Here is a 72,089-nt window from a genome sequence, read left to right on the forward strand (position 1 = left end):
AGAGACAGGCTCCAACACTTTAGTACTCCTGGGTTGGAGCTAACAGGTCCTAGCTCCTGACACCCTCTGTCAGTCACATGATGGGTCAGTGGAAGAACCAAACTTCGACACTGTGGGCTATGCCACCTTCCAGTGGAGTTATTGTTCAGAGAGGTGACTAGGTTGGAAAAATGGCTCCTTACTCAGCTTGTGTGCCGCTTGTGAGCCGCCCCCCAGCCCAGCCCTACCCCATTAGATCCACTGACCCTACTAACACATAATTCTCAGCCCCCTTAGCCCTGCAGCAGTTGATCCCATGAGGGGACAGCAAGCTGGAATCCCCTCTGCCTTGCACATCTGTACCCCAGTTAGCAGCTCATCCCACAAAGGGGAGACATCAGAAGCAGAAAGAACCGAGCTGGAGTTTTCAGTCCCAGAGAAATTCATGGCTTCGGCAGACAGAAAAATCTTCTCGTGATTTGTAAGCTGGGTTCCTGCACGGCATCAGCAGAGATGTTGTGTTTCAGGCTCCATTGCAATCCTACCTGACGCAAACTGCTTCACCTCTCGGACAGCACCAGTCACCACAGCCACCTCCCCTCGGACAGCATCAACTCCTCAGTGGCAGGAGGGATGGTGCCCCGAATGGTCTGGGCCTGGGGCTTAGGAGACCTGGGTGGGAATTCCATGTGACCCTGGGCAAGTCACATAATCTCTGAGTTGAAGTCCTCCCTGCTCAGCACAGGATGTGGAGAAGGGGAGTAAAGGTGGTTTTTATCCCACTTTTGTGCCTTCCCTAGTCGGGGGCTGCTGAAGGCCCCTTTGCCCCCAGGGTAAGTGAGCGCAGCCTGAGGGCTTGTCCTAACCTGCACCCAGCTGCCCACAGAGCCCCTATGGGCTGTTCCAGCAGCTGGGAAAAGCAGGGTCATAGGAATGGCCTGCCACTCCTCCCTACTCTGAACAATGTCCTCAGCCCACCCACTCTGCTGAGGGCTCATGCAAGGGGGGGCACAGAGCGGACTATGCTGGCTCTGCACCTCTTGGAGGCTCTCTCTATGCCAGGGCATCCCAGCAGGGCCCGTATAGCAGATTGATAGGTCTTTTATGCCTACAGAGCTAGTATAAAAAAACAGCAGGGCACCAACAATATGGGCCATCTGTGCCTTGCTTTCTCCATCTGTAAAACAAAGATAACAGCACTTCCCTGCTGCACAGGGTGCTGTGAGGAGAGAGGCATTACTGTCTGTGAGGTGCACAGCTACTACAGTGCTGGGGCCATGTAAGTACTGGGCTAAATAGACACTTACAGTGTGCCCCAGAGCACCCTGCCCCCTGTGCATCCCCTGCAGCATCACAACCAGGCAACACAAAGGAAAAGAAAATCATATTGACTGGCCGACATGTACAAGGCCCCCATCAAGCCAACTTCCCAAAGCACGCTACAACCTTCCCAGAGGGCCAGTGCCTGAGCCCCGCTTCACCACAAACGTCAGTAGTGCTTCTCTGGTTTTACACTGAAGGAAATTAGATCAGACTCTGGCCTTAGCTCTATCGCTTTACCCACCATTGAAATGCAGCCACCTCTGGGGTGAAGTACTGCAGCTGTTTAACCTCACAACATTTTCAGTAGTTCTGGACAAGAGATGAAGTAGTAGCCCACCCATAACCAAGTGAAACTGCAGGTGGCATTTATGCTGTCATAATGCAATGTGGGACTGTAAAAATCCCAACAGCTGGGACAGCCAGCAGGGGAGCTCCCCTCTGAGTCTAGGTGGAACCAACGTCAGCTAACAACTGACTCCTCATTGTGCTTGCCTAGGGTCTCTCAGCCAAACGCTGACCATACTTGACCTTGACTAGTCCGTAGGAGTCAGTGCGGTTACAGCCTAATGTGTTTAGGTAAGACAGACGCATGCTGGTAAATAAAACCCATTCACCACCCTGGGGCAGGACCCCTGAGCTGGCCAGTCACCTGGCTAGGCCATGCTGGGAATAGAATATGATCATAAGACACCTACAGATCTCAGCTGTTGCTCCCTGCATGTCATTGCCTGCGCTGGAATCCTGCTGAGACCTAACAAAGACGCAGCTTAGGGCAGAAGGGTTACATAACGCTCATTACCATACAATCCAAGGAAGGTGGCTTCACCCAGCTGCCTATTCTTAGCCCAGATCCCAGGACGCAAGATGTTTACTTGTCCTCTGTTCTAATCTATAAGCTCCCCGCAGCAGCCTCACTGTGTCCATATGCCCAGAAGGATGCTAGAGCTGGAAGGGTCACCATGCCCAGCTCCTGTGTGCCTCTGAGCACTGCGGGGATGCTAGCCTCAGGGGAACAAGCCGACCCAGCTCTGAGCATGGGCATTTGCCTGGGACTGGCAAACACCCCAACAGCACCTCCCTAAACAAAACACCTCTAGGGCAGGGCCAGGAAATACCCACTTTTCATGTGGAGGAGTCACGGGCTGCAGGGTCCCCAGATGCAGGGTCTGAGAGGATCAGGTTCCGGGTGGGGGAGTGAAGTGGGAGCCTGTGGGTTCTCTGGGGAGCACTGAGGCATAGGCGGGGGCCCTAGGGTACCCTGAAGCAGGGGCATGTGGGGGTCCAATGCGGGGCAGCAGGTGTCTCCAGGCTAGTCATGCTCTAGAGGTTTAACCTTTTGGGTCTCTCTGCAGTGTGAAGTTTATGGTTGGCTTCTCTCAGGGCATCCAGCTGGAGCCAGCTTAGCAGATAAGCAGGGCAGCCCCGGCTGCCACAGTCCTTTCCTGGGTGCAGCTTGTCGCCAAGCGGCCACTCTCAGGCCTGTCCATACTAAACCTGCAGAGCACAGCCAAACAGGGACTGTGTGCCCGGGAGCTGCCTGAGCCAGACAAGGCACTGCGTGGGCCGGGGGGAGCCCGATGGAACGGGTCTGTCAGGGACAGGGGGCTGCCTTCAGTGGGTGGAGGGGGGTTGGTGACGGTATTTGTGTCCTCAGTGCGCTGAGGTGGGGGTTATTCACATGCGTAGGCAGAGGGCTGCTGCATGGGGCGGGGGAGGTTGATACTGCACTGAATGGTGGGAGAGGGAAGGGAAGCATACGAAAGGCCAAAATGTTCTCTGTAGCATCTCTCTGGGCCCCTCCCCAGTGGCTCAGTCCTAGCCTGTTCTGCTCAGCGAGTCCTTTGGCTCTGTCCCTCCCCATTGTGTGCCATACAAACCCCTGCATTGTGGCTCTGCTCGGCCTGCGTCACCGCTGTGGGCACAGGGTGGGGGTGTGGAGGCCGGTACCATCTGGGCCAGGAGATCTTTGCCCTCTCCTGAAAGGACCCTTTGAGCTGCCAGCTCTCAGGCCTGCAGGGGAGGGACCTATTGGGCTGCTCTGCTGAGCCAGTGAGGGGCATTGCTCCCTCCACTGAGACAGAGAGGTTGGCATCCAGCCAGGGGAGGCGAGGAGACATAGCACAGACATGGGCTCTCGGCTGACCCTACATCAGAGGAGCCCAAATTGAGCAGAGAATGGAGCCAACCAACCCAGGAAATCCTGCCTCAGGACTAATGTGGGGGAGTCAGACACCCCAGGACTAATGGGGGAGCAGGAGGAGACGTACCACAGCAACTACCTGTGCAGAAAGCACTCTGGCAAGGTCCATAAACCCTTGGGGTGCCATAGATGGATAAATGCCTCCACAGATGGATGCAGTTGCCAACCCCTCCTGGTACCTCCCTAGCCCCAGGGACAAGCCCCATTCTCTTCCCAGTGCACCAGCCCTGCATTCCCAAGCAAGTGGCCAGACTCTCCCTAGTAGCTGCTGGTTTCCCTGTATCTCAAGTCTGGGAAAGAGCCCTTGCCAGTCCACTGCAGGAAACCCCCTGGCAGACTCTGCTCCAGTGTCCAGGAAATTGGGTAGCATTTGAAGGGTTAAATCAATTTAACACCTCCCCCTGACTCTCTGTCTGCCTCCCTCATACCCAGCTTAACACCTTCTTCAGTGCTGCCCCCGTTCTGCAAAGAACCGCCCACGCACCAGGTCCTTTCCCCCTTCAAACTCCTACTAAAAATGCACCTGCTCCCAGCACCATTCCAGCTCCAGGGATGCCACCTTCCCCATCAGCTGCTCCCTGTACGGCACATCGCTGCAGTGGGCCACACATTTGCCTTCAAACCATGGGGGCTTGTACCCAGGTGCCCAAGGAGCATCAGGGGGCCCGGCTCATGGGGACCCCGCCACTGGAACGCTAATGTTTTGAGAAGACAGAAGTTAGGCTCCACTGCACATTAGTGCAACCAAAAAATCCACTCTAACATACCATGGCTGCATATGGCCACGTGGTCACTGCACGTGCAAATTCCACTGTATGGTCTAAAAGTCGAGGCCCTAATGGCTGTAAAGTATCCCATAAATCATAGGTAATAATAATTAATAGGCGAGTCCTCCTAAACTGACTGTACTGTGGAGCCTGCTCTCCCGGCGGAGCAGAGGCAGGTGCCAGAGGAAGCCGCGTGATCTGGTGGCTCCAGCTTGCCGATTACCAAAGCACACAGCACCGCCATCTCCTCATGCAAACTCTCCCAGCCCTGCCTGAAATCCACGTCCTGTAGCGAGTGGCAGGAGGAGTTTGTGTCAGGATGACAGCGAGTGAAACCTGCCCCTCAGAGACTAACACGCAAGCAGCCGCCGTGCCTGCTATTCAATAGCTCTGGCAGGCACGTTGCTGTGCATCGCAAACACACCACACCCCGGCCTGTGGGACAGAGACCATGGCAGCAGGCCAAGGCTCTCGACTCAGGCCCTGGTGGGAAGTGAGGGGGGCAGGGGAAGGAGCTGGCTCTCTGGAGTGGGAGAGTCAGGAGCTGTGGATGGCAGCCCCCAGCCATCCCCACCCCAGCTGGCCCACTCTGGGGCTTCACCTAGGCTGACTCAGCAGGTTCCTGTACCTTTTCCCACAGAGCGCAGAGACACACAGAGCTCCTGGTCGACTGAGGATCTCATGGCTGCTCCCGCTCAGCGCAGGAGGAAATACATTGTTCTCATTGTATGAGACCTAATTGTCTGTTTTTCCTGTCTGGTTGTGACGTCAGCTGTTCAAAATAACCCCAGTGGATGTTTGAATAACATCACAGAGCCAGGACTCATCTAAGGCCAGCTCCTTTCCTTCCCCTGGGAGCACAATGCAGCAGGGTCCGGCGGGAGCCACCCCAAGCAGCTCCGGTAGTGCAAAGGATTGCAGCTGCCTCTTCTTCACGCCCATCCTTTGCAGCACATCAGCCCATTCCTGCCTGCTGCAGCCACCCCACCTTGTGTTGCTAACCCACCCGCTAAGCAGGACAAGGCCTGGTCAGCCCTCGGAATGAAGTCCCCCAGGGAGCAGCCAATCGCGTCAGGGAATGATGTTAGTGATTCAGTAGTGGGTGCTCTTCCCATTGAGTCATTCCTGACCCCAGTGTGGAGGCAGGACGTGCTGTACTTCTGCACCCTGACCCTCTGTGGGCATTAAAGATCCCCTTGCACTGTTTGTGACAATCAGGTGCTAGCTCCAGGGACCTGGGCAAATCAAACCACCTCAGGAATTAACAATCAGCCAACCTAAAATGCCCCTGCAGGTTCCTTTACTTCCTGTCCCACATGGCTGTACTGTGGTCCTGTTCGCTATGGACCAGGTATCTTATTCCACCCCAGACACCGCTGCATTTCAGTGATGGGCAAAGGGACCTCTGTTCGATTCTGCCAGAGACACCAGCTGCTGTCATTAGGCCCAGGGATGAGGATGATCAGTCATTTCCCATGGATCAAATACACATCACAGGGCTATAAGCAATTTCCTCTGTCCACGTTGGGGAGCTGGGTATAGGTCAACAGCAAAGTTAAGCTCCTATAGAGCACTGTACAGCCATTAATGAATGTGTTCTCCACACAGGGGGGCAGGTAAGTATCCTTGCCCCCACTTTAGAGCTGGGGACACTGAGACGCTGAGTGACTTGCCCCAGGTCAACTGATTTATGTATAGGGTTTTCTATGGCATTCAACACTGTATTGTTCAGCACAGACTGGGCTAGAACCGACAAGTTTCTGGCTCCCACTCCCCTGCCCTAACCACTAGACCACGCTGCAGCTCAGTTAGCCTCCCTCACTCTTCTGGCTGATGACATCATCATTAATGAGGAGGTTGCCACGCTGTGGCTGCCAAATCTGGGCAGAGAATAAATCTAGGGAAGCCAGGTTGGGCTGTGAGAACACGTCAGACACAGACATCCCCACTAATGGGTCGATCTCCCTGGGGCCACAGCCCCCCGGAAGAGGAAGGAGAGACAGAGGCTGAGTCTGCTGCCTTACGCTTCACCCAGCAGCTGAAACTGCAGGCAGGAATGAACAGCCCCCTGCAGCCACCAGACCTTTCCATGGCAGCCGACAGGCTGGAGGCATCAGGCATGATGCCCAGGTGGGAGGCAGGAAGATGACAAAGACTTGAACTGCCTGAGTCCTTGTTTCATGCCTTTCTCTGTTTAGTCTCCTCTTAGCTCTTGGCTCCATCCCAGAGAGCAGGAGGGGCTTCAAGTCACCTTTCCCACCACTCTTTGCCCCCTGGTTCCTGCACTCAGTAAGCAAGAATCAGGGCGGTTATCTTTACAGCTCATGCAAACGCTACATGATGGATGAAACAACAGGGTCCAATCACAGATGCCCCACGCCCCTACAAACAGAACAGCAGCTCCAGAACACGTCCCAGGCAAGCACCTTCACACTGTGCATGCACCGCCTTGCAATCGGCCTGTGACTCATGATCAAAATGGAACTAAATTTCTGGGAAAAGTGACTGTGTTTCCTGTCTGTCCAGATAGTCTGTGGCAATTCACAGAAGCCTCCTCCTGGCCCAGTTTTGGCTTCAGGCTGACCCGCTTACATACTAAATCCTCTAAACGAGAGAGGGACAGAGAGTGTTGCATGTGCAGCCAGGAAGCAGTGGGGGACAATTGAAAGAGGCAGCCAGCGTGCAGGCCAGGAGCCTAGTCCCTCTCCATGAGAGCCACCAGGAAGCGAAAGGGCAGGGTGAGGAGGAGAAAGCAACCAGCAGGCAAAGAGATCCAGGCCTGAGCTGTTCTGAATCTCTTTAACCTTGGCTAGGCTGCTGAGTTACACAGGCTCTCCTGGTACTGCTGCGCTGAATGTGCCCTGTGGCATCACCCATTGCATGCCGGACCCATCCAGGTTAGAGCAGCACAAATGATTGCTCATAGCAAAGCAGAGGTGGATGGTTTATTCAACCAGCTCAGATCATGATACTGAGAAATGACAGAGGGGTTCACACACCTGAGTCCCCTCCGGCCCAGTGCACACCTTGTTGAAGAGCTGAGGGAAGCCAGTAAACAGGAAGTGTTAATATTTCCTGATGTGACACTTCTGAGCAAGCCAACACCCAAAATAGCAACTCTGAGTGGGTTCCAGTTCCTATGGGCCATAGTGTCACCAGCACAGACCACTGTAGAGAGCACAGCAAAGAGGAACTCAGTAAAACTCCCTGAGTAGCCAGACATGGAGCCAGGGAAGCTGCTAGGAAAGTACTTACTGTACCACAATCCAGGATGCTGGTGGGAGAGTTAGCAATGTTCCCACCTGACACAGCTACTCATGGGGGGGAGGGATAGCTCAGTAGTTTGAGCATTGGCCCGTTAAACCCAGGGTTGTGAGCTCAATCCTTGAGGGGGCCATTTAGGGATCTGGGGCAAAAAAATTGGTCCTGCTAGTGAAGGCAGGGGACTGGACTTGATGACCTTTCAAGGTCCCTTCCAGCTCTATGAGATAGGTATATCTCCATATATTATTTATTATTATTACTCCAGCCAGCAAACAGACCCTCAGGGGACATGCAACAAAACTACAGCAGAGACAAGGAGGAAAATGGTACTGGAGCAATCAGCTAACACATAATCTGTGAAATTCCAAGGACTGGACATGCTTCATTGGGTTAGTCATGGCAGGAGAAGGGTAATGGGGACAATGGTACACGTAACATATCCCTACTATGGACCTTCCTGGATATCACACACTGTCATTTCTGTGCCTGATACAGGGCCGGCGCAACCCATTAGGCAACCTAGGCGGTCACCTAGGGCGCTACAATTTGGGGGGCGGCGACCGCGGCGGTATTTCAGTGGCGGGACCTTCCGCCGCCTCTGTGGGGGGCAGCATTTCGGGGCGGGACCTTCCGCCGCCTAGGGCGGCAGAAAAGCTGGCGGCGCTCCTCGCCTGATATGGTCTGGGGGGGGGGATGAGGGGGGAGAGGAACGACCATGTCCTGAACTTGCAGAGGGTTGGTCTGGGGGACAAACTGACCAGGTATCTTTTCTATATACCTTCTATGATGCTGTGCAATGTGAAAGGAGGAGGATGGGGAAAGGTCAGAACATTGAGGGAGGATGTGGTGTAGGAACAGGGATGAGGTGCAGAATAGGAGGCAAATGAGAAGGGAGGTTGATATGTGGGGAGCAATGGGAAAGAGGATAGAGAGGAGGAGAGGGGGCTTGATGGAGAGGAGGGTGAAGGATACTTGATTGTGATGCCAAGAACAGGAATGAAGCAGAAGGCTGGCTCACACGGTGCTAGGAAGGTGGATCTGGATGATGACAATGAATTAGGCTACATACGTTGAAGGCAGTTGGAGTGCTTGCGTGGATGGACATTCTATCTATGGAGCTGCATTCAGTGAGGTACCAATTTCAGGACCATAGGTGACTCCTACCCTGCCAGCATAGTCTCCTCCTCCTCTGCCTCTTTCTCGGCCAGGCCTCGAGCTATCCCAGAGACATTCTTATTCCCGTCACTGCTATTGCTTACTGGTGAAATTGGAAAGAGGATCCAAGATATCTCTCTGCCGCCAAGCGCTGCGACACCCAGTCCCAGTGTTCCAGCATCTCTTGTCTCTGATCACAGGGAAAGGCAACCAGCTGCCAGTGTTTGTTTTGACGGCACTCACCTGTCAGCACAGGCATTGCTTTAGTTTATATAACTGGGGTGGCTTTGACAGCTAAGTCGTCCCTTAGCCCCTTTACACACCCAATCTGTTACAGCAGCCAAATGCAGCCCCTGACATGGTACCTAGTGGTTCACAATCCAACCAATAAAGCAGGGCTTCTGGACTCTCACCTCCTAGCTTGAGGGAGGGCCCAGAAACCTGTCCAGCACCGTTCGACTGGAACAACAAGCTAGGATCTTAGCTGCTGGCTGAAAAGCCCAACATGGTAGCCCAGGCCAGCACTGCACTGCCCCTGACCTAGTGGATGCAGAGCTTTGGGATTCTGCATTGGCCAAGGCATGGAACAGACTAGATGAACTGAAAGGAATTTTCCAAGACCCGCAGCAGGCTGGTGCTTTCATGTAGCCATCATTTCACCAGAGGAGATTAATTAAGTCCCTTTGGCTGGAAAGTCTTGATCCTTTTTTTATTAATTAAAATGTCCTTATGCACTTGAACAGACTAGAGCTGGATGGCTTGTAGCCCAGCAGTATCTAAAGCTGATTGTGGGCTGCACGGAGCATAAGAATAGGCAACTCCAGGGCAGCATTGTCTCCCCCAATCCACAGCCATGTCCACTAATCTCCAGGGATCAGGAGGAGCTTGGATCTTGCCACATTCACAGCAAAGTATAAGTCCCTACCTGAGCACCAGCACAGCAGTAAAGATCCTGCAGGCCCAGTTACTGGGTTCAGAGCTGCTCCCACCTTCAGCTGTCCCTGTGCGGGACATTTCAGCCAGTGGGTTTGCACCACTGTAAGGGACTGGCTTTGGGATTCTGCTGACAAGGCACAAGGAGGAATTGATTCCAGCTCCCTTCCCTGGAGCTCAGCTGGCTCTGGAGAGCTAGAGGGACTGAAAACTCACGTTAATCTGTACAGTCACAAACGGGACTCCATAGTGCCATGGGGCAGTGGCTCTGAGCCCAGCAGCACCCCAGGCACCAGCTCTGAGTCCAACAGTGCCTGGAAGTGGGGGGCAGTGGCTCTGAGCGCGGTAGCTGCCAGGGCGGAGGGAATGGCTCTGACCCTGATAGCACTGGGAAGGAGTGGGGAGGCAAGGCCGGCTCTGGCTTTTTTGCCACCCCAGGCAAAAAAGCTTCCTGCCGCCCCCCCCGGCAGGGGAGGGTGACGAGCCCTGCCGGGGAGAGCGGAGCCCCAGCAGCCAGAGCGCCAGGGGAGGGCGGCGAGCCCAGTCGCGGCCCCACTCTCGGGCCGGAGCGCCGCGCCGCCCCCCTCCAGGTGCCGCCCCAAGCACCAGCTTGGTGGGCTGGTGCCTGGAGCCAGCCCTGGGGGGAGGAGAAAGGCTCTGAGCCCAACAGCACCAGCAGCACGGTGCCTGAGTAAGGGGGACCCAGTCAGAGGAGAACTGCACTTTAACATCTTTCCTCAGCCACTGGATACTCAGTGTTCAGACACCCTCCCCAGGCTGTCCCGTGCGACCCGCACCCCTCCAGTACAGCTTAACCTGGACAAGGGGCATGACCACGCCCAGCCCCTTGCACTCCCCCATCTCTGCTGCCTGCGCTGCCTCCATTCCCCTCCCGCACCCCACGGAAAGCCAAGCCCTCACTATGGCCTGACACGCTGGGGCCTCCAGCTCGAGCAGGCTTCCAAGCTCCAGCAGTGGGAGATGTGGCTGCGAGCGCTTCTCCCGCTGTCCCCCTTGCCCAGCCCAGGAGAGTGGCTGTGCTCACAGCCAGCCCTGGCTTCACTGACCTTAGTGAGCCATTTTCTCCCTGTTTTTTCTGCTCCTGAGCTAGAGCTGCCTGCATTCTCCCCCCTGGGGAAGCCGGGTCCTCACTGCCTGGGCCTGCATTGCTCAGATTAATTGATGTCTGGCAGACATTTCCCCTGACCGACAAGTGCAGTGCAGCCTTTGGTTCCCATGCACGGCCTGCCCCGTCGCCCCAGAGAGGCAGAGCACAGCGCTCCCCTTGGGGCTGGAGGGCCTCAGAGCCCCCATTTGCCTGCCCTTGCCTCAGTCTTCTAACATAGGGCACAGATGCTGCGGCAGGGGACGTGACTTGCCCAGCAGCAGTGAGGGTTCCACGTGTCTGAGGCGCAGCAGGCCTCAGCCGGGTTTCACATCCAAGCCCCAGCTAATTAGCTGACGACACATTGCCCTGTGCTGTCAGGAGCCTGCTCTCCCTCTGGGAATTCAATCCAGCCCCAGAAACTGCAGCAGCCGGCTGGGGGTTCTGGCTTCAGCTCCTGCCTCCAGCAAGCTGTGTGCTGGGGGGTGAGGAGGAAGTTATGCGAGGAGGGGGATTTCCCACTCTTCCTGCCTCTGCAAAAGGTTAAATACCAGTCAGTCAGGGAGCTCAGGGCTCCAAGCCAGGATCAGCTATGTGCCCAAGGGCTTAGCACCACCAGCAGTTGCCAAGCGGGATCTAAGTTTAGCTCACAGCAGTGTGCACAAATATTACAGCCCTTCCACGCCTGCCCAGACACACACTCCGCAGGCAAGAAAAAGTCTAATTCAGTGGCGATCAAGGGCATCAGAGGGGAGAATCTACCAGGCTCCCTAAGGGAAGTTCCATTGCTGGGGTCAGATAAAACAGAGCCCTGAAGAACACAGTGTACTGGCCCTTGGGAGGTGTCACCAGGGGAAAGAATAGGACCAAGGGGGCTTTCCCAGCTCTGATTTCATGGCTGATATTATAGCCACAAAACTTAGAAGCATGAGAAAAAACAACTTGGAAAGGTGGAGAGCACATGACCCAGCTGCAGTCCCTGGGGTGTCAGAACCCCACCAACCAGCCAGGTGCTCAGAACTGTCCTGAAGTCAGTGACAGGATCTGGGGGGTCTCCTCTAGCTCATCGCCAGCCAAGCCACCTCCACTATGCTGAGACAGAAACATCCCAAACGACCACGCTCCGAGAGCCAAATCCAACTGAGCCTGTGGGAGGCTCCAAACCAAGAGCTGAGCCCCCTCGGGGCGCTGGTCCGAGGGCTGAGCCCGGCAGAAGGATGGGGAGAGGCTCTGATCCGAGGGCTGAGCCTGGCAGGAGGATGGGGGGAGGCGCAGGGCTGAGCTGGTGGAAATCTCTGACTCGAGAGCTGAGCCCCCGAAGTTAGGGCAAGATTTTCAAACTTGTTGTGTCAGTGAGAGCGGCAGGTACTCAAGCAGCGCTGTTTGGAAAGCCTGGCTGTGATTGTGGGTGCTGGTTCGTTTGAAAAGCTGGCCCCTGAGGACTCCAGCCAGTGTCATCAGAAAGCTCCACACTTTGCTCTAGGCCAGGGTAGGGGTAGAAACATTTGGCTTAGTCATTCAGGCAGTTTCCTTACTGTTCTCTCCACACTCACACGTGGTTTGTAGAATACTCATAAATGAAGCCTCTGACTCAGAGAGGTAAGCGCAGGTCCTTGTAGGGGGGTCTATTACTGAGGGGCGTTCCCTCTCCAGGGGGTGAATTTGCAGGGTTCCCCTTAGGACGAGTTGCAGTTTTGATTTTAGCGGTTTCTGCCTCAGCCTTGGTTTGCTCTGGGCAGGCACTGGCCCTCCCTGTTTTTATTTAATAACCCAGTCTGGGTGGGGACTTCAAAGGGGTCTAAGGGAAAGTCTGCACTGCAACATAAGGCCAGCGTTAGTAGAATTCAAGTTGGCAGACCCTGGGTTTGTGGACCTGGGGCTTGAGGTCTACACTCATTTGTATCCCCACGTTAGGAATTGCTGAACACTGTGTTAAGCAGGCCCAAGTCCAACCGCCTGTAACCCAGACTTCCTAGCGACCTCCCAAAATGAGGCTGCTCTAGCCCTTTGTGGTGCAGTTTGGGAAAACTCAACTGTCCATCAAACCTGATTGTCCAGAGGACAAAGAAGGTTGGCCTGTGGGATTATGGGATATTTTTGACAGACTCCCAGAGCACAAATCCAGTGGGACTGAGTCTACACTGCAAAGCAATAGGGCTTGGACACTGGGTCCTGGCTTGACTCGGGCTTGGACCCTCCCCCTCCTGTGGGACCCTGGATGTGAGCCCTGGGTTAGTGTGACTCATGTGTAGACAGAATGGGAGCGGGGGATAGGCTTGAACCTGAGTTGGAACCCTGGGCTTACATTGCAGTGCGGACATACCCTAAGTGACTTAGGAGCACACATCCCCAGGACCTCCACTGGGACTTGCGCTTCTAAGTCACCCACGTGCTTTGAAAATCCTACCCTGCGTCACCAAATGTAAAACAAACCCAAGAAATTATCAGCTTAAATGGGAGTCAGAAGAGTGGCCGCCTGGTCTGAACTCAGGGCTGGAAGCCAAAAGCTGCTGAGCTCCATCCACCAATTCCCACTGTAGTCTTGGTCAAGTCATCGAAGCTCTCTGCCACGATCTCGCTATCTTTACCCACCTCCAGGTGTGTGAGAGGACTGACTCGTATCCGTGACTATCCGTAAGTCTCTCATCAGCGCTATCACCAGTGTCCCTGCTGCTCAGGCAGATTTCTGGAGACATGAATTGGCTTTTCTGTGGCCACGTCACCTCCCTTGGCTGGATCCTGAACATGTAGGGCCAGGTATTTGCTGACTCTTCCCTTTTACGCAACCTGGGCAAGAAATGGCCAAGGGAAATACAGAATTGAACTGTACAAAGTACAATAAAGCAGCTGTTTGGCTGCTAATTATCTGGAGAGAGGGAGAGTGCTCTAACTGGGTAAATGTGTTTACTCATTGGTAGGATTTCTCAGTGCAGCACAGGAATGGAAAATGCCTGGTACAAATGCATCCAACGCCAGCACATGATCTGCCAGGCAGTGCATGCCATCCAAGGAGGCCATGCAGCAAACCGGCCTAACTGCCAGGGTTGCAACTGGTGGCACGAAGCAGTTGCTGTCCCCAGAGCAGACATCCCTCATGCTAGCTCAGGTGTTTGAGATCTATTCCAACAGAGAGAGAGAGATTTACACTATAAAATTACTGAGCAACAGGATTTCCTGCATCAGCAACTAATACCCATCATTCCTTTGTGCCCTACTGCTCAGAGATTGTACAGAACCTCCCAACTCCTCAGTGGGCTACACGTTTCTGAGTGTGAGGCGAGAGGCACCCCTAGCCAGCACAACAGCTGCTGGAGTAGAGTCAGAGACCCTCACAATTGTCACATCTCAGAGTCCTCATGCCACCTTCCCAGACCCACAGGTCATACCAGAAGCCTCATCAGGGCATGCAGTTCTCTCTGCTGTGGAACAGGCAATCTCCTGCTCTGCACATCTGGACCAGCTGCTGTCTTAACACACTCCCTTTTCAGCTAGTCTACGCCTGTGCAGCTTTGCATGCCCCCCCCCCCCCACAGCAGTACACCTGGCCCCACAGAGGAAGTCTGTGGATACTAAGGGGGCAACCCTTTGGCCTATGGGTCTGTGCATCCAGACCTGAAGTGTGGGACACCCAATTAGCCAGGACAGCGAGTATCTCCCCACATCTAGACCCCCTCCCCTCACCATGCACAGTTGGAGCCTCTCCCTAGGCCTGCCCTTTCTGGTGTCTTTGGCAGCCATGTTGATGGGAATTTTTCATTCAAATGACCTTTTAAAAAAATCTTTCCTGAGTCACATCCCTCCCTGCTAATGCTTGCAGTGACTCACGCATTAGGGAAAGGATTAGAGCAATTTTAACCCGTCTTGTGATGTCCTTGGAAACTGCTCACGGCGTGTCTAGGGAGCAGTTATCAATGGGGGAGATGGCAGCCCACAGCAACAGAACAGGAAACACTGATGTCTATGGTGAGCGTGTCCCACATGTGTTTGTTGCACGTGCTCCCCGGCACTTGCTGCTGCTGGCACTTTGGCACAAGCTATGGGCTACGAAAATCCTGCTGTCTCATGCGCTGAACATCACCCCCAGCTGCTGCCAAAAAACGAGATGTGCAGCACTGACAGGAATATCACTGGAGTGTCTGCACAAGAGGCCCTGTGACTTCAGCCCGTCTGCTGGGATTAAGGTGACGGACATTCCCTTATATAACCAAGGGGAGAGGGAAAAAAAAGGAACAAAAAAGCCGTGGCCTATTTGTCAGCTCAGGGTGCTGCATCCGCTGCAACCATCAATTACTCATGTTGGTGGCACTCCCCACCTTCATTCACATCTTCCCAGCAAAAACGTGCATATTGCATGGGGGTCCTGTGCTGACAGCCTGGAGGATGATGTGCTCTGTATTCACAGAACAGGTACAACAGGGCAGCTCCACCCACACTGCCCCAGCCCTCATGCAGAGGGGCTCTGAGTGGAAGTGGGTACCCACTTTCCATGACCTGTACCAGCCTTAGCCTCTCTTCTGGGACTCCCAACAATGGGGTCAGTTAGTGACAATTTCTGGGCTGTGGCATTATTTGAAATCACACACTGTGCTCCCACCTATAGATAGTGCTTAACAATAGGAAGCTCTGAGGAGGCAGTTATGTAACTGGAACTCTTCAAACATAAGCGGCTGCTAGATGAATTTCTGAACAAGGCGGTAGGGGTGAAAATACAGGCGTTCTTGCGCTAGGCTAGATAATACTGTCATTCAGATCTCTTCCACCTTTTGTCTAGGTTACATCTTTTAACCCTTGAGCAACATGATTTAGGATTAAAAGTGAATGTAATTCAGTCTTCCCCTTCCAGCCATCCCAAGGGGAGATGCCCAGCTCAATATATGGTGTATATATTTTTAAATAAAACCTGTAGAATACATTTTCCCCTCAGGACATTCTGGTTTTGCCTTTTAAAATGACACAGGCGTTAGTTATTCCATTCTCCTTCCCCACACCCACCCACAATTCCTTCATGTCCAGGAAGTTCCTTTGATCTGCATTTCCCCATCCAATTATGTTTTGTCTGCATTGCAATCCTGGTATGTTATCTATATAACCATAAGACAGGTGACATTGATAAAAGTGATGGATTAATAGCACTGACTATTACCTTATTGGCAGGTGCTACGTGAGATCCTTTCCACTTCCCCACCACTAAAGTACTCCAGTTCTGACCAGCACCTTTTCTGTTATATTAGGTCCAAAGCCTCCCTTCATCAGAGACTATTGACCATGTGGTGGTCAAATGAGACCATTGCAATCCAAGTAAAGCTGAACCCAAATTGCCAACTAGTGCACTACCATTTTTGTCTCCAGCCAGTACCTGGGATCCTCAATTGGCTTGAAGTGAAGCACAGAAGAGAATGGCTCATTCTGGAGTCACTAAATGCTTGATTTATATTAGAACAAACTCCTTTGAGACGGAACCTATTACATTTGTTCACAGTAAGGTCCATGTGTAATAAAGCAGACTGAAAGGTCACTCATTACCAATTCCTTTTCACCTTGCACACTTTAGAAAGAGCATAGAGAAGGTCAACTTGGGCTGTGGAATACGACATTTGCAGAAGGTTCATGACTATGCACAAGGACAGGTGACTGCACCTCATGGAGAGAGCTTTTTCATTGGGTTGTTAACAATAATGAGAACATTATTGAAAATGAAGCTGAAAAGCCAGAAACACTTTGCAGTGAGTGACCCATCCTCTCCCACTTCGGTATTTCAACTCATTGCATCATTTTCTCACATCCCTCACAGAGGTGGAGGAGGATTTCATTGGTTAATTCTTATAAAGCATTTTGAAACTGAAAAATGCAGAGGTTATTTAGGGTTCATTTCTCTGGTATTCATGCTGTTGTGGGTAGTTACACACAGAAACAGCTAGTCCTATACCAGCTCAGCAGTGCTCCATCACATCCAGCACCTTTTCTGGCTGTGGCCAGAAAATGCAAGAAATGCATTAGTGAACAATGATGGACTAACGTGCCCATAGGGGAAGTTGCTCCTGAATCATAGGCAGTTAGTAGTTAGGGGTTTGCCCTAAAACCCATCACATTTTTATCCTAGCAAGTTTAAGTGTGAATTCTCATTGTACGTATAAAATGCTAATTTTTTTGAACCGCGTTAAAGCTTTTGGCTTTTATAATATTGTGTAGCAGTGAGTTCCACAAGTTAATTGCATGTTGGAATTTAACATGAACTGATGTGTAACTACTGCCAAAAACTGATGGCCACTATAAGAAACCAAAACTATGAGAAGAGCTGACGGGAAAGACTTAGTAAACCTCTCTAATAAATTTAGAATAGCATTGTCAGAATATTAAGCAGCCTCAGGCCTTAAACAGGTATGGTCAGAAGAAAATCAGCAACTGGTGGGCTTTGAATAGGGGACCATAACATCACCCAGGGATTCAATGTGTTGCCTGGAAATCAATGTCTGCCAGTAAGAGACCAAAGAACAGCAGAGCCAATCTTCTATCTTGACTACTGCAACATCCTCCTCTCTGGCCTCTCCCAATACATACATCCCACTCCCCTCGGATGCATTTGAATACAACTGCTAAGATCATCTTCCTGGCCCATTCTGCCAACATCACTCCCTTTGTTTAATCTCTTCACTGGGTCATTCATAACTTGTCTACTCTGTCTCTTGTCACATCACCTCATCTACTCTGCCAGCAATGCCAGCTTCACCTGCACGGATGTCAAATGCTTCCACACAACCTTAGCCTTTTTTTCCATGCTGCCCCTTGTGCATGGGACTCTGTCCATGAATTGATCCATAAGGCCATTACCCTCTCTTTCCTCAAATCCCTCCTTAAGACCCACCTTTACTGTGACGTATGATAGATCAGCCAATCAGCGATTGTTTGATTGTACATAACTGGGAAGAGCTGCTATGTATTTTTAAAAACTGAAGATGATTTGGCATCATCAGGTCGTGCAATAGCTAATCTGAAACTGGGTGATCTTTGTTACCCTCGTCTTCCCTCACTGGGTCACACTTTTTATTGCATCTTGTCGCAAATTAGATTTTAAGCCCTTTCGGGGATGGGTTTTCATATTGTGCAGCAATCCACCAATAGCTGTGACTGAACTCAAACTAAGCTGAAGGTTAATGCTTTGAGGAGTTATTAATGCTTTGGTTCAATTTATCTTTATGGTAATATTGTACAAACTATCCAAATGGGGTATTTACCCCCATGAGATTTATAGTAATGAGATCCTGAATTACTATAAAAACCAATTTATTGGATATTTTTAAGACGATAATTTATTATTTGCCCCTCAATATCCAGCGATCAAACCCAGTTTCTGTACTATATGACTGGGAAGATCTGGGAACTCTGATTCTCTTTCCTAATCACCAGCAAGGACACCATCATCATTTACAATGAACAAAAAGAATTTTATTGGAATATATACACACCGGGATAACAGAGGTATCTGAATAATCAAATATGGAATGTTTAAGAAAGAGTTAAAATAAATAAGGATACCAAGATTTGCCAGTGCTAGGTCCAGCACCATTGTAAGTAAATGCCCTCCTCTGAACAAGTCCGACTCTGATGGGACCAACCCAACAGAGTCTGTAAATATTCCTACCACTAGAAAGTGGCCAATAATTTTGGAATACAAAGAGTCACTATAGTGCTTTCTACTGATGTGCATTCAAACTGTTTATTCGCTGCTTTCGTCTCTTATTTCTTTAATAATACCTATTAAGTTCTGAAGTCCAAAAACATAACCTGTGTCTTGGCCTTCATGCACCACACTATCTTCCCCATAGTACTTGCAGGTCGTGTGGGCAAAGTCTATCATACGGACATCAACAGTACTAGCAGTGGGCTTGTATGCATATGCTCCAGCTGATTCATCTGAAGACTCCTCTGAGAGATCCTCCAAGTCCTCTGGGTCTGAGTCCACAGTCACTTCCTGCAACTCCTTGCCATCATAAATGATAAGCAAGGAGCTGGAATAGAAACGGTAAGACTCCTGTTTTTCTAAGACAGATTTGAGTTCAGTCAATTTCTTTATAACCGGTTCAAAGAGTTCCCTGCGCAGGTATTTGCCATTATGAAAGAATTGGTAAAGTGCTTCTTTAAATCCTTGGACTGAAAGCTTTCGCCCATGGTATTTATTCATGAACATTAACTGGCCAGTGCCCGTCTGGTAGACCTGTATAGGAGAGAAGAACAAAAGGAATGGTTGGATTGCCAGCAATGGTAACTGAATCATACTCCAGAAAAATTAACAATGTCCCAGTAGAGAGAAAAGGTTTGTCTCTTAAAATAGTTCTTATGCAGTGGGAGGGGAAAACATCCTAGCAACCACAGCCCACCAATATCTGAGGTATTGCTAGTCACAAAGGAAACTGAAAATTCCTCAGGCTTAGACTTGAGCTTTTCCATTTTGAAAAAAGGGATGAAGAATTTAAGTAAGATTAGGAAGGCTGAGGCCAAGATTTCTGAAGTCAAGTTACAACATGTAGGGCAGCCACTCCATATCACTCACTCCATTAGCAACTACTGCATGCCTCTGCTGGCAGCCTTACCAAACCTATTCCCAGAACTGCTGGAAGTCTGAATGACAGCAATTGCCCATATGAAACATGGAAGCAAGCCCCCATACAGAAGAAGAAATTCTCCAGTTCTAAATTGTTTGGTCAAGTGCCCAACCATGTTCTTCAGAATACATTGGGGCAACTAAATGTGCAGGAAGAGCAGCCAGTTGTGTTTGCATTGAGCTGTCTAAATGGAGTAGAAAGAAACCACACCAGTTTGCAAATGAGATCGTGGCAACTGTTAATTCAAAGCACCTTCCTCTCTATCCAGGTTTTAACTTTAAGCATCTAAATCCTTGCAAAATTGGAGCCAAAGTGATTTATTAGTCTAGTATGGTTCAGCAATGTGGGTTTTGCCCACATGCTCAGGGTCTAACTGATTGCCATATTTGGGGTAGGGAAGGAATTTTGCCAGAGACCCAGAGAGATTTTTGCCTTCCTCTGCAGCATAGGGCACGGGTCACTTGTAAGTTGCAACTAGTGTAAATGGTGAATTCTCTATAACTTGAAGTCTTTAAACCGTGATTTGAGGACTTCAGTAACTCAGCCAGCAGTTAGGGTTCTCTTACAGGAGTGGATGGGTGAGATTCTGTGGCCTGCAATGTGCAGGAGGTCAGACTAGATGATCATGATGGCCCCTTCTGGCCTTAAAGTCTATGAATCTATAAGAAAAGGGTAATTTTAGCAATCCGTAATCATTGCTTTTTCCTACAAACTGAGAACGTCATTTACCTCAAACCCTCAGATCAGGTGGGGTCTATATTTAAATGGAACAACCACCCTCTACAGCTCTGTATGTTTCTCCAGCAGAGGCCTCTATGTCTGAAGGGCGCATACACTAAATGGGCTGGAACAGGAAACCATTCTCTCAGCTGAGCACCAATATGGTGGTGAACAAATGTGGTACCCGTCCCCAGCCATCTCTGCTGACCAGTTCTCTGTTCTCAATACATGAGTTTAGGGCGGCAGTGAGCTGAGTGCCAGCCACAGGAACACTCACTTTCCCGAACAGAGCAGGGAGTGCTGAGTGAACACATCAGGCATCGAGGGAGTCTACTGGATGGAAAAGGAAGTACCCCACAGAACGTTTGTGAATGGAAGTGGGTAGAGAAGTCATTTTCTCCACCTACTAAGGCCACTGGAGAAAAAACATGCCCTCTCCTTACCAACATCTACGGATGAAAGAGAAGAGGCTTAACTTTCCCACACAGAAGCTGGAAGGAGAAGAACAGACAGTCCTCACTCCACTTCATAGCAGCAGAGGGGCAGAGTGGTGGCTCTTCAACACCACTGGAGCTGCAGTGAAGCAGTTAAGGCATTTCATAGGACTCAATCAAGTCACTCAGTTGCCAGAGATATGCAAGCTGCAGGGTATTACTTTAAATGAAAGCCTAAGCTGTTCCCTCATTGTATCTGCACTGTAATCTTATCACGCATATTTAATGATCAACTTCTTGTTTGCACATTACACAAAGTTTACTTTCGGCAGTGAAAAGAATCCAGACGTTCCAAGTCCCCAGGATAATACTAACTGTAAGAGTTGTTGCTGCTGTTCTGATAGCCAAATGGTAAGATCCATGCACAGTGAGAGAAGACAGACAGGTTTGTTTTCTGATCTACAGCTCACAGGACACACTCACTGTGATGCAGAGGGAGAGCTGCAGGTTGCTATGCAGTCACTCCTCTGATTGATTAGTGACACTGGTTTGCTCTGAAGAAAGCCATCAAATTTCCTTCAGTTAGAAAGGTGAATGAAAGGTAGGACCTCTCATAAGAACATAACATACTCTCAAAGGTAGGGGTATGAAGTGGGATGATTGGATAATAAGGAGATGTCTAAAACTACAAATACAAAGAATATAATGGAACAAAATTCATTTTCCTATTGTCACCTTAATAAGATAATGCAGTTTGTTTGTGATTGGCTGGAAATTTACTGAGCTCACTTTCCTGCTATTACCAGTCAATCATACTTGTAACTCTGGGAGACAGATATTTTCCTCAATTCTGAGCAGCTGAAGGCTTGTTTCAGAAGAAAGTTATAGTCTTTGCTAATAGTACCAAACCACAAAGGTACAAGTAGAAAGTGTTTAAAAAATGTCTCTTCAAATATAGCCTGTTTTATTCCCAGCCCTACCCGCAATCCATTTCACACTCACCTGCATGCCACACACTCGGACCCCAATAACCGCTGAAGTACTCTGCTGACACTTCCGGATCTGGTTAGCTTTCTTCTCTTCTGATGCATCATCTCCATGCTGCCGGGTTCCCATTTTAAGGTCCAACACACATGGCACTTCGTATCGAGAGGTTAGATTTTCCAGCAAGATAAATTCTGACTGGTTAAGGAAAAAGCCTTACAATAAGAAACACAGGTTTTAAAATGCATTCTGACAGCCCCACTCCAAGTGAAGGTAGTGGTGAAGTTAAACTGAGAAAAAGGCTAAAAAACAGGGGCATCCAAACTTTGCCCAATCATGACTCCACTAGCAACTTAGTAAGAACCAAAAGGATACACCTACTTTGCATTAAACAAAGTAGATGGCACATGACCTAGTCTTTCATTTGGATGTGAAGTCCAAAGAGACTATAGGTTCCAGCTTGCACTGCTCTCTCACTCTACAAGCACCTCCAAATTTGAGATGAAAATCACAAGGGGCTGCATTATTTACTAGGCTGGCCACCATCTGGCAATCCACAATCTAATTTTAAGTTCTCCATGGAGTGAGTAAACCTAGCAGACACTATTTCCATAAAGGGAGGAAAAACGTTTCAGTGATGAAGGCACTGGACTGGGATTCACGAGATCTGGATTCAATTTCCTGCTCTGCCACAGACACTTCCCGCATGACCTTGGGAAAGTCACTAAAATTCTCTTTGTGCCTTGGTTCCTCATCTCTAAAAGGAGGGGATAACACTTCCTTCTGTCACAAAAGTGTTATGAGGATAAGTTCATAAATATTTGGGAAGACCTGAGATACTATAGTAATGGAGGCCCATTAAATTATCTAGCTAGGAACTTATCACTAGGTTTGTGAGGCTAGCCCCTGGGAGAATTCTATTTGCATTAATCATTCTCCATGGTTCTAATGGGTTAATTATGTTTATGCATACACATTTTTAGTGATCCAATCACCAAAACTCCTCACATATAAGATTTCCTTCCCTAAGCATGTAGGTCTTAAGGTCTTTACAGCATCTGTGCCAGTTGCAAGCAGAATGTATTCAAGGCTCTTTGTGCCTTATTATGGAAGAGAACAAACATCACTCTAAAGCTGTGGTGGGCAACCTGCGACCCATCAGGGTAATCCACTGGCGGGCCATGAGACAGTTTGTTTACATTGACCATCTGCAAGTACGGCCACCCGCAGCTCCCAGTGACCGAGGTTCACCGTTCCTGGCCAATGGGAGCTGTGGGAAGTGGTGCGGGCTGTAGGGACATGCTGGCCATCGCTTCCCGCAGCTCCCATTGGCCAGGAACAGTGAACCACGGTCACTGGGAGCTGCGGGCAGCCCTGCTTGCAGACGGTCAATATAAACAAACTGTCTCGCGGCCTGACAGCGGGTTATCCTGACGGGCTGCATGAGGCCCGTGGGCCACAGGTTGCTCACCACTTCTCTAAAGGTTCACAGGCATATAGACTCCTTTTGTCTTTACTGGAGTTAAGAGTGCGTGCTCTGACGGCTGCACTGGCACTAACGGAACAAGGAAATCTCATTTTCCAATCACATGAACAATCCTACACTCTCAGAGCTGATAAGTATAATCTGCTTCTGCTTTTAGGAGCTTGCATTTACTAAGGATTTTCATCTTTTCTCAGTTATAAACCCAGATTAAATTTTAGGTTCAGTTTGCTTTCACCAAAAAATTAGCTGAAATTAGCAAGCTGCTGGCAGCAGAGGACTAGCCTGTACAAAAAAAGTTTTCAAACGTACTGCTATTTTCTCACTCAAGGAATCAAAACGTTCCACCTTTGACTAATTAAAAGCCAACAATCCCTGCGTACTTTAAAAAAAAAAAAAAAGTATCTGAGAAGATACATTTTTGGAATTGTGAGGGTGGAGGAATGAAGGTTAAATCCTTTGACATCATCCTAATATATGCAACAAATATAACTGCTCATGCCAAGGAAAGCAGCAGCAGAACTCCACTCCTCTAAACTCATGCATTAGTATACTTGTCTAGTCAGTGATCGCTTCACCTAGGATGCTGGAAACTTTTCCACTAACAGAGATTCATACTAAAGTAGATTCCTTGAGTTGCCCTGCACAGATGTGTTTAAGTGTTGGGAAAGCCCAAATTCTGGCAAAGAGTAACAATCCCTTCACAGTCACCTTCTATCTAACAAACCATGGTTTCAGATAATCCTATTCTGTGTTATAGCTACACAGTCTGGGTTGGGCTTTTTTTGGGGGGGGGGGGGGGGGGGGGGGGGGTCATTTGCTAAGAAAAAAAAGCAGAATCCTTCCTTGTTCTGCTGTTGAGAGAGAGACTTCTGGGAAAGGATACTATATTGGTTCCGATGTTTTGCATTTTCCTTCATCCGCCGTAACTGCTGCTGGTGACATTTCATACTCCAAGGGTTATGATGCTTAAACTGTGAACTGACATTCCCCTTTTTCTCTACACTGTAATACAAGACTTCAGATTTCTTCAGCCACTCAAATTCTTCCTCTAATTTGTGACTAGAAAACAAAAAAATAAAGAAGTCAGAAGCCAAATGGAGAAAGTAAGTACCCTACTTTTAAAAGGAAAAGATATAATTTGTTCAAGTTTTACATATTATACACTGCTGACCCTCAACCACTCAATGCTTTCAATTAGCCTATTCATATGTACCTCAAAATACTTCTACCAACAGCTGACAACATCCATTATTTCATTATACATGGGTCTGATCACGTTTCCCATTGTTGATATTTCAGTCTTTGTAAATCTGCTTCCACAATCTGACTATATGCTAATTTATATTTGCAGATTTCAACAGACCCTATGAAACAAACAGTAATGAGATCTACAGAATCCCTCACCCGCTTGCTAGAAGTTTTCCAGATTTCCATTTTGTTACAGCTCTCTGGTAACTGCCACTACAATATATCGCAGATCGGGGGTTTGAACTGGGAACAGGTTTGCAGGAATCCTGCTTTACCTCTAACTGCATTTTTCCTTATTCACCCATGCAAAAAAGATTCCAGTAGACTCATTCAGCATAGCTGAAATTTTCTCTTGCAGAGTTATGCTTTTGCAGACACTACAGTTAAAAACTAACCAGAATCCTAGAACCTTCCTCAACTGACCACTGCAAAGATTTAATTGTGACGGGGCTCAAATGAAACTTGCCTGAATGGAAACCACTTCTGCTACTGAAAGTGTTTCACAGTAGAGAGAAGAGACAAACAGAAATGAGTGGGAGGAAGAGACATATGGCAGAAGAAACAAAAAGACTGGATAAAACCTCCATTCTAGCATTGAAATGTAGCCCCCCATGTGTTTAATTTTACTCATATCTGCATCAGACCAGATAAGAATAAAATTAAACACATGGAGGTTATGTTTCAAAGCTTTACACTCACTTCCTTTTGACCTACCTTTTCATTTTTTCCTCTTTCCTGTGCTGCCGGACCCATTCCTTAGTTATCTTGTCATTTTCTAATAATACAGTCTTTTTGTTAGACCACCGTAACAACTTATTTTTGGGTTCGCAGTCAGAATTATCTATGCTTTCCAAGTTATCATGGTCCCCATTTAATGGATAGGCTATTAGACACAGATTTCCATCTTCATCCTCTTCAAAGCTCACCGACACCACACCTGGGGAAAGAAAGGAGATGACCAGTTAGTAATCAATTAAATGACATGCAAACACTTTATGCAACATGATTACATGAAAAATATAGCAACTTTTGGTTTTTCTCTTACCCAGGTCCTTAGTTTTTATCTTGCCACAGGCCAAAACTCATCTGTCAACCTAACAAATATCAAAACACCTAGACAAAATGACACCTCACAGAGAAGACAATTTATCATGTAGACAAAACAATAGTGACAGAAGAGATTTTTCTCTCTGATGCACAGAGTCAAATAGAAATCAAATAATAACAGGAGACGATTTCAATTATTGAAAAATTTTATTAATTTAAAAAAAGTCTGACTGGTCTGACCCTAGGAGAGATGTAAAACATTTTATATTTACATCTTGCCGTGAAAAATAACCTGCATAGAAACACCAAAAGCTTTAAGTTTTGCATGACAGCAAAGCAAAAAGCATTTATCCAGATTTTTTTGTGGGTTAATAGATTCCAAGGGCAAGGAAAGGCTTCAAGCAGAGCAAAACAAGGAAAACGTCACACATTACAACAGATACTAGTTCAAAGGCTTCCACTTAGAATCACCACGTTTAATTTTACACTTCCCCCCCCTTTTTGGGGTATATATTTTATTGATGTTGGTTGTGCAGCGGTCTTGTGAAATAAAGAACAAAAAGCAATACAAAGCAAATCTGATCGTAGTACATAGAAACATGGTGAACCTTGAAAGCATTTTTTCCTCCTCATCTCAAGAGTCTCTAGAATACTGCATTGTATATTAAGAGTCTTAGAGGAAAGTTCTGACAGGGTTGCCCCCAGTGCCATATTAGAAAGTTTCAATGATTATCGAAGAAGCCGTAACAATTGGCTGAATGTTTTTTTATTTTTTTTTTCTCAGTCCTTTCTCTTTATCCTCAAATCAATCAATCTGCACAGTTCTTGCAGCACATCACTCGGCCGGAGGGGAGAGTTCTCGGCGAGAGATTGGCACTTCTGAGCTGGGCAGGCGGTTCTGGGACCTACAGTAGCTGGGGAAGGGAGTGCAGAAGCTCTGACTGACAGTCCTGCTGCCACATAGGAAAGGACTACAGGAAAAAATGGGGGAGCCAGCTAGCAAATGGCCTTTGGCTTTATCCTGGAAAAAACAACAGAGATGGACCAAATGAGGCCCCCTTACCCCTAAATCCCTCCCACACTCCCCAAAAAAGAAAAACCACATATACTAGTACAATTGTTCTACAACATTTTGTAAAGTATCATTTATAGACCACATTTTATTCAATAATTCCAAAAGAGCTTTTAATAAGATGTGTTCAAACCTCTCAGCAAGTATGTGAACATTCAGGCAATATAACTTTGAAACATCTCTGAAGTCCTCCTCCAATTTTACAATCAATATCAAAAGAAACTTGGCCACCCTTACTCAGTGTTCAAGTCTAAAATGCTTTAAAAAGCAATTCAAAAATGAATAAATGCTTCAGACTTATTTTATCAATTAATCACCGGACAGCAGTTAATGGAATACCCCACAAAGAGAGAAGCATTTCGTTTAACTAGTGCAATGCTTAAAAGAACTGGAATTTCCACTCCTACATACCATCTGACTCAGCCTCATCACGGCTACTTGATCCTTGCCTACCTAAATGCCACGAATTTTCGTTTCCTTAAGGGCAGAAACAAACTGCAAATGTTTAACAAGATACTTTTCAACTTTCTTTGCTATACTGACGTTATATATGGTGATTAATATGAGAGTTAGAGGACAACCCAAAACATAAAACAATACAGCTAAACTTCCACAAAACATGTATTCAGGCAATCTTACCCAGCCCCTGAAGACACACATTAAACAAGAGGCAACAAAATAAAAAAAATAAAATTAAAATCAGAAATAAAAATGAACGTATTACTGAGAACATTTACAAGCTGTTAGCTACTTACCTGTCTGTGCCTAAGGGAGATATATGGGCTGTCACCAGCAGAGTTGCTCTACTCTAATGCTGTTAGTCAGCCCAAAGACCCACTGGCAAGCATCTCCACCCTGCATCTCCACAGCCTGGCTCAGACAACATCAAAATACATGAAAAGAAAACCCCTAAAATCTCTTCGGCACAGAAGAGATTTTAGAGGGAACAGAGCACACTGGGATTTAGAAAAGAGAAAAAAGCCCAACCCCTTTCTAAGGTTTCGTAACATACCTTCATACTGTGGAGTGAATTTACGCATTTCTGTTGGGAGAGTCTCATAGAATTGGTGTTCCCTCTGGATGAGGGGTTTACAGATGGTCTTGTCATTAAACCGGAGGACACAGGAGTGACCCCCAACCTGGTGGACAAAAGGCTCGAGCAGGACTCCCTTGGCATAGTGCTCCACTTCCATAGCTCCAAATGCTGGGCTCATCCTTGTAGCACATTAGATAAAACAATGTGGCAATGGTGAAGGCAGTTCAGAAGTAGATCTGTCTCCCAAAAGGCGTTTATTCCAGTTCAAAAAGTCTGTTAAAACAAGTAGAATTGAATCCTTTGTGTTAGTAACTTTGTATGTTGAGGTCTGAGCAACCAAAGCCAACAGTTACTTTCGTAAGGCACAACAAAGGAAACTGAATGTAAACAATCCTCTATGCAAGGTGAAACTGAAAAGAACTTACAGCTTTAGGTGCAGAGGCAAATAAGACTGAGATCATACAGACAGAGAAAAACAAAGCCACTTACCCCTCCCACCAAAGCCTCAGCCAATGGGAATTATATTTAGCTGCTACGCAGACCCACAATGAAGGAGGGGAACGAGATGAGGCGATACAAAAGAAGGGAGGGGTAATAAACATACTGCTTCTCTCAGCTGCTCTCCTTACTAGCCCTCACAGCATTTTCTTATCAACAGAAAGGCCCATGGAGCAATTTGAAGATTAAACTTCATGTTTTAGCACTTTATTCTACATACTCATATTAGATTCTAAGCAGAGTTTAGATCCAAGTTAGGGTTCACGTATAAGCTATTATGTACACTTACAGAACTACACAAATCATTGTCAATCCATGCATAAGTTTTCATTTTTACTAACTTTCAACACAAACACAAGCTATAAAGAATGAAAGACTAGTTAAAAACTCCCACTAAATTGACAAATCATCTTTTCCAGGAACTGAAAAAAAAACCTATAAAAAAAAATATTGATCACAGTAATTAAACTTTTAACCAGTTTAACTTTTTGTATCATTCAGTAATTTTCAAATGTACTATATACTGCATAGCTAAAGGCAGAGAATCTTTAGTAGAAAGCCACTAGATAACAAATAGCACCCAGAAGGCTGCAGATCAACTACCATTCAACAGTTTCAGTTACCTGTTATTCTACTGTTTCATTTTACAGATTAAAAACAGTACAGAATGAAAAAATCAGACTAAATCTTACTAGCAAATTTAGGTTGAGTAACAGTAATTTGAGACTCCGCTTTAATGATTAACTTTAGTATCTAAGAAATGAACTGACACCTTTATTCCATCTTAAAGAATGTTACATGAACAATAAGGCACTTAATTCAAAGAAACTAAAAGTGTTCAAGGTCACTGGGCTATTTTTGTTTGTCCTTCTCAGATATTTAGCGGCTTTAGCTTACCTTTAAAACTAAACAACTAGAAGCTTATGGCAGTGACGATAGGTCTGACAGGCAACAATGTTAATACAACTAAAAATATCTACAGTGCTTTTTCATGCATAAGAACATTAAGCTGTTTATCTGCCTAATTTACCAGAAACAGGTCAACCAATTAAATCCTGACTGCTGGAAAATATACCTTCAACTAAGATGCCTGTCAGTGGAATTATTCCCAGGCACACTCAAGTTAACAATGTATAAAAATTCCAAATTTCCCAAATATGGAGAACACACTACACAATAAAACTAACTACTAGATTTTTATACCAAGATTGAATTAGAGAAACAAAAGCAAATTTATCAATTTAATCAATTCTCTAGCAAAGGTATTTAACACCTAACTTAGAACAATGCACTCAACAAATTAGAATATCAAATACAATATTGCACAGTTACATTTTATATTGGGGGAGACATGCCCCCTTCCCAATCTAAATGGATTTCCCAATATTTTTCAGAATACAATCACTAAATCTACTTGGCAAGAGAAAAACGTTGTATCTACATTAACAGAAATGCTAAGAATTCATTTACTTTTTCATAGACTATCAGGGTTGGAAGGGACCTCAGGAGGTCATCTAGTCCAACTTGCTGCTCAAAGCAGGACCACTCCCCAGATAGATTTTTGCCCCAGACCCCTAAATGGCCCCCTTAAGGATTGAACTCACAACCCTGGGTTTAGCAGGCCAATGCTCAAACCACTGAGCCATATCAAGGAGGCTCATCTAGAATGAGGCCTGACATTAACAATGGACCTATACAAATACAAACTGAAGACTTACAATATTTATTTGGAACTAGCTTGTTTAAAATACAAACATGTTATAATTTTTTTTGTCTGGAACTTGCTGGTACTGAAATTTGTCATCATCCAACCTCATGAATACTAACTGACCCAGCCAATGTAAGCAACACAGTTTTATCCAGAAGATGGCAGTCTTAGTATTTTTCAGTTGCAGAAAATTATGGAATATGTCCTCTGAACTTATTCTACTGCATTTCTACCCACCTTATGAAAAATATACTATTATGTTGCCTTCTACCCAGATTGCAACAGTCAAGCACCACTATACTTGTCAGTTTCTGAGATACAAGATAACATACAAGTCCATTTAAAAACAGATATTCCAATGTGCTAAGAGAGGGATACATTTCAATGGACAACTATTTTTGTTTTGAGGGTTGCTTGAACACATCACAAACTGTTTCATATACATTTTTTCAATCAAATTTTAAAATCCCCAAAGACTTAATCAGGCTTCCTGGAGCAAACAACTCCAGCCCTCCTGAATTTTGTTCAATCCTAGATAACAAAGCCTTGTCTACAAACAAAAACTGTACTGCTTTAATTATAAGGTACATTTAAAAGCAGTACGTCACCACCTCATGCAGATGTCATTATACCAGTAACAGCTTATTTCAGTATGTAAAGGGGAATAAGCTACACCAGTATAAGCACTTTTATACCAGCATATCTGAGTCCACACTAGAGGTTATACTAGGATAATTTATTTTGTTGTTAAAATAGTTATTAAAAAAAAAAATCACACTCCTTAACTTAGTTATACCGATACAAAATCGGTGTGGAGACCAGGCCTAAACTTGTGTCAGAACAGCAGAATTTATATTGAAAAGTATGCTTATTAGCACTACAGAAAGGAAATAAATATCTGCCAAAAAGGGAAGGTTCACCTGAGAAAAACACACCATGCCCCTCCCTCATATCCCCAGTGAGCTCATTAGTTCTTCAGTGTAACTTCAGAACTTGTTTTCTTTCATATAGACCCAAATGGTCCATAAGGTATTTGCACACTGTGTATTTAGAAAACAAAAGTCACTTGGGTATGACATTACCCGGTATGTAGCTCAACAGGAAAAAAATCCTACTACTTTTATCATTAAATCTGTATTTGATAAAGGCACCATATATATTATGCCATATCTAATGCAAGCGCTAAATCAGAATTAAGCCATATATATGTTCTCATAATTGCTGTGTTTTATGTGAAATTTTATCAAATTCATTATTTCATATTTAGGCAAAGTTTTCAGTGTGCGGGGTCATCAGTACGCAGATACTCAAAATAGGACCTTTTTGCAGGTAAGCGCGAGAGGTAAATACAAATCCTTCAGAGTAATGTGAAAAAAACAACACGGAAGGGGACTTTCACTGTGGTTGTGCTATGCAAACTCTCCTTATATTTTCATATTACCAGATTTAATGAAATAATGTGTATATTCTGCATCTGTGTTCTCAAAGTATTGATGTAGGAATGTGCTTTAGGAACATGACAGATTGTGTGTTTAAGATTTCATTTCACACTATCAAACAAAGGGCTGGTCTACACTGGGGGGGGAGATCGATCAATCATGCTGGGACACTTTACTATGCAGATAAGCACTTAGATAACAAAACTCAGTTTGGAACTTGGCTTTATTCTCAAGACAGACTTTGAGGTAAGAAATCCTGGTTCTACTTCCTCACAACCCAAGCTCAGATTTAGACTGATTGCCTAACACTATAATGGATTCACCCAGCGAGTGTGTTAGATAATTCTGGGATTCTGTCCCCCAGATGTGCTGTACTAATATAAATTAATTCTCAGTACTCTTTAGGTAAGAAGGAGAACAGAAAGAACAGTTTGATTAAGTGACTTTCACAAGGTCAGTGACACAACTGAGTTAGGGTGACCAGATGTCCTGATTTTATAGGGACAGTCCTGATTTTGGGGGCTTTTTCTTATATAGGCACCTATTACCCCCCACCCTCTGTCCCGATTTTTTACGCTTGCTATCTGGTCACCCTAAACTGAGTTAATGGGATGGAATTGACTCAGAAGAGTTCCCGGTTCCCAGTAGCATTCTGTCTCTGCCATGTTTTGGACTGCTTTTCTAGCACATCTTTTGGTAAAGAGATGTGTCAGCAAAAGAGACACAGATAAACAGAGGATGCATTAAAGCAGTGGTCTCCAAAGTGGGGTGCGCAAGAGGATCCTTGGGGGTGTGTGGCAGAAGGAGCGCTTTTTTTTTTTTTGCGCACTTCAGCAAAAATGGTAGAGCCGGCGCAGCAGGGGGTGCGTGCTCAAAATTTTTTACTGATACGGGTGCGCGATCAAAAAAGTTTGGAGACCACTGCATTAAAGGATATTTCTTTACTTATACCATACATTTCAAAAGGGGCAAGTCAGAGAAATTTAATTCTAAAGAACTGGAAGTAAGATCTGCTTTATATAGCTTTTATTAAAAACTAACCCAACAAATGATTTAATGTCATTATTAAGATACTAACACTTCTGGATAGTCAACTGTAAAGACCAGAAGGAAAACGTGTACACACATGAAATCTCTGTTCGGAAGAAACTCAAGAATATCTCAAGAGAGTACCTTATTTCTCTAAGTGGAGACTACATTTAAATGCATTGATTTTATTCTCACAGGCATTCACATGACCAGCTGACCATCCAAAGCATATCAGTATGGATTAAGTTTTGATAAGGTGACTAATCATTTATATTACTCATAGGCGCTAAACACAAAGCAATCCATGGAGAATTTCACCAGATTTGCTTGCACTGCACCTATGTCTAACTGACACTAACAGCATCAATGGAACAAATTCATTAGAACAAAATCTGTTCAGCAGAAAAGCTGAAGAAGAGCTACCCTATTGTCCAGTCATTCCATTAAACACCTTATACACCCAGAAGGATAATGCCTACAGGCCCTACTGATTCCAAGATGTCTTAAGAGCTGGAATGCAATACTCTTTAAGAGTGTGATGAATGTATTGTACAAGACAAGAAACATACCCCACTTCCACCAAGCTCCTCGTGAGAGCTCCCTTTACTGTTTCATTATTATAGTCCCACAAATGTGCACAGTACTTTATAGACAGTAAGACAAGGCCCCCAAGCCAAAGAACTTACAACCTAAACATACAACATGAAGACTTAACCTTTACCTCTCTTATTTCAACTTTCATATTTACTCCTTCCTGTTCTGACTCAGTGTAACAGCAACATCTTCACTTCCCTCTCACTTGCCAATTTTTCCATCCTTTCCCTCATAGTCCAGGGGCCCATGAATTACAGAAAGATTTAATTCAGAACCAATTATTTTTACTTATGTCAATAGGCTGCTATGGGCATGAAACAGAGTCCAAGATGAGAGAAGTTCATTGCAAACATATTCCAAAGATATTTCATGTTGCTAGGGGCTGGGAGGGAGGCCAAGCTCTCCCTGGACTCTGCCTTCTGAGAAAGCTGCAGCCTTTTAAGCTTTTATTTTAAGCTGTTGCTGCCATTCAGCTGAACAGGTTACACCTTCTTGTGCTTTGCTGCAGGAGCTGGCTCTCTCTAGGTGCTTTCAAGAGAACAGCACAAGTAACTGCAATTTGTACTAACTCCTTAAGATGAATGGGGAAAGGTAAACAAAAAATCTAAACCAACTGCATATGTTGGAAACTAAACATTTTTACACAACCTACAGAGCAAAAATTTCTCAATGAAAGATGTTTCTTAGAGCTCAGTGACATCTAGGAAATGAGCCATATATGGAGGGAAAATGTTCAAGCATTTAGTAAAAATTAGTGGCATATGGAACCACATTTTTTCTCCCCTACCTTTCCATCACTCAAAACTGGCTAAACAGATTTTGTGCACGCACACATATGCGATACCTTTGAGCTAAGATCACAAATAGACAGTTTCCATTCAAGTTAATTTTGTTTGAGAAAATTAGGAGGAACCGAAGAAGGGAGTTTAAGTCACTTTGATTTAAATCAGTCCACCCTGAGCAGATGCCAAGAGCTCAGGAGAAGGATCTGGACACACCACAAGCCTCTGTCCTAAGTCCAGAGAGTACTAGTGAGTGGTGAGGAAACTGAGGCAAGGAACCTACCTGTGTTTCTGTCTGCTTCACCTATTAGGTAACCCGGAAGGGATAAAGTGTAAACCCAGAGCACTCACAATGTTGGAGGTCTGGGACAGAATTTGCTTAAGCTACTGAGGAGCCTGTCAACACTGGTCCTGATGCCTAGGGTAGCTAGGTTGTATGCTCCCATTTCCATGGAGGGGTAAAGGACAGAGCGCATATGCCCAGGAAATGTGCTAGAGAGACCAAGGAAAGGAAGTGCTGCAGCCTCTCAGGCTACGTCTTCACTACCCGCCGATCCGGCGGGTAGCAATCGGTTTATCGGGGATCGACTTACCGCGTCTCGTGAGGACGCGGTAAAATCGATCCCTGATGGCTCTACCGTCGACTCCGGAACTCCACCTCGACAAGAGGCGGTAGCAGAGTCGGCGGCAGCGGTCGACTTTCCCGCGTCCTCACCGCCAGGTAAGCCGACCTAAAATACGCAACTTCAGCTACGGTATTCACGTAGCTGAAGTTGCGTATCTTAGGTCGGAAGTCCGCTGTAGTGTAGACCTAGCCTTAGTCCAAGGGAAACTGAAGAAGACACAGTGTCTCAAGCCCTACAAAGAAGCCTGGTAAGAGTTCAGCCAGGGTATGCTCTACCAGGACTGTGTATGAAACTTACAAAAACAAAAACTATGTTTACATTTATTTAAGGGATTAAACCTGCAGATGTCCTCTGTCTGAAATCATCTTGCTGAAATAATAATAAAAATAATGTAATAAAAAATAAAGTTGACTGGAACAGCGCCAGCTGAAATATAGAGCCATCAAGATAAAAACAAGATGTTTGGCAGTAGAAAATGAAACTTACCCTTCCTTGTAATTCAAGGCATCAGGATTTATTCAGCATATTAAGATCAAATTCCCTCAAATTAATTCTATCATGGAAAACAGTTATGTATGACAATAAGGTGGAGGAGTTTGCAGGAAAAAGGTTTTGATTCCACATTTTTAATTGCATTATAAAACTGGCCTAAACTTTCCAATGTAATTTCTCTTCCAAAGAGACTTCAGTCAATATACCAAGTTGGTAAATGTTTACCCAGTACTAGAAATAGATAGGATGTACCTGAGCAGTATTCAGGAGTTAAGTGATCAAGATCTTGCATGATAAATTATAGGTTTACATTTTGACAGGAACCAACAAGAAATTTTTTGTTTGTGGCAGTATTTTAATGCTACATATAAATCCCTTCCCACAAGAAACTACTTAATCTATCTTTCATGTTAGTTTTTATTTATTCAATTTGGATCATTAATTCAATTTAGCCTCACAATCTGTCCAGCTGTCCTAACATAATAGCAGTAACAAAAGCGACTAATCATTTAAACTTTAGAGATGAACTACCCACTATTTTATTTCTCAGTCCTCATGGAAAATCCATTCATTAAAAATGGTTGTACTAAACTAAAATGGAGAACCATGTTCTCCATTATAGCTCTTAAGTAAAAGTGACCTGTTCTCTTTAAAGGGTGGAAAGCTCCCTTCTACCACTCATTTTCTGTGCCTCCTATACAACTTTGACTTGCCTTTAAATCAAAAACAATTTAAATGGTATTTGTGTGTTTCTAAAATGTTATCCCTTTTGAGATATACATGCTGAGACTACATAATCATATACTCACCACTGTACCCTAAAAGATAAACTTTAAAACATCTGCTAACAATGCTTTTTTGTGTTAATATAGGAAAGACAGACAGACATTTCAGTTTGGCAAAGAACAGTGTTTATTAGTGATGTAGGACTATCAAAATGTACTAACGTTGATCACTAGAACACAATTATTTTACTAATTTGGGGTTCCTTCTTGTAAGCAACAAAGTTTGGGTTTTTCAAAATTAGCTGATAATGCACGTTTAATACAGTAGGATTAATGATTTGCTTGTTTTTCCCCTGACACTGCTGCAAGTATGCTGTTGCTTGAGAAAAATGAAACTGAACAAGTAATGCAAGAGCAAAATGACAGAATGCTGCAGTGGGGAAAAAAATCTACTGTAGTGCGTTGCTTGCTGCTTCCCTTTACAACCTTGTTTAGTGTCAAGAAATATACTGATCACTTCAGCAGTTTGGAAACAGACTCAGTAAATCTGTCTGATGCAGCTCAATTTAAAAGAAAATATCAAAACTAAGATTATACCCAATGTTGCCTGGTTTGCCAGGTGCAACTCTAAATACAGACAGCTGTGCTGAACAGTGCCCTTTGGTTGCTTGTAAAGCAAGTAAGAAGAGGAAGACAAGGGTAAGCCAGAGTAGAGCCTTCTCCATAATTCTTTTAGTTTATGCATTTCTGCATCACATCAGTCAGCATATTGATTTTTTTAAAACTGTCTTGACAACTTAAGGCACCTGCATACCTAACATGAAGTCTTCTAAAGGATCTTCCTTGAGAAACTCCTACAAATCCAAGATACCTTGTTAGGTAAAATTTACTCTCCTAGGTCTGTAGTATGTACAGTCCCTCAGTCCCTATTCTGCCATAGACTTCCTTTGTGGCCTTGGGCAAGTCTCAGCCTTTCTGTATCTGTAAAAAGTGGATAACTGCACTTCTCTACCTCACAGGGATGCTGTGGTGATAAATACATCAAAGATCATGAGGCACTCCGATACTATGGTAATTGGGGCCAGGTAAGTACATTAGGTAGATAGAAAGGTATTTTAAAGACAAGTGACAGCTAAAGGGATATCTTTTTTCTGCCTGAGTCAGCAAAATTACCCATTAGAATGTCACTCTTTTCTACAAATACCTTTCCCTACCCCTAAATTCCAGTTTTTATTACCCCTTTACATACAACCTGATCCAGCAATAGATTATCTGTAGCTTTCTGTGTCAGAATCAAGACATTTTAAACACGTAAAACCAAAAATCATATACCATCCAAAGCAGTTGCCACTAACAACAGTTTTGATAAAACAGAAGTCTGTATGGGTAATAGAACAGCTGCATTTATCCATCCTCACTCGAATGACTGGCAAGAATGAATGTAAATGCTACCGCTTCCTAGGAAATTACCGGGTATAGGTATCATAGTACATAATGCTGGACACAATTATATAAAACCGCTTATAAGATAAATCTGATGTTGTAACATTTGCTTTATTACCTACCTCCATGAAACACCACAATTCCAGTCTTCTCTAACCCAGTTCTATTTCCATTTAACAGGAGTGTAATTTCCCTGGCCTTCTTCTGCAGATATGCCCAAAATACTTTTAAAAAATTCCCTAAGGTAACCTGAATAACTCTAGTATATTAATTCAGTTTGCGAGAAGATTATGAAACACAAACCTACAAAAAAAATCCAATTTCACCAATGTGTAACAGTAAGCTGCTGCTGCCTGGAGCTTACCCATCGCCTCACCAATACGTCTTTTCAGATATTGAGAATACAAGCATCCAACTTGGTCTAAATCATTTTACACCTTGTTTCCTACACATATAAAATACCAAAGAGAAATGACAGTTCTATTTTTTACTAGATCTATTTTTCCTCTTTAGTGAAACAAAACCAAGTTAGAGAGGTTACAGAGCTTTTCCTGCTCAGACAAGAACACATGCATCTGATCCATGCAGCTCTCAAGTTACATAATACCTGGAAAAACAAATTTCTTTTCCAAGGACATAACTGCCATAGTAACTAATGACCCTAAATCACCTATTCTAAGCTACTTGAACTTCTTGGAAATGGACCAAAAAAAATCTGTTTTGGGCACTAGTTCCTAAAAATACCATCCAAAAGCTATGAAAAATTTCAATAGTGTTCTTTGACAAAGAAATTAAGTGTTTGGTTAAAATACTGAACAGTTACATAATTTAAATATAGAAATAGCTCTACAAGAAAACTATTTTTAGAAGGATGATTTAAATGTCTGACTTCTGCAGGAGACTCATGAATTGAAACTAATGGTGTACATGAATGGCTAATTAGAGACAGTTTCAGTATAGAATATAAGATAACAGTTAGAACTCAGATCCATTGCTTAAGAAAACATTCAAGCTCTGAAAAATTTGGGAGTGGGCTACTTTCCAGTGGTTAAAACAGACAGAGGTTAATGTGAGTTCATGGTGTTGAAGTCTCGAGGACAATCAGCAGGGATCTCAAACAAGGAGCCTCTCTCTGAAATTAGCTTTTAATTTGTTTTTGATTTTTTTTATTCCCAACAAAAGTTACAGCATGGTTGCTACCATTTCTGAATATGCAGCATTGAGTGAATCTTTTTTTCTACCGTAAACCACTCCTGGCTAACATTATACAAATTGCTAAACTTTGAAAATAAATGCTGCTATAGAAACATGTCCACCAAGTCAAAATAAATAAAATTCTATTAGATCTAATACTCATGATAAGCCACACTGATCTCTGCAATTTTCACTTTTGGACTAAAAAAACCCACTCATCTGTCCCTGCTGTGCTGTAAATTCATGAATTCAAACTTAAGGGCTGTAAAACATGTTTTGGTATCAAGAGCTTCATTACACTAATTAGTCATTTCCCCAAAGGAAGATTTTTTTATGAAGTTCTGTCCAACAGCTACATTGTTTTGACTAAGAATTTTTTCTTACTCATATTCAGTTCACAACCTCCTTATCCTAATGTTTTTCTTGCTCTTCCACATCTGGGTCTCAGCACATATTTTAAGGAGATAAATACTTTAAATTTAGGAGAGGGTTTTCAAAGGACACTAAGGGAATTAGGTGCCCAAATCCTACTCACTTCCAATGTGATTTGGAAGCATAACTCCTTAGGCTCTTTTGAAAATCCCAGTTTAAATTTTTATAAATGCATGTAAACCACAAGTGTTCTTTTATTGTAGAAAGACGAGTGACTGAAAGCCATCATCACATAACCTAATAATGTGTGGCTTGTAATGACTAATTACAATTTAAAATAAAGGTTTCCAATAGCAGATTCCTAGTCTTCTAACACCTACTTCTGATGTATCATGGCAGAGTGAGCCTGCACTCTGAAGATATATCCATAAGGTTCATGAATGGCTATGTACCAAGGGTGCACCTTAGAAACTATATTAAATGCATTTAAGGCAACAACCAGTGCTAAGCATGTCACCTTAGTGTAATACTGCTACCTACTCCTACATTTTTAATGGGAATAGCAAATTATTTAGAGGGTACATCAGATATCTGTTCCTGCCCTAAGTTCAATTTCAAGTCAACAACATATCAAAGGCTCTTTTGGCAGCAGCTCCCCATTGTTGTCCAAAGGTACAACTTTATTTGACTAAAGTCAGAAATTTCTGCCAAGGCTGTGACCAACATCCTCTCCTTTGAGCATATATTATACACATTTTAAACTGTTACTGTGTACATTTTTGAGAAATTCTGCAATTCTGCACTCATAGGATTTTGTTATAATTTTTGAAAAATATTCAGCCAGCTTTTTTTGTTTGTTGACATTTCATTTTTTTTAAATGAAGAAAAAAGGTTCTGGTTTGATTTTTCAGTTTTCCCCCTCACCTTTCTCCTTTCCCCCTTCACTAGACCCACTAAATCAACCGCCGATGCATCGATCGCCACACCTCCGATAAGTGTAAACAAGCCCCAAGTAAGAGCTCACTAGCAACTATAGTTAAACAAAAGTCTTATTTTTAAAAAGTAACATCTCCATCTACACTTTAATTGGAAAATTCAACAGTAGTTCAACAGTTAGTCGGGACCTCTGTGTTAGGAACCTCTTTCTAGGGTTACAAAAGCAATACAGTGAGCCATCAGTATTTCAAAAAACAAGGATCCTCTTAAGACCTTTCAAAATATAGTTGAATGCATAGGAAAATAGTTGCCCAGAGTCAACAGGAGTTGCATTTATTATGCATAGCCGCCAGTGCACTGAAGTGGGGAGGGAGACCAATCTCTTATGAAATCTTTCCCAGCCACACCAGATCAGGATAAACAGAGGCAGAATAGAACAGGGCGTCTCGTAAGCAAAATTTCTTAATTAGTGATACTGTGCAATCTGACTGGAAAAAACACTTTTCTACAGTACTTGTCTCTGCTGTGATTCAAGTAAAATATTAAAGCAGGTGAGGGTCTAATTCTTTCCCTGTCACAACCACAAAATTTCCTCTAATTAAATACTGTTCAACAATGAATTTTCCCCATCAAATTATATCAAGGTGGTCTTGTTTTTTCTTCTTTACAGCATTATTCAGATGCATTTCACACAAAAATTTATATTTGACTTACTCCACACTTTTCATCCTTTTGTGTTGAGAGGTTGGCTTTCCCGGGCACCATAAACGGTTAATAACATACTCACCAGAACCACCATTGCCAAGAAGTTCACCTATTCCAATCTCTAAACTAGGTCATGAGATTCAACCAGCAATGTGAAACCACCTGAGTAGCAACCTGATGGTCCACAGTGGCAGGTCCCATCATCTGAACTCCAAAATGCACTTTAAAATAATTATTTTGTTATAATTAGCCCATCTGATGTGGGATGGCCACATCAATATTATGCCTGTATGATGTGTTACACTTCTGGTAAAAAGTGTATCACAATAGCAGTCAGTGTTTCTGCACTACAAGCAAAGGTGATGAAGGTTACTTTATTCAAACTGAGGGTCCAATAGGACTTCACAGGCAAAAAGCCATTGGCAGGACCCATCACCCACCCAAACAAGAACTGAAAATTCCTAGGAGGTTGCTGACAGCCTACTTCCTTCTCCACAGCCAGGGGGCAGCCATATCCAGTAAAACATTCATGGCCTGGAATAGGACCAAGAATATCAATGAAAATTAAATTCCCCACGGCTTGAAACTTGGAAAGAGTCCAGCACTAATGTGGTTTGCATATTTCTTATTCCTGTACATGCTGATGCACTGGGGTAAAAATTTGTCTCTACTGAAGGCAATGATTTAATTGGGATTAGGATTTCATCATAGATTTTTGTTTTAATTTGCAGGATTACATTCTCACATGCATGCAGACAAATAAATTATTGAAATGATGTTGGCTAGAAGAGATCAAATATTTTCCATGTTCAAGATTACAGGTTATTTTCAGAAGACCTATGACTATATCTTAATTACTCTGTCTGGCTTTAATCCCCTCTATATTCTGTTAAGATGAGTTTTACATGCATGGAAACAAGAACAAGGTAAGCAATCTAGCAAGTGCAAGTTGAAACCAGCAGGCACAGCCTATCTGTCTGTAAAAGTCTACAGGATCACATTCACAGCAAGGGGAGGATGACAGGTCTAATATCTGCTCTCTGGAATCCAGTGTACATATTAATGACATCTAAGTAGAAGATAGTCTATTCTCAAAGTAAACAAGTCATTCCAACTGTGTATAAAGTCATATTTACTCTGAACTGATACTCTAAATACATAAACATATATCAATCCAAAACCATACCGGTGAGCAGATTTCTCAAAGTAGTAGTGAAAGTTACTTTTAACAGGGAATCAGACAACAGGAACTACTTGTTTAAAAAGCTCCCCACTTCTTAAATAAAGCAACAATAGTACAGGAACTCCTCACTTAACGTTGTAGTTGTGTTCCTGAAAAATGCGACTTTAAGCGAAACAATAATAAGCTAATCCAATTTCCCCATAAGAACGAATGTAAATGAGGGGGTTAGGTTCCAGGGACATTTTTTTCACCAGACAAAAGACTATGTATATATACATATACATACACACAAAGTATAAGTTTTAAACAAACAATTTAATACTGGTACACAGTGATGATGATTGTGAAGCTTGGTTGAGGTGGAGGAGTCAGAGGGTGGGATATTTCCCAGGGAATGCCTTACTGCTAAATTAACTAGCAAATGACTGAGCCCTCAAGGGTTAACTCTTACAAGACTCTACAAGGCAGCAGGAAAGGAGGGAGGGGAGACAGAGACACACATCCTGTGTGTGTGAGGGGAAAAATGCGCATTTCCCCTTTAAGTAGCTGACCCAAGGCTTAAGTACACTGCCTTGTTAATTAAATCAGCTTGCTGAGACCTGAGACAGCAGCTACTGCCTAGAAGCTCCCTCCTCCCCCTCCCCCGCTCTATGGAAGATGGGGTAAGCGGGGAGCAGGGGGAGGCACCCTGACATTAGCCCCCCTTTCCCCTCCTCCCCCCGTGCAGCAAGCAGGAGTCTCTGGGAGCAGCTCCAAGGCAGAGGCCATGAGCAGCACATGGCAGTGGGGGGAGGGACAGCTACTGCACAGGGAACTTAGGGGAGTGGGGAGCTGATGGGGGGCTGCCGGTCCACCCTGGCTCCAACCACCCACCAGCTAGCTGCGACGGGCTGCTCTTCCTGCAAGCAGTGGATAAAACAGGCGGCTGCCAAACGAAGTTAGAAGGGAGCATTTCACAACTTTAAACGAGCATGTTCCCTAATTGATCAGCAACTTAACATCGAAACAATGTTAACCAGGACGACTTTAAGTGAGGAGTTCCTGTATCTACTAATGCTAGTAGCATCAGACAATATAGGTTACCCTTGGTTTCATTACTTTGCTTTCTTCACAGGTTTGAGTCCTAGACCATGCAAGTTTCAGCTGTAAAGTGGCAGTGTAGACAGTGCACCAGCGCTGGGAGCTACTCCCCTCATGGGGATGGGTTTTTTACAGCACTGGGAGAGCTCTCTCCCAGCACTGGTGCCAAGACTACACAGCCATGTTAAAGCGCTGCCACGGCAGCGCTTTAACGCTGGTAGTGAATACATACCCTCAAGATGTGATGTTAAACCAGTGTAAAGCTCTGCACAGACACTCTTGTTTAGGTTTAAGAGTACCTTATTTCAATTTAGCTTAAACAGATTCCTAATCAACTTAAACTAAACTGACCTAAGCCTGGTTTAAACCAAAATAGAAATATAGCCTTTGGCACCAATTCAACTAAATCAGTTTAAAATCACACCTTATGTTAAACTGATGCAACATTCTCACATAGATAAGGCCTCAGAAAACATAAAACAACAAGTAGGCAAGCAGTTTGTCAGCAATAGCATTTCTCACCTTTGTACCCAGGAGCTGTGTTAATCTGATTGATATCATAATGAAAGTCTATGACCACAATACTGTCTAAATATCTCATATACAGCACAGATGATTTACTGTACATTTGGAACTGATCCAAACACAAAACAGGAGCAACTGCTAAAAGAAAGTCCTCTTTTTCAATGAGCATGAAACAGAGATTCACCCACACTTCCTGACAAGCCTCAGATGCTGTAAAAGCTTTGTGCATCATACTACTGCATAGCTACTTGAGTATTCTGGTCAAGACCCTCTATGTATAATGAAAACAGACTAAAATTGAGCATAGGAAAAATGACAAATTCTAGTTGGTAGAAGGCTTAATAAAGCTAAAAAGTTAAACATCCTGGGATATTTTTAGCAATGTAAATGTGGTGGGGGGGGGGCCTTATTTTTTAAAAGTCTGCTTTTAATCACTATATACACTAGTCAAGAAATTGGGCTGGATCTCAGTCATGTAGGCCACAGAATGAGACTGAGGGCTGTATAAAAGAGATTGCAATAGGAGACACTGCTCTAAGGAAGAAGAAGAAAAGTCCTAATAGCTCATTTTTTAAAAGTTCTTAAAATCCATTTAATCAGCGTACACAGCACTTGACAAAAAGTGTTCTCTGATAAATTTAAAGTCTAAACACAAAAGATCAGGGGAGAGGGTATACTAGGATTATTAATGAGGAGAATGGGCTGTTTAAAGAGGAAGGATTTAAGAGAGAGAAGGTATCTGGCAAGAGAGACCATTCATTACAGGGGTCATCACAACAGCAATGCTCAAAGCAGGGAGCATACAAAGGAGATGAAGACAAATAAGACTATCATATAGTCTATATCTACACTACAGGTCATAATCCATAGTGTAGATATGCCCCTACCGTCATGGAAGCAGTTTTTCCATTGCTGTAGGAACTCCACCTCCCCGAGTTATGGTAGCGAGGTCAATAGAAGCATTCTTCCTTTGATTTAATTGTATTTACACAAGGGGTTAGGTCAGCATAGCTACAGCACTTGGGGGTGGATTTTTACACCCACAGGTATGTTGAGCTAAATGTTAAGTATAGACCAGGCCTAATGTAAAAGAATTGGGATGAGGGCAGGAAGTGGGAAGTTAGAGCAGAGAGGGAAGATGATGTAATGCCCTGAAGATGAGGCCAAGGAACTTGTATTTGAAGTGGCAAATCAGGAAGCCAATAAGCAGCATGAAAAGAAGCAGAATTTTGGACAGACTGGATGAGAGGCAAGGAGGCCAGAGGAGAGACTGAGAGGCTCCACATTAGCTAAAAAGCTACCGAAAATCTATGTAACCACTATTACAATGTATCTACTTCCATCTACCAGACTACAAGCAGCAAATCTTGTGTCGCTGTCTTACAAAAAATTAAAACTGCCTGGTCTTTTCTCTTTAACCAAAATTACTCTTATGTGTGTTATATCCTGAACATGAAGAAATTGAGACTGGAAGAAAAGTCAATGTCAGTCTACTGAACAGACCTGAAGTTTCCAGCTTGAATGACAACTGTTTAATTTCTGTGAAAGGACAAACTTTCCTCTATTCAAACAACCCTGGCTCTGGAGGCCATTACTGATTTGAATAGCGCTTTTTTAAATTAAAAATTAAACAATATGAACAAACATGCTTTACTAGGTTTTGCAGTTTTGATGCTTCTTAAGCTACAGTTCTTAAGGTCTTTTAACTTATTAAATAAAGATAAATGTAGTAAACATCTAGGATGATAATCCATCTACATCTATTTACAAAGCAAGAGTACTGCTCACATCCATTCTAAGGATTAGTGTTATCACATTAGATCCACCCCAATCTTTCTAACACAACTAGACATATTCATGACATAAAAACCCATTGCTGCATGAAGCAGGAAGTTTAAAAAACAACTTTGGTGGGTAAGCCATCAACTCAATGCCTCCAGAGACACGTAGCCAGCACCTGTCTACAGGCATTTAATAGGGTTTTAATTTTAGCAAACCTTGTTTTCTTCCGCTTTCAAGATGTGTAGTGAATTTTAAACCACTGTCTGGCAAACAAAAGTGGTATCTAGCTCCTACAGCATATTACAATGCATTTCCACTTATGTGAAACATATCATGCTGTCTCTTGGTAATTGTATTTTTGTAACAGAATAGGACAGAGGGACCAATTTTTAAACAAACAAAAATGAAGTGTTTTTCCTCTATTAACAAAAATCCCGACAAAAAATTCTGATGAGATGTTTCTAACCAAAATCTGTAATAGAACATCTCAACATACCTTAAAACGATTAACAGAAAAATTATTGTAATTAAACAGTTATATAGTGTATTTTACAGATGGTTCCTGCATAGTTACAAAAATACATTAACCTTGAACAGAAAACAGAAAACGAGAGGAAGGAATTTAGGTACAAAGGAAAAATCCTCTTCCCCTGCAATGGAAAATTTTAATCTCTTCAAGCAGGTTGCAGAGATGCTTAGCAGGACTTGCGTTGCCTAGATACCAATCACACCTTCTTGCCAATAGAGACAAATTAACCATCATCAAATGAAACAATGGACAAGTGAATGAACTAAACTAGTGGGATTTTTATTCCATTGTTCCTCTGCACATCAACAACAAATCACACATTCTAATGTAGAAAGGGCCAGTTTGTTTAAGATTACTTTAGCGCTAACTCATCAAATGTAATGGAAAAATACTGATAAGCTCTAGCCACAATAATCAACAGGAACACAATATTCATTAGTCTCAAATGACCTTGGCTCTGAAACAGTGTTTTGCTCCTACCCTAACATGATGAACAGAATGACAGGTAGTACAATGCCAATTTCCTAAATTGTATTCCTGACTCAGAGTTAAAGAAAAAAGTAGAATTACCAAGACAGCACTTTTAACAGCACTGTCAGAAAGAAATATATTAATAAGAATTACCATTTAAATATTGCTATAGTTTAGCCTTTTGATCAGATAGTTGAATTTTGTGAGCATATTCTTAGCTACAGAACAAGTTATACATTAGAGAAAGCAATAAAAATCAAATGCAGATGATGCACTTCACTATCAAATCTCACAATCTCCTGAAAATATTTAAATTATATCTTGGCTTAATGTTAAAGATTGCAACAAATTACAATGGACTACAATTAAACAAAAACTGTATCTTCAGACCTTGTCTACACCAAGATTTTTTTCCTAAAATTTCCCACTATAGCTACCAAGTCAGTTTCACTGGTATAAGCTAAACTAAGATGCCCTGATTTTGGACACTGTGTATTCTAGACCTGTTCTTACCAGAGTTAGATGAAACAGTGGTTAAAATGCTTGCGGGAAAGCACCTGGAGCCCTCTATATTAATACTCCCACTGTTGCTGTAGATGAACCAGTGGTAACAAAAGGGAGGTAGTGTGGTCTAGTGGACAGGCCACAAGATGGTGATTCAGGATACTATTCCGAGCTCTGCCACCACCTGTCTGTGACATTGGGCAAAACATTTCACCTTTCTGTGCCTCCACTTCCCCTCCCACCACTTGTATTCTTCAAGTGTAACTCTTCAAGACAGGGGGACCGTCCTATGTTACATGTAATATCTATCATAATTTGGACCCCAATCTTGGCTGGACCCTCTAGATGCTATTGTAATACAAATCCTAACATAGATGTGGCCTTAGAGAAAATTGGCCCATTTAAATAAATGAATGGTCTACTTGCCTATACGAAATCACCATCATAACTTAAATTATTTGGGTGTTTAATATTAGTTTCCAATAAATTCCTGCAACTCACTCCTTTCTGTACAAGCCTTGTCTTACTTATCCTAGTCACTAATATTCTCTACACATATTTTGTTTCTCAAATATAATGGTGTAAAAAATATTTTAAAAAAATGTAAAAAACAACCAATACTATTACTTAACTTGCCCTTATAGATACAAAATCCCTTTGGGGCTCCTATGTCCTAGTTAAATTAGTTGGGTTTTTTTGTCTAAACTGACTACATATTTTCCTTCAGTGTACTCACAGAACAGTAACATTTCTGACATTTGCTGCCCATGCCCCTGCATCCAACATACCAAGACAATCTCAAAAAAAGGAAGCAAAAACATTTGTCTAAGTTACATTTACTAGGCAGAGGAAGATACAAAAATAAGGAGGTACAAGAGCAAGATCTAGGCATAGGGCCCTAGCGGGAAGCTCAGGCCTCACCCCAGCTGCTGGAATTCTTTCTAGAATGGTGCTCCTCAACCCTGCTCAAGGGTCTCCATCTACCTAATAAACTTCTAGGGCTGTCACTCTGTGAGTCACTCTGAAACTCAGAATATCTGTTGAGTCAGTGTGAAGTGATGGAAACAGCTACAGGCATGGTTGAGAACTCCTTTTGTTTAGATTTTCACCAGGTTTAATCATCACTGAAATTCATGGACTGTTACATCCAATTATTAAGTTCACAAACTTTTTGACTTTACGAATCACACACATGAGACAGAATGGGCTTTCAAAACCTCTAGCAAATGGGTGTGTGATAAATTTTAAATTCTCCTCTCCACTGGGGGGGGGGGGGGGGGGGGGGAAGAAGAGAGGAGGAAGAAATTGTGTTACCCGTAATATGTATTCCTAACCAGTTTCCAAGCTTTAATACTTCCAAAATATAACAAAGCAAGATACACAAAAGTAACATATATATACACAAGTTTGACTTTAAAACGGCAACATATTCAATTTAAATAACTTTGTAAATGGAGTGAGAACTAAATGATACGAAACAAAATGGACTCAGTTCAAAGATCCTCTTTTTAGTTTCTCTTTTTAAGCTTCAAATTCAGCATGCACAACTCCCACATATTCCTAGCAGCAGCTCTCCAATGGGTTTATAGCTACATAATTGCTGAATAAGATCAATCAAGTTTCAAAATCAAAGGGTGTCTGAAGCTTCTGAAACTAAAAAATATCTTACGCCCACATTAGTTTTAATTTCCAGAGCCAATCTCTTATGTTCAATGTTTGTCATAAGAAAAAGGGACCAAAAACAACTCTGCATCTTTAGAGCCGTTCTCCTCAAAGCTTTTCTGGAATATTCAAATGATAAGAACACAAGATTCATTTATTAAAATATTGGTTTTGACATAACCGTGGAATGTATTTGCCTGCTGTATCAAAGAAAAAGAAGAAAGCCCATCACTATATGGCGATTCAGTGTATGATTACACTAGAAAAGAAAGGTGTACTTTAACATGTGTTAGCTAATGGGTTATTTCTTTCTAGAGAAGGCAAGGCCCAAAACAGGATGGTTTGGTACATAACTACAACAGGAGTTTATTTTGGCAGCAATGTTAATACAACAGTAACCACATTTTACAAACCCCAGAATTACAAAACCTCACTTAATCCAAAATGCCTTTTTGTCCCTGTGCCTGAGAACACTATTACATGCGGCCTCAATTTTATGAGCCCTTGATTTTACAAAACATTTGTAGAACAGGGTTTCTACTGCATGCAGTGTAATACTTTGGAATTATGATTAACAAATATTTATTTAATCAAGAAGTGTTTCCTTATACAAAAGATGTAATTACCTTATTTCCATTTCTGTAATTTTTCAGTGGTTTTGAAGCAAATACTAAATTTAATTCGTATCCACTATACTCAACAACAAAAACAAAAACAGCCCTTCTCCCCCAACTATCTTAGCAGGTAAGCAATATTGTTTCCATATTGGTAAGTAACACTGAATAAGGAATGAAAAACTATCCACCTTTACTCTTACTATAAAACCACGCTTTGTAAAACCCTGGCTTTGTTGCCTCAGAAGTTCTGCCTACCTCACAATTTAATGACATCCAGAAACTTGTTTGGGGGCGAAGGAAAGGGAGAGAAGAGGAATGCTCCCCTTCATAAGCATGATGCTCGGGTGCTAAAAGTGCTCCCACCCCACAGTTATAAATTCCTCCCGAACCCCTACAGAGGAAAATGCATTCACTGAATGGAACCCGGTGCAACATGAAGCCAGTCCACACGCAAAGAAACTGGGGCTCACGAGCATCTCTTTGAGGGGCGTGGAAATGGGACCCCTGTGTGTGCATCAGCCAAACACAAGGACGAGACCGCCCCATGCTTCTGGGTTTGCCTGGCACGGCACCAACGCCAGCCGCACGAGGGGAAGTCAGGGGGGGATCGGCGGGTGCGGGGGAACTAGGCAGCAAGGGCGGCGGGTTACAACGCCCATGGGGGAGAATGCTGGGGATTTCCGCGTCCCACGGGGAGGCAGGCCCTGGACTGCCCCAGCAGTGACACGCAGAGCTCTGCGGACCCGCACCCCAGCACAGCCCGACCGGGGGGACAGGGATCCAGTTAGCTCAGCTGGCCCGGCCCGGCGCAGGGTCCCCGTGGGAGGAGCGTAACCTCCACAGGCCGGCCCCGCTTACCCAGGCTACCGAGCGGTCTGTCAGCGCCTCCGGGTCCGGGCGCGGCCGCCCGAACCGCTGTGGGAACTGGGAGGGGCCGGGCCCAGGAGCCGGGGGGCTCGGGACTGCAGGAGCCGAGGGGAGCTGCCGGAAGGGGGGTGGAGAGGATCGGTGGGGCTCGAACAGGGGTGGGAGGGACAAGTTACCTGGGTCTCAGATCCCCGCGGCCAACCGCTTCGGCTCTTTTGTTTCTCTGAAGCCAAAATGGCGGCGCCGAGCAGGGCAGCTCCCTGCGGCCTGGCCCCGCCTCGCTCCCCCCCCTTCCCATTGGCTCTGCGGAGGCAGCTGCCCGCTGATTGGGTGCCCGCGAGAGGCATTGTTGCTAGGGCCGCCGGAGCTGGCGGCCAGGCAGCGCGTGCCACCTGACTGAGGCCAAGGGGGGGCGGGGGGGAGAGCTGGTGGAAGCTGGGCTTTGAGCGGGGCTGGCAGGGAGATGCCGCCTGAGCGTGCCCCGTGGGGGGCTGCCCTCCCTCGATAGGGGCCCCGTCCCTGCCCTCCACTTGCAAGAGCAGGGCCACGGTGCCCACATAGTGTTGGGGTCCTATCAACTCCTCTTCCTTGGACCCCGTAAGCCCTGGTTCTCCTAGGCTTTGGCCTAGCAATGGATGTGGCCTGCCAGCCCTCCTTTGGTTTGCCCACTCGCTTGCTCCACTTCTAGCTCGCAGGTTGTACACAAGGGTGAGGTGCAGTACCCAGCACTCCAGCATACACTGATGTCACAACGCTCACAGGGCCATGGGCCTTTGTGCTACAATCCCCTTAGTGGTCCAGCAGGTGCAAGTGTTCCTGTCTCCACCATCCCTCTGAGAGCCCATCTACAGCCAGTTGAAGCAAAAGCTGTAACAGAGTCATACAGAACATGTAAAGATGATCTTACTTTTTAGTCCTACTTTTGCTCCTGTTATGTTGGTAAAATCCCATCTCATTCCTCCTAAACCTTTAGGGAACATTCATTCCTGTTCTCGCTCCCCAGATCCTTACTGTGACTCAACCTGAGTGATCACCCTATTGTAAAAAATGCTTTGTGAAGTCACAATGATGGGGGCCCAACTGCAACCCTATTAATGGACCTATGACAGTAGAGCTGCCATCCTGGAAAGAATATAAAAACCAAATAAAAATAATAAGATTATTGCTGTTCAGTTTACTAAGCAACAGACTCTCTCTGCCATCTATTTAGTCTAGGGCTGCCAATTAATCGCAGTTAATGCATGCGGTTAATGCAAAACAAATTAACTAGATTTAAAAAATAGTCACAATCAGTTTTAATCAAACTGTTAAACAATAATAGAAAACCAGTTTTGCATTCTGTGTTGTAATTGAAATCAATATATTTGAAAATGCAGAAAACATCCAAAAATAGTTTTAATAAATTTAAAGGGGTATTTTATTATTGTTGAATAGTGTGATTAAAACTGTGATTAATCACAACTATTTTTTACTCTCATAATTAATTGGGATTTTTTTTGTTAGCCCTAATTTAGTCATGAGATCAGACATGTCCACATAGGTATAAATTACTAGCATTTTGTGCTAATTTTAAATACAAAAAAGGTCAGGAAACTAAAAGTGGTAAAAAACATTGCAATTTTGTCACACAAAACACCCAGTAAAGAACTCTGTACCAAAAACGATGCTTAGACGTTTCATAGCATCCCTAGATATCAGATGCTGTGGCACTACTGTGAACAGCCAGAGCATGCTATGGAATGGCATGCATCTCACATCTCATCTCCCACATTTGACCTGTGAATTCCTATCTCAAGCATACAACAAAGAGCAAATGTTCCTTAGTGGCTATCTATTTGGAAATATGCAGTGTCACTTCACAAATGAGGTTTACAGGGGAGGGATCTTTCAGCTGTATCTGTTTTAAAAGCACCATACACACATGCAGCACAATATAAATAATAATTAAAGGCCTTGGGTTTTTTAACCTCAAATCTTCCCCCTTCCCCATTTTTTATGTTGCAGCAATAGTGAGATTAGCTCAAGGGCTTCTGTTAAGAGTCTCCAGATTTGTCTGTTTGGAACCTTGCAGATTATTCTCAGTAGAAGCCTTTGGCTCTGGAATTTGCTTTCCCAAGACTGGTGACTTTTGTTGGATGTTTTAAGATTCTATGCTAAATTCTGTTCTCTCAGACCTTTGCCTGGGATGGGTGGCTGTGGAGTAGGACCATAGCTTGTTAGATTGGCAGTTACTGTTTACATGGGCATGGATGCGCTAGAAATCATGGAATTGCCCCAAAGTGCATGTCTGATTTGTGTTTACTTGTCACTGGGTGGTGGATGCAGAAGTGCAGCCCTTTGAGCCCATTGCCTATGTGTGACTATTATACTTCCAGAGGGGTGAGTATATTATATTATTATTAATGGCAGTATTAGGTTTCCTCACACCTTGTTCCTGATTGCACCTCCCTCTGACCTTCTTATGTAGATTCATGTGAGCACAGTCCAGGTTATGGAGGTCCCCCAGATGCCATAACCCATCTAGTTTTCCTATCATCAGTTTCCCTGATACAGTTCATGACTGTAATAAGATGTTAACACCAGGCCTCATTTGGCAGGTGCAATATTGTGTCTCACCTCTCAGTCCCCACACTTCCCTTCATTGCTCCATTGCTCTCATGTTCCTTTTCTAAACAGCTGCCATCCTTCTCCAAGTCCTCTTGCACCTCTCAGCTCTGTCATTAGCTAATGACTTGGTTACATTTTGAGACATGGATACAGTATCAATGCCTTAGTTGCTTGGCCCTACAGGTGACCCCACTGGATCAAGCCTTTGGTAGTCTCGCACTCCAGGTGACCCTATAATTCTTATTTTGAACCCTCACCCTGGGCTCTGTCTTGTCATTGTATAAAAGACATTTAGCTCTGAACGGAGGCGAGAGCTCCAGGAAAATGATTTTCTCGCCCAAACAAGGGAGATGCACCTTGTACAAAGCATTAGCACTGAGGCATTTTATTGATCCAGACAATCTCAAAAGTGTCTGCTTCTCGGAGTGGCACACTCACAAAACAAAGCATATTTTGCTTCTGCAAACACCTACCTTTTCTTTGAGAGCTGGTGAAAAGTGCCAAGTTGACAGTGGTGGAAGCTAAAGACTCTTCGGTTCACCCACAGAACTGATACAGCATGGGGAGCAGCAGAGCAAGCTTCTCCTTCCTCCACTGTGCCTTATCTATAATCCAAAGGGAAAACCCTCTAACAGGAAGTTCATGCACATTCAGTGTTTGGCTTCTCTGCTGAGACTGTCAACAAAAGGCAGCATCATGCTAATGGGGCTCTTAGAGCACATATAACCAAGGCACTAGGACCCACTCCTTTTATATACAGCAGTGAAGAGCTATCAGATGAGGATAGCTTCAGTTCACTATCTGAAGGTTATTTTTGCCATAGTCAGGGCATGTGTACACTACAGGTGTTACAGCAGCACAGCTACAATGCTATAGCTAGGCTGTTGTAAAACCTCTTCCATCATTGTAGGAGCTCCCCCTCCCCAAGCAAGAGTCGTTAGGTTGATTGACAGCAGGGATTAGGTTGGCATAGTTATGGTGCTCAGGGCTGTGAATTCACCCTGAAACACTGTAGCTATGCCCAGTGCTTAATTTGTGCCAGGACCTCTAGGCTTGGCAGTTCGTTGTCCTGGCACCTCTGGGCTTGGCAGTTCATTGTCCCGGCACCTCTAGGCTTGCCGCATCAGTTATGAAAATAAAAAAATTGCTTGATCTCTGGCACCTAATTGCTCTTTCATTACAAGTTAAGTACTGGCCATGCCAACCTAACCTTTAAGTGTAGACCAGACCTTAGTTTTAAAGCCTTTTTTAAAATTATATCTGAGATTCTGCAACACAAGATGGCAGAATAAATAAATTCACGGACCTGCTCACCAAATCAACCCTGTTCAAACCTGTTATAGCACTTTCCTAATCCTGTGATCCTCCCTATCTCCCAAAAACCCTTATTCTAGCTACAGGATGTGGCTAGCACAACATTCATGGTGATTTGCTCTCTGGGGCTTGGATTGTTGCACATTGTGTTGTTTTCCAAACAAATTCTTCTTAGATGATAAGAGGGTTAATTGGGCTGTGTTTGATTCAATACACAAAAGGAACACAGCACATGTTTTAGTCACCAGGACAGATTGACAGTGCCATGCTGTCAAGAAGAGCTCTGTGTAGCTCGAAAGCTTGTCTCTTTCACCAACAGATGTTGGGTCACTAAAAAGATATTACCTCACCTACCTTGTCTCTCTAATATGCTGTAAAGAGGCACTTTAAAACAGAGTGTGGTAGAAATGCACTCAATTCTATTCTCAACCCTGGCAGAGTCATGAAATAATAATTATAACAAAACCACTGGAAAAAGAATAATGACTGAAAGACTAATTTCTCTTCAGATCAGAAGCAAAGACAGCTGCCTGGGCAATGACAACCTGATGAATGAGTCGTGGATGGTGCACATGTCAGGCCTTTGTTTACTGAGAATCTGGGCTCCGAGTTCTGCTCTGGGATTTCTCTAAAGCTGCAGGAGTGGGTAGGCAGACAGCTGCCATTTTAATGAGGTAGGGCATGGAGGAATCACAGGTGAATCATTCTGCCAGGAGCTGTAATTAATAGATAATATGTACTCCCAGGGCTGGCACAACCCATTAGGCAACCTAGGCGGTCGCCTAGGGCGCTACAATTTGGGGGGCGGCGACCGCAGCAGTATTTCGGCGGCGGGACCTTCCGCTGCCTCTGTGGGGGGCGGCATTTCAGGGCAGGACCGTCCGCCGCCTAGGGCGGCAGAAAAGCTGGCAGCGCTCCTGTGTACTCCACTCTAAGCTCATTTTAATTGTGGCGATCAGATCCAGGGAATCACTAATAAATCCATAATGTGCAATTTAAGACTTTATTTTGTCAGCTATGATCCAGAAAAGCTTGGAGACCTCAAGTCTACACTGCTTCTGAAGTCAATTATAGAAAGACTGGCTGACTGAGCAGAGTATTGAACTATGGAGCCTTGGTTCTCCTAAAAACACTTTTATATATATTTAACACCATTATAAATGCTGGAGGCAAACCAAGATGTGGAGTGGAGGTTGACAGCTTGCGAACCCCCATGTAATAACCTTGCGACCCCCTGAGGGGTCCCAACCCCCAGTTTGAGAACCCCTGTGCTAAGGCATGGGAAGGCTGAGCCCAACTTGCCTGAAGGACCAGCCATCCCATGATACCAACCCAGCCTGCTGATGCGTGAAAGTCTTTGTGTGCCTCAGTTCCCCATCTGTAAAATGGGGGAGAATACGACTTCCTTTCTCCCAATTTTGTCTATTTATGATGTAAGCTTTTTAAGGGAGGGATTGTCTCTTACTGAGTGTTTATACAATGCCTACCACAGTGCAGGCCCAAGGTGCTACTATAATATAAAGCATAATTACATATAAAAAAGTGTTAAAAGAACATTATTTAGATTGCAAAGTCAAGCACACACCAAAGTTAGGAAATGTCAGAATTAAGTGTCTCATGCAATCTTAATTCAACCCCCCTCTACAGAAGGGTAGTCTTCAGCTCCATGATCACATACTATTTTTGCCCCAGGATCCTTGCCTCATTAAATAACATTCTTTTAACATAGGATTTTTGTTTGTTTTATGGAATTTCCTAGGGCGTTTTTCTTAAACTAAAAAGATGAAAACAAATTCTGTAATGTGCAACTGTAGCAACTCGCCAGCCTGCATCGACTAGTAGGGCGTGAACCCTCAACCTTCAGCACAACTTGAACAGGACTAGCTACATTAGCTGGCAGCAGCAGAAGACTATTATACTGGGGGGAAAGGGTGGTCAGGGGAGCCCAGCCTGGTGCTTGCTCTCCCTCTCCCCACCCCCGATTGTGAGGGGAGCTCCTTCCCCATGTGGTGTCCCAGAGAGAGGGGAGGCTGGGCCACGTGCTGGTAGGCAAGGAGAGCCTGGTCTGGTTCTCTCTATTCAAAGGAAGCTAGCTGCTCCTAAGGGTCCCAGTACCATGTGCGCTGCTGCTTGGGCCAGTGCATGGCCTCAATCTTAGGACTTGTCCACATGGGGAAACTGACTTCCAAAGCAAAATAATTAGAGTGAAATAAAGTCACTTTTATTCCAAAATACAATATTCATACGGGCAGTTATACTGGCATAGCTAGTGGTGTAATTATGCTGCCATAGTTCTGCCATTTATTTTCCGCAGGTACACAAGCCCTGAGATTAGAATGCATGCTGCCAATATTGTTATGCCAACACAAGCAACAGAAGGGAAATAGTGATTTTCAGAAGTTTCCATTCAGATTTGATTGAAAGAGAATTTGGTAGGAGAAAATTTTAAAAAGCACTTATCTGGCCCAGAGCTCTCCATTTGCCCACGGCAAACAATGGAAGTGTTGACAGAAGGCAATTTCCTGCAATATCTTGGATAAAACTTACTGAATTAAGTTAAACATTATTGAATTAAGTTTAATATCATTGGGGTCCACTGTATTAAAAATGCTATTGTTTGTGTGCTGTTGTAGGATTGTATGTAATTTTTCCAGGAGAGTGTCTAATGTAAACCTTGGGGAAATGTTAGAAACTTCAAAGAACTGTTTGGGACAATACATGTAAAGTAGTTGGGAAGCCTCTTGAAACTATACCCTGGAGAGAAAAAAAACCCTTGTCTACTCACCTGGCTCCTGAAGACTTCAGATCCTGTACAAAGGATTGACTAAACTTTTCCTGAGTGTGCTAGTTTTGAGCTGAGGCTATTATGAACTTGTGATCAGAGAAGAGACCCCTTTGTGGGATTTGAAGGACCAATCACCTCCTAAACCTAAACAGAGGGGTGGCTACCGACTTCCTCTATAATAGTTACCATCTATTAGCTGTTTTGTCTGAATCCCTACCCCAGCTTCAACAGACCTTGAGTCGAGTGTTCAAACTCACCCTCTTCCTGGGATTTGGCTTTATTGGTAAATCAAAACTAACAACAAAATCTAAACCTAAGCTTCCTCCTCTGATCCAAAGAGACAGGCCCTGCTCCCCTTGTATTCTGGCTGTAGCTAACTCCACTCACTTGTTGGCAAGGCTCAGCAGTAATTACCCCAAATGTTAACAGTGTTTTAGCATCCAAGCCTAGGATGACTGAACAGAAGAGCTCAACCTTCCTATACAGAGTGTTAGGCTGGCACCCTGTTAATGTGGGGGTCAGTCCAGCTACTAGTGGACAGATGCTCCCATCCCAGCTGGTACCATTGTTGCAGCCTGAACAGAGCTGGGAAGTCACAACTCTGCTCCTCAGTGTAATAAATGAATACATAATAATAGTAAAAGAACCTAGAAAATCTACAAATTTACTGTTGCCTCTTGGGAACAGCTTTGTTCATCCTCTGGGCTTGGTGCTCTTACGTAGTGAATATGAGAAAGAGTTAACAGTACAGCGGTGCTGTCCCCATCTCTGTTGAAGCAGGAAAGAGCAACCAGACTGAGCTTCCTGTTGTCGCTCCCCACACACCCCTGAGCGTGCTTCCTGGCTCACTAGGTCTGTTTCCTGATTCTGATTTTTGGGTTTTCAGTTTCTCCCACTTTTCATAGTGAAGGTTCCTTACAAGAAGTCAAGTTTGGAATGAACCAGGCTGACTATACTCCCCTCTTGCCCTGGAGGGGCTCCCACTGGTGGAGATCTGCAGGTGGCAGAATGGGGAAAACTTACCTTCCCCTTCTGTTGCCTGTACTGTGTCTGCTCCATGGCCTAGAAGACTTCATTTTTCAGGGCTGTCAGTTCAGCACCTTTCACCTGCTCTTTAATAACAGAAGAATGAGTGTCACTCAGTGTTCCACCGAGTGTTGGATTTACTCTCATGATGGGCTAATGCACTCTCTGTCTCTCTCACTAACAGACCTGAGCAGTACCACCTCTGCAGACATGCTTCTTTTCCTTTGTAGGTTTATAGACATCTAGGAGTCATAAAGGACACCGCCAGCTCTGCCTATAATGACCCTCCAAACACCCTTCAAAGATCCATGTTTTGGAGATTCTCCAACCCAGCAGGGCTGGCCTAGACTTTGCTTCCTCCAGAGTTCAGCATCAACCTGGCTTCTTCAGTGGGCTGAAAGAGCCTCTGGAAAGCAGAGGCTCCTTACCTCCTGTCTAGGCTTTGAATACACTCCCCCTCCAGCACCTTCCATCCAGGAGTGATCTTGTGACTCCAACTGTGCTTCCCACTGCACTGCCACTTGATTCTCCCAGATAGTCCCATTGAAGACAAACATGAATATATAAAACCCAGGGACCAAAACCTGCTGTCCTTTCAGAAGGCAGATAGCCACTGAAGCCACTGCAAGGGTTAGCCTGAAATCTGATGGAGCACAGATTTTTGAGAGGCAGAGTGCAGGCCTTTTCAGCTTAATCCCTTCCATGCTGCATGGCCATGTGCACATGGACAGCAGTTTAAGCGAATGTCTCTTCATTGGAATGAACCATCAGGCCATATGAAGCATTATTAATCTTACATTTATTACAGTAGTGGCTAAGGACCAACCATTGTGCTAGGCAGTTACAAACACAGAGAAGCTGACTGTAAGCTCTTCAAGACAGGACCAATCAATGCTATGCCTGGTCACAAAGCAGCACCAGGTAGAGTCATTTTCATGGCACATCCTGGATTTGTCCTGAAGCAGATGCACCAAAATCCCATGAGTGAGGCTGTTCCTGCAGAACTGTTCATCCAGCAAGAAATCTGATGAGAGAGACATTTCTTGCAAGATTTCCAGCCCATTTTCCAGATCAATAAAAGTTCAAATGATTGGGACCACCAGCATCATTTGAACGTTTGTCTATTTATCTGACTCCCAGAATCATTTCAGGTTCACCAATAGTAAAGTCCTGGATTCCACTGAAAACCTTTCCATTTCCAGTTAAGCCAATTTGATGGTTGTAAGATTTTGATTCAATAAATAAAATAAATGAGAAATATATCCCTGCAAAAATGTGGAAGGAGGTGAAATTGCACAAGTTGCACACATTACATAAGAGTTTTGGTCCCACAGGACTTTATCTTTGCTCATGACAACTCACTTGCAGAGACCAGTACACAACCCATTTGTGTTGGGATATGTATGTTACATCTTCCCTGAGGCAGCATGTGTTCTCTGTTTATAGAAATTAAATGTAACTCCCATTCACGACAATAGAATTTTTTTGACAATACTGTACCCTATTTAACCCAACCCTTCAGCAGCCAATCAGCCACAGACAAAGTGTTTGTGATGCTGATGTTCAGAACCAGTGAAAGAGACTTTCCAGCATGCATGGACCCAGCTCTCCCCACAGTTACTAACTAGATCACTCTGTGCTCTTTGTTGCAGATGGGCTCTGTCAACCTGTGGTTGTGTCTTCTATGGAAAGGGCCTCCTCTCTCTTCCCTCTGGACAGGTTTTTCCTCCTAGTTTTTTATCTTGTCCACTGCTGTTGCTAGTTCCCTCCAGACTGGCCACGAACAATGCTGCCCCTTGATTCAGCCACCAGGGAAAGCATACGACTGCAGCGTTCAGACATCACAATAGCTACCGCATTTGTTTTACCTTTGCAGGGTTTGGGGTTTTTTTGTTCCCTCTCCCCCTCCAATTTTAATGGAAAAGTTCTGCCAGACTTTAATGAATGAAAAAGGGCAGGTTGACTCAGGAAGCAATTCCACTTGCTCATGGAAAGCTTGGACTTCCACCAAAGCAGACCACTCCCCACCTGTGCACCTGTACTTTTGCAAAGCCCCATCCCTTTCCTTTGGGATATTTACCCTGGCTGACCACCTTGGTGGCACTTTCTCATCCAGGCCTAGATGGTTAAGCAAGCGGACTAACATTGTGGCTGCTCCATGCAACATTTGGCAAGGGTTGATAGGGACTAGAATGAGTAGGATTCTATTTCCAGATACTAAATATGCTACATCTGCCACATGAGAGGAACCCCCTGGATGCTCCCAGCCCAGAACCTTCTGGGTATTGACACGAGTATTCTGGGCAATGCCAATAGGACAGATTAGGAGTCATCACCTTTAACTGAGAACATCAGTTCTTGTGTGTTTCACCTTTTGATCTGACCCTTCACTACAGATCTCCCTGCTACAGGATTTCTTCCTCTTGTTCTTAGTGCAGTGCCACTTGCATTATGTACTTAGACAGCTTACCCTGCCTTGTAAACAAACATTTAATGTAAATATCTGGACATCTGCTAAAGAGAGCTGCACTAAGCTAATAAAGAGAACTTTATAAATCACCCAGAATAAAAACAAGGCTGTACTCACGACGTCACAAATGGAATAGATGTAGGAACAAACAAAGAATATCGTGATAATGCCAACACACAGAAGAAGGGGGGAGTGCTGTCCAGTGGTGAAAGCAGGGGACTAGGAGCCAGGAAAACTGCAATTTCACAAATATTACAATTGCTTTGCTGTGGGACACTGGGCAAGTTAGTTAACCTTCCCAAGCCTTTGTTTCTTCTCTTTAAAGAGAAGGTAATGGGACCTCCTTCTCAGGGGGATTGTGAGGTTTGCAAAGTGCTTTGAGATCCTGGAAGGAGGAGGATTTCTGAAGAAAGTACTAATTATTGTTATTAATATGCAAAACTCTGTGGAACAATAACCATAGTGAGTGAAAGAGGAACACAATAGCTCAGGAGGACTGGCTTTGTAGGAGAGGAGGTTATATGTCAGGTTATACAACCTCAGCCAGTAAAACATATGTTGGGTCAGTGACAGATTCTGACTATTGGGCCATGACAATGTATATTCTAACTCACTGGACACATGTAAGGATTGTCTGGGTTGTGAGACAGCAAGCACAGCCAAGTAGATTACATTGTGCCCCTCCAGGAAGATGCTGCATATTTCTATTTTGGGGCCCATTTAGTGCTGGAGGCAAAGAGAACTCCGCAAGGTCAGTAGCTTTCCACAGACATCCCTAATCAGTATGGAATGCTGGGTGTATATTTTCATCAAGTGCCTTGTCTACATGCCTGGGAATCCGGTCAGTCACTAACTAAAGCCCCCATTCCTCGTGTTAGGAGGGCTCTGGCACAGCTCACATAGTGTAATGGATACAATTTCCTAGTCAGAGTCAGGACAGGGGATGGATCTTCATTGCAGGCCCACTGGATGCCCATTAATCTGGCAGGGTTTAGAATTCCTTGCTGGTTACTGTAATGCTGTTCCACTCAGTTATGTAACCCTACAGGTCCCTTTGGGAATGCTTTTCATTTTGAGCTGGTATGAGTTTTATTCCTTTGCTCTCCCTCTCCCAGCCATACCCGGCTCTAACTGCGGCTGCAGAACTGTGTACAGAGAGAACAACAGGAATTGGGAAATAGTAACTTGATTCTGGGTTTTAGCAGCTACATCTTCTCACCTGACTGCCCCGGTACAATGGGATTCCCCCTGTGGCACAGAGCCAGCATAATGGCCCTATACCAATCCTCCACTTGAGCTCAAGCTTGTATTAAGGAAGAAAGGGTGTACTATAGTAGTGCACCTCTACAGTCTGGCTCTCCTGGGCTGCTAGATGAGATCCCTCAGGGAGTGTTGCTGTCCAGGTGTAAATTAGAGCAAACCTAGAGCTGCTCTAGCTAATGATGAGGCTTGAATTGGGTTCCAGAATCCCAGAGGTGTAAAGGTCGTGTAGAGCCAAAAGTTGGTTCTGATACATTCTTTATTGACTTCTGACCTCCCACGTCACTATAAAAATGGAACATTCCATGGTCATAGCAGAAAAGTGATGTCTTTCTGTCTACATATACCTAACCACCCATCACTGCAGTGCCTAAGCATTTAGCGTATGTCTACAGCTCAGTTAAAAACCCGCAGCTGGCATGTCCCAGCTGACTCAGGCTTGCAGGGAAGGGGCTGTTTAACTGTTGTGTAGATGTTCGGGGTCAGAATGGAGCCCAAGCTCTAGGACCCTCCCACCTTGCACGTTCCTAGAACCCAGGCTCCATCCGGACCCCAAACATCGACACCGCAATTAAACAGCCCCTTAGCCCGAGCCTGAATCAGCTGGCCTGGGCCAGCCATGGGTGTCTAATGGCAGCATAGACATACCCTGAGGGGCCAATCAAAAATCAAGGTATTTAGAATGTTAGGGAGTCGAAGGATCTGGGTGATAGAAAATGAGCTAATGACGGCTTCAAAGTTCCATTGTTATGTCATCAGGATTCACCGAGAGCAGGTCGGAAGCTATGAGCTACAAAATGCATTGCTGGCACATCCACGGGGGGAAATGAGATGCACAAGGCCACAGCCAGGGGAGGCTCAATACGGCAGCCCAGAGGAAAAGGAAAGAAGGAAGGTGAGGGTTATATATGCATATAGAATGAAAACAGATATTAGTTTAGGGCTCAGCAAAAGCCAAATTCAGGATTAAATAATTAGGGCCAGATCCTCAGCTGGTGTACATTTGGATAGCTACACTGAATTCAACAGAGCTATGCCAATTTACACCAGTTGAGGATCTGACCCATTGTTTATTACCAAGCTCTCAACTGATTCCTCCTAAATTACTGAGGCCAAAGTGGCAACAATGAATAATCAAAGGCCTTCCAGTTACTGCAATCTGTTTATTTTCTCTTTAAGTCGAAAGCCCAGAGTGGGGACGGGACTGCTAGCAGCCATCACTGACCTATGAGAAGATATTCTGCTACTGATTAAAATAGGACAAGCAGGCACATGTGCGCACACACAGTCCCCATTGTGAGAGCAAGTGCAGCTGACCTTCTTGTTAGACTGAATCTATCAGCAAGATCAATAATATGACTAATTATCTGTTTTACTGTAGTGCCACTAAAGCTATGCAGGGAATTTCAATATCAATCATGAGGATTTCTCTTCCCAATTCCCAGAGCTGCAGCAAGCATCCCTCATCTAGGCAATTTGTGTAGAGATTATTAAACCAAACTGCCTTCACTGAAGCTGGGCCAAGGTTAATCCCGCCAGCCACAGCAGTTGAGTCCATGTGAGAAACTGTCATGACAGCACGGGATGGGCAAAGCAGCTGGCATGTGCACACATCCTTACACGTGCAAGTGGAGGAGGACTGACATTGGATTTCCCCATTCTCATAAGGGAGTCAAGAGGCTTAATTCTTTCATATTTGTAAACCACATGGAGCTTCCCAATGGAAAGTAGTAACAGAGGATAAAGGAGTATTACTAATAATCTCTATTAGCCTGCAGAGACAGGCACGGTACTGCTCAGTGATGGCTACAGCCATCCCAGAATACAGGCGAGAGTGCTATTTTCCCCCATCTTTGGCCTGCAGGGCAACTAAAGCAAGTGAGTAACTGGCAATGCAGAGCTGTGTTGTGATATAGCAGCCTCACCTCATAATGCTGCATTAGCGTGGGACATCATCACATAGCAATGCCACATAAATGCAGCACAACAGCATGCACTGATGCCACTAGACAAACAGGCAGCAGCTCAAGTATTTCTGTCAGGGCTGCCCAGAGGATTCAGGGGGCCTGGGGCAAAGCAATTTCGGGGGCCCCTTCCATAAAAAAAAGTTGCAATACTATAGAATACTATATTCTCATGGGGGGCCCCTGCAGGGCCCAGGGCCAGGGGCAATTTGCCCCACTTGCCCCCCCCCCCCTCTGTGCAGCCCTGATATCTGTCTGGTGTGCGTGCATCCACTCACAGAGCCTGCTGCACTCGACAGCTTGAGGCTGCCTCATTTCCTCATTTTGCTATCAGCTTCTGGTGCATTTCCAATGGCAAATATGCCCAAAGGCTAAAAACGCAACTTTCTCTCTCTCTCTGAAGCTGCTGTGTAGGCCTTTTTTTGGTTTCATGAGGCACCAGTATAAGAGGGGCCCACGGAAGTTAAACAAACACTGATGGAAGCATGAAAAAGAAAATCCTGCTACATGTGGTGGGGAAGATGACCCAGAAAGTTGTGTGTATTAACTATGGTATCTCAAAGGGAGCCTCCTAGTCAAAAGGTGGCCTGCAAAGGATAAGAAAAGGGTTCATGCTGCTTCCCCCAGCCCCTGGCTTCTTATATTGTGAGCAGAGAAGCCCTGAAAGAGTCTTCCATTTTTTACATTACAAATTCACACCTTTTCTATCCAGGTAGATTTTATGGTGGTTGGAGAAGTAGTGAAATGAAGACTTGACATTTCAAAGGTAAAAAAAAAACAAGCAGGAAAAACTTCTTTGTGGAAAAAATATCATCCCCCAATCATGTCAGGCCTATTTATCCGTTAGAAGGAAGCAAAAGGGCGTAAATATTTGTTTGTTTTGAACAAATCTTTTGCAGGTCACCTCTGTGTGGCTTCAAACCACTACGATTACATGGACCGAAATCGGTAGAAGCTAAGATCCCTTAGTGCAAGCTAGAAGTAAAATGCAGTCATTTTATGAAACAAAAAGCAATCTAGGGAAATAGCCAAGACTGGTAAAGTGCTCACCTCTAAATTGGCACGTCGAGTCTAGCTCTGCCCTGTAGTGGCAAAAGTAATCATTTGTTGGTTATCGGGCATCTTCTGTGACATGAGCTGGGGGAGGGGGCTCACTCCGGTGCCAGTAGGCAAGTATCTGCATCACAGTTGGCATTGATTAGCCCACTCCTTGAGTATCTCTGCAGAAAGGCCAATAATTGAATGTGTCATGGTGTGTGAAATCCACTCATCCTTATAGGAAAGGCCACTGTATGTACCAAATCTGCAGACCCCTTGCTGCTGTATCGGGATCCAAAATTTTAGTGTTCATTTAAAAGACAGTTATGTTGCCAGTCATGGTTGCTAAGGTAACCTAGAAAATGCGGCTTGAGTCTAACCACAGTCATGGTGTTTGCCTCATTCTGCAGGACAACTGAAACAATAGCTCTGACAGGTGCGAATGGCTCCATTCATCTAAATGGGGTGTTCACACTGAAAGCTAAAGATGACAGGCTCATGTTAACATTGTTAGCTATTTCTGTTTTAGCAGAAATATCCTGCTAATCTCACATTATCCCAAATTGCCTTCTCAGGAACTCAGAGACCCGCTTTCGAAACCTTCCAACTTCCTCATGACATCATCTTCAGTACAGTCAGGTGTTAATGCAAAAGTCTGCAGCACATTGAAAATATGTAGACAGTATAAAAATATAAAAAGTAACTGTACTGAGCAATTGTTCATTTGCATATTTAATTCACTACAAAACCTTCCAATTCTGAATTTAAATAGAACACCTGCAGAATTTCCAGTCTGCTCCACCAGAGCACTGCAGAACCCAGGGACTTGAGAATTTGGGTCGAGTTGTGCTCTAGAGTACACAGAACCTTGCTCAAAGAGCCTCAAGTTGGTCACTTGAGATCAGATTTTAGGGCCAGCATGTGGGAGCTCACCCTGCCGTGGTATTAGAATGTGAATAAATAGAGGGCTTAGTCTCCAGGGCTACACATGGCATTGTGAGACCACTGATGGGATGCTGCCTCCAATTCTGGTGTCTACACTTTAAAGAAAGGATATTGGAAAATAGCTAAGAGTTCAGAGAAGAGCTCCAAGAATGACGTGAGGTCTAAAAACAAGCCTTGCACAAGAGACTTAAGAAGCTCAAGCTATTTAGTTTATTGATCAGAAGCTAAATAAATGACTTGATTGTGCTCTACAAGTACCTGCACAGGGAGAAAATATCTAATACCAGAGGGTACTTCAGTCTAGTGGACAAAGGCATAACAAGATCCAGTGGCTCGAAATTGAAGTCAGAAAAATGTAATCTGGAAATAAGATGCAGTTTTTGACCTCTGGAACAGTTTGCCAAGGGATGCAAGAATCACTGAGTGAACTTCTATGACCTGTGTCAGGCAGGAGCTTAGACTAGATGAGCTAAGCGGTGAGGGGAGAGACAGGGTAGGAGAAGGAGAAGGAAAGTTATGTGGCAGCAGAGCACAGGGGCACATATGGAAGGAGGAGGATGGAAGAAAATGAGGGCAGGGAGCAGTCCCCTCTGTTCCTGTGACTCCAGTGACAGGTCTTGTTCTGCTCACATGGCAGCAGGACGGTCACACAGGCTGCAGGAAGGGGAGCCTGTGCTCAGCCATCTGACGCTCTGTCTTTAAACCTTAGGTCAGGTAGGTTCCCGGTGGGGTGTTTGTGTTTCATTTGTTGTTTAGGTGAGTAACTACAGTTTATTTCAAGCATTAAATAGGAAGGCACAAGTGAATGCAGCCATTGTTGGTCACTCCCCAGTGTGGGCCCTTTGGCAGGGTGAGGCAGGCCTGCACTGTTACTACCAGGCTGTGCTGTGCCAGTTCCAGAGAGAAGCAGAGGCCTTTCTATCTGGAATGAGGAAGCATCCTCCTAGAGATCGGGCTTGCAAACGTAAGTGTGTGTGTTGCCAAGGCCTGGCTCCCAGCTCTGCCAGTCACCTCCATCGTGATCCCTACTCTGCTATTCCAGTCCTGCTGCTGCACCCCAGTCCTCCAACCACACACAAGTGACTTATCATTCCACCACATTGCTGAAATGCTTGACATTAAACTATGTTTCAGCAGTGACTATTATGTGCCAAGGCACGCTGCCATTGCCAGGCACCCAATTTCACTTGTTTCCGCTTTTAAGCTTCTCATACTGGTGTACAAATAATTATAGCTTCCATTGTTGGCTGTATATCTATTTTTATTTAACTCCTTTATCTGTCATGCTCTATTGCAGAATTTACTACCTCTGTGATATCAACCTGTCCTTCCTCCAAGTCAGCTGTACTTTATTTCCAATCCTGCACAGCAAACAGATGCATTCGTCTTACCGACATTCAAAGCTGATAGCTTTGTTTCCCCGTCAGCTTTCCTTCAACTCCTTGCTCAGATAATCCCCACAAGCTCTGATAATTCTCTGTGCCAGCAGCCTGGTTCCACTTTGGTTAACTAGCAGAGGAGTGTCAGAGGGTGACCCCCACCTGGATTGCCCTTCTGTGCAAGCTATGGCACAACAAGTGTGCCTGCCTCAGTTTCCCCTTCTGTTTGACCAGGAAAGGAACAGTCTCTCAGGGCTCAGTACAAAGTCCCACCTCTGGCCACAGTTTATTCACACATACACTAGTGCAGTAATTCCCCCAAAACCTTTGTAGTAGAACCGTTCTCAACAAGCCCACCATAAACGTCAAGGTACAAGAGCAATTTTCCTTTCCCCTCTCCAGGGGCATCACTTCCAGGTCACCCACCCATGAGTCCCCAAACATTCTGTTCCCAGTTCCTTTCTGCCTTTGTTCCAGGGCCCCAGTTGCATGACTCCACTGCCCAAGTAGAGTCCAATGACTCAGCCCTTTTCCGCCTCCCAGCACTGCCTCTAGAGCTCAGGGCAGTCAGCAGATTAGCCACGGAACTAGCCATCTAGCCAGTGCCTCCCTCTTCCCATGGAGGGCCTATTGGGCTTTCTGCTCTCTGCAGACTCTGTCTCTCCAAAGCAGCTCTCACCTACCCCTTTTCTTTGCTCCTCCAGTCTGTGCTCTCAGGCATCCCGCACCTGCCAATCTCTCATTCCCAGACAGCTCTGACCCACCAGCTCTCTCCCCCATCTAGGGCTCAGGTGCCATCTTTTAAACCCAACTGGGAGGCAGCTGATGTGTCACAGGTGCACCCTGTGACATCAGTCCCGAGATAGGCTCTCCCAACAATCTCTAGAAACAATTTTTCTCTCTCCTCAGTGGTTCAGTAGTTCTGGACCCAAGGTGCTGTGCTTGGGCTCTGAGGGCTATGAGCTGTTTACACTGGGTATACACACTGGCCACTTGTTCACACAAGGCCAGTCATTGTACATTCCGTGCCGTAAACCAAGACACTTCCACTCATCCACCAACACCCTAAACAATCTGCTCCTGCTCTTCTACCTCCATAGCTAAACTGGGGGGGTTGTCACTGGGCAGTAGGCTAGGGGCTTGATTCTTGTCTGATGTATGCCCGTTTTCCAGTGCCTTACTCTCCTGTCTTCAGTGGAGTTAACCTGATTTACATGGGGGTAAGATAAGAATCAGCCCCTTTATCGTTAAGTTAGAAGCGAAGGCTTATTTATTGAATTTAGAGTTTTTCCTTACTTGAAGCCATTGACAACTGATTTAGAAGCCTACTACCTTTATTGCAGAACACCAACTCTCTCCCAAAGCAACCAGTGCTCTCTCTCTCTCTGTAGGGCCTCTCTCAGCTGTCTCTTGGCAGATCAGAATTGCCCTTTCTAGGAAGTTCTGCCTTGGCATGGTTTTACAGCTCAGCTGACAAACGCAAGCCAGTCAAGGGACTTGCCCAAGCACAGGTTGAGTCAGTGGCTGTGCCCACACTGGCACCCAGCTGATATTTACTGACAATCATCCTGTAAAAGGCCATCTGAGTCACACACTCACAATTATCCCTCTCCCACAAGTCATTAAAAACAGTGAATCAGGGATTCTTGCACAAGGCCCCTGTGATAAATGAGGGGGGGGCAGGTGAGGGGGTAGCTCCCTTTTATGGACACCCAGCCAGCCAGTAGCTATACAATCCCACTTAGTAGCTGTTCTCTAATTGCTCTACCTATAAAGGGTTAAAAAGTCTCACTGCTATGCATAGGTTAAAGGAAGTGAGTGGGCACCTGGCTAAAAGAGCCAATGGGAAGGCTAGAACTTTTAAAAATTGAAACAAGACTCCCCTTTTGTCTGTCTGTTGTTATTCTCCGGGGAGAGGCGGACAGGACAGAGTTATGTGTAAGAAGTTTTGGGCCAGGTATGAAAAAATCATCAGTATCATACCTAGAAACTACTCATTTAAAACCCGCAGATACGTAAGCAGATCAGGAAATGTCTAGGAAGACGCGATTAGGTTTATTCCTTTTATTTCGTTATGGCTTGTGGATTCCGCTGTGCTAACCCCAGGTGCTTTTTGTTTTGCTTGTAACCTTTAAGCTGGACCTCAAGAAAGGTTAACTTGGATGCTTAATCCTTGTAGGTTTGTTGTTTTTTAAAATCTAGCAAATGCCTAAGTTCCCAGATGTATTTTCTTTCTTTAAATTTTATTAATAAAATTTACCTTTTTAAAGAACAGAATTGGATTTTTGTGTCTTAAGAGGTTTGTGCACGTTGTTTAATTAGCTGGTGGCAACAGCTGATTTTTTCCCCCCTCCTTTTCTCAGCTCTTCCCCGGAGGGGGGATGAAAGGTCTTTGAAGGTACCCCACAGGAAGGAATTCCCAAGTGAGCCTTCCTGGTCTCTCAAAAGGGTTCTGCACTTGGGTGGTGGCAGCATCTACCCATCCAAAGTCAGAGAAAAGCTGTAACCTTGGGAGTTTAATACAAGCCTGGAGTGGCAAGTATTAATTTTTAGAATCCTTGCGGGCTCCCACATTCTGCACTAGAAGTGACAGAGTGGGGAATCAGTCTTGACAGCCCCTCTGTAAACGCTGGTCAAAAGAGGCCTTATCAGAATGAAGTCTTCAGATCTCCCTCTTCACTTAGCTGCAAGAGTGATGGTTTATCTGAGCACTTCATCAATGGCAGGCCCAAGTTTGTGTGTGAGAGTGAGGCAGCCAGATAGTCTGGAAGCTGCAGGTCACTCTCCCTAACAGGAAATGGCATGGTTTACCATGTTACGTGAATCTTCGGGAAAGGTACCTTGCAGACATGATGGCATGGTTGCATTGGGGCCCAAGAAACCAGGTTCAGGTGTGACCTTGAGGTCTCTTATGGAGGAAAGTTTAGTAAAATAAAAAAGAGCATGCCCATTGACACTCCAAGTAGAGCAGTTCATGGCACTCTCTCACTGACAGCAGCATCTTTCACAATACAGCCATGTGTCAAAGTGTTTGCATTTGAACCTACCCATGCTTGTATTAATGCACTCTGGGAAAATCTGAGCAGCTGTCCCGCAGTGCTGCAGCAGGGGACAGAATACCCAGGAAGCATACACAGAGGCACCAGCAGAATGTGGGTAAATGCACTCTGCTATACTGTACTGGACAGAGAGCTGGAAGGAAAGAGACCCAAACTGGTCATACCCACACAGGCAGAGGGTCACGGCTACACAGCAAAATAACAGTGTGTGTGCTGAACCAGTCACAGTCAGCTAGCCATATAGCAGTTTAGGCCTGGGTCAGGGGTAGAACATGGTTAGCTATCATGGTTACTAAGTGAATACTAATCATGTTGTGTGTGGACACTGACCACATTTTGAGCCAACCACATCAGGAAATTAGGCTAAAGGTTGTAGTATGGAAGGGATCTAAGACCAGAGACGGGGGAGGAAAGGCAGCCTAGAATAAAAGTGAAGGATGGCACCTCATGCGGGATGACCGAAATGACGGGATAGACCGAGTCGCTCTGTGTGGACAGAGGAGAAACCAGAGGACTGCATTATGGTCAGTCTGTTTGGTATTAGGCTTTTGCCATTTGTAGATGTGGGTCTCAAAGAATCACTTACAGAAATGTGCCAACCATCAGCCCGATTCGGAGGAAGACAAGACTTCTTCTCCATTCCCATGCTTTGTTAAGCAGCCAGACTTTTGCTCCGCAGTCCCAGCAGGGTCACCTGTGGTGACCGGATGGCTTTGTAGTTAACGCTTTATAAACCACTCCAGCAGGAGGGACCCAAATTCCAGTGTTAGGGTGACCATATGTCCCGTTTTTGCCGGGACCATCCCTTTTTTAAGCCCTGTCCCAGACGTCCGGCCTTTTTTTTCAAAATGAGGCATTTGTCCTGTTTGCTCTTGCCAACGTGATCAAGGGGGTGGGGTGGGGGGAAGGGTTCCAGCGACCATTGGCGCCGACTTCTGCTTGCGCTGGTGGGTGCTGGACCCCCCTCTGCCCCTGGCCCGACCCCGACTCCACCCCTGCCCCGCCCCCATTCCAACCCCTTCCCCAAAGTCCCTGCCCCAACTCCGCCCCCTCTTGCCCCTATTCTGAGCCCGTCCCCAAATCCCTGCCTTGGCCCTGCCTCTTCCCCACATCCTCCACCTAAGCACGCCACATTCCCACTCCTCCCCCTCCCTCATGGAGCTTGCTACACCGCCAAGCGCTGGGCGGTAGGCGGAGGAGCAGGGTTGCAGGGCACTCAGGGGAGGAGGCGGAGCGGAGGTAAGGTGGGGCAGGGAGGGGAGCTTGGCTGCTGGTGGGTACAGAGCACCCACTAATTTTTCCCCATGGATGCTCCAGCCCCGGTGCACCCATGGAGTCGACCAGCAACAGCATCAAGCGGAGTGGGGGCTTCCTGTGGGTGGCTGGGAGTGTCCCATTTTCTCTTTGGGAAATATGGTCACCCTACCCAGTGTGGACAACCCAAGTGAACATCTCCCTGCTTTGCATGCTGACAGCCCAACCTGCCATACACTCTTTGGCTAGCAGAGCAGGGCTCAGCTTTCTTGGAGGCAAAAAATGGGGGAGCGGAGCAGAGAGGAGAAACAGACAATGGGGGCCAAATTCATCCCAGGCCTAACAACTGAAATCAAGGATGGATGTGACTCACAGAGACCTAGAAGGGAAGATCTGCTGTCAGATGCAAAGAGCAGATCCCACTCTCCCTCTGCATATTACACAGAATGCCTCTTCTTCATTACAGCAAAGAATAAATAAGGAGCCTGTTCCCTGGATACTTGTTGTTTTCCTCCCGCTCTGTTACCCAAGGGCTGACAATTACCCCAGCTCAGATCTGAGCTCTAGCAAATCCCTGCTAATCAGCTAAATTGCACCTTGGGCAAGGATTGCAGGGGCCAAAGAGAACATTCTGGGGGAGAGATGGAGCCTATGGGAGAAGCGAGAACTTGCCAGAGAACAAAGGATGCCAGCACATTTGAGAACAGAGGATTAGGGTAGGGCCTGCAAGGGGCAGGAGGGGAGGAATTCCACTCTCAGGTTGCTATGATAGTTGCTTTCTTGTTACTGATCCAATAAACAGTATGTGTATGTGGAGAGCTGTAACCTAGGCACATTGTAATTAAAAAGGCTATTATACAACCTGGGCTATGCCATTAAAATCTTCCCTCGGGCTTTGGGGAGAAAAAAAAAAGCTGGGATTCCCTTCTCCTGGTAACTAATCCAAAATATGAACCTCCGAGACATAAAGCTAAGCTAACAACATAAGAGGGGTTGGCAGAGAAGGGAGGTGAGCTGCCCACAGCAGCAACACCAGTTTGGGATGGCTCCTGCTGAGTTGTATGAAGACTCCACTGCATTTGGGGTCAATGGGAAGAGAGAATCTAATCAGCTGCCAGCATCTATAACTCCACGTCCATGCTGTAGAGCTCTGGAAACATGGCGACATTTCTGCTTCCTGGGGGTTAGCCCCTTGCCGCACTGTGCTAGAATAAGATGCGGAGGCAGGAACGGGCCAATATTTGAGCACTCAGAATACATTTTCTATGGCTGTTCCATCTGCACTAGTTATGCTGAAACTTGGGGCTATGTTTGGAATCTACCCAGGGAAGTGCCTTTCACTTCACATGCAGTGTCATTCCATTTCAAAAACAACGGGGACAGTTGGGTGGTTTTCATTTACCACCTCTACCCCCAGTCACATCTGTCCAGGCCAGCCAGGGCCATTAGCCCACTCTAGATGATAAACTCAAATGTGGATTTAGATCACCAGGGAAATTAGTTCCCTGGTCTGAGATTAGTGTCACTGATCATTTGTCAGATGGAAGCCGCTACACAAATTAGTCGACTATACTGTCTCTGCTCAAGGAAGACCCTGGACTGGCATAGCAGGGGCACTGTGGGTCATGAGTGAGGAGCATCAGCAAAGACATTGTGGGGCCCGGTCCTGGAATAGAAGAGATTGCTGAGGGTCAAGCTTAGGGCTTGTCTACATGGGGAAGTTAGAGCACAGTAAGTTAGAGTGTGAATTTAAAGCGCACTAACTCCTGGTGTGGACGCTCGAACTGGGCACTGTGAGCGCCCTCAGGCAGTTAGCTTAGTACACTTCCAAAGTACATTACGCTAATGCACACAAAGGCATACCTAATGTGC

The 72,089-nt window shown here is 44.9% G+C and overlaps 1 protein-coding gene across 2 annotated transcripts; it reads right to left on the reverse strand.

Moving 5' to 3' along the window:
* Positions 1-18,153: 18,153 nt before the first annotated feature.
* IP6K2 (inositol hexakisphosphate kinase 2) lies at positions 18,154-49,372 on the reverse strand. Of its 2 annotated transcripts, none has more exons than XM_024220884.1 (6): positions 49,293-49,372; positions 27,330-27,626; positions 24,913-25,135; positions 23,834-24,009; positions 21,483-21,658; positions 18,154-18,938 (listed from the first exon to the last, which is right to left on the reverse strand). In XM_024220884.1, the coding sequence occupies exons 2-6, from the start codon at positions 27,529-27,531 to the stop codon at positions 18,441-18,443; spliced, it is 1,275 nt and encodes a 424-aa protein (XP_024076652.1). In that variant the 5' UTR covers positions 27,532-27,626; positions 49,293-49,372; the 3' UTR covers positions 18,154-18,440. The 2 variants fall into 2 exon arrangements, with proteins under 2 accessions (XP_024076652.1, XP_024076657.1); XM_024220889.1 differs by lacking the exon at positions 49,293-49,372 and adding an exon at positions 27,779-27,792.
* Between the last annotated feature and the right edge of the window lie 22,717 nt (positions 49,373-72,089).

Source organism: Terrapene carolina, unplaced genomic scaffold (assembly GCF_002925995.2).
Source record: "Terrapene carolina triunguis isolate 2854851 unplaced genomic scaffold, T_m_triunguis-2.0 Scaffold89, whole genome shotgun sequence".
NCBI lineage: Eukaryota > Metazoa > Chordata > Testudines > Emydidae > Terrapene > Terrapene triunguis.

Excerpts from the sequence above, each read along its gene's own strand:
- IP6K2 (XM_024220884.1), bottom strand. The coding sequence starts at position 27,531 with ATGAGCCCAGCATTTGGAGCTATGGAAGTGGAGCACTATGCCAAGGGA. Across the intron at positions 21,659-23,833 it reads AAAACATCGGAACCAATATA|AATTTATCTTGCTGGAAAAT; the intron begins GTATCCTTTCCC and ends TTAACCAGTCAG. Across the intron at positions 18,939-21,482 it reads TCCGAGTGTGTGGCATGCAG|GTCTACCAGACGGGCACTGG; the intron begins GTGAGTGTGAAA and ends TCTCCTATACAG.